At 46.5% G+C, this 72,089-nt stretch overlaps 3 protein-coding genes across 3 annotated transcripts; 2 read left to right on the top strand and 1 right to left on the bottom strand.

Moving 5' to 3' along the window:
* The first annotated feature begins 16,273 nt into the window (after window positions 1–16,273).
* Window positions 16,274–26,802, top strand: LOC125508403 (protein kinase STUNTED). Its single transcript, XM_048673109.2, has 7 exons — window positions 16,274–23,432; window positions 23,509–23,630; window positions 23,740–23,876; window positions 23,963–24,496; window positions 24,595–25,244; window positions 25,337–25,489; window positions 25,590–26,802. Exons 1-7 carry the CDS (start codon window positions 23,145–23,147, stop codon window positions 25,926–25,928), a joined length of 2,223 nt encoding a protein of 740 aa, XP_048529066.1. The 5' UTR covers window positions 16,274–23,144; the 3' UTR covers window positions 25,929–26,802.
* LOC147970890 (uncharacterized) lies at window positions 19,260–20,018 on the top strand. Its single transcript, XM_087523703.1, has one exon. The coding sequence runs from the start codon at window positions 19,260–19,262 to the stop codon at window positions 20,016–20,018; it is 759 nt and encodes a 252-aa protein (XP_087379829.1).
* Window positions 26,803–26,944: 142 nt separating the features above from the next.
* Window positions 26,945–29,533, bottom strand: LOC125508404 (DNA-directed RNA polymerases I, II, and III subunit RPABC5). Its single transcript, XM_048673110.2, has 4 exons — window positions 29,376–29,533; window positions 28,796–28,854; window positions 27,393–27,487; window positions 26,945–27,307 (listed from the first exon to the last, which is right to left on the bottom strand). Exons 1-4 carry the CDS (start codon window positions 29,409–29,411, stop codon window positions 27,282–27,284), a joined length of 216 nt encoding a protein of 71 aa, XP_048529067.1. The 5' UTR covers window positions 29,412–29,533; the 3' UTR covers window positions 26,945–27,281.
* Window positions 29,534–72,089: the final 42,556 nt, after the last annotated feature.

Here is a 72,089-nt window from a genome sequence, read left to right as displayed (position 1 = left end):
GCACGGCACCTCCTAGACATTAAAAGAGTGAGGTGTGGTGTCACATGAAAGGTTAACAGAATGCACATGATTTAAATTATACAAAATGTTTCATATGTTACAGTGGCAGCTATTTGTTTCAAAATGCCTTTGTTGGCTGTTATTCGAGTGCGCCTTCTCTCAAAATGGACACGAAAAATACCACAGCATGTTGGGTGCCATTCCATGATAGCATGCCAAGTTTTATGAATTTCAAACGAGTTTTGGATTTACTAGAATTTTAAAACAAAGTATCTCAGCGTCTTGCCCGCAATCAACAGTGCCCTGGTGTTTGAAATTCATTCACATTTCTTTCATGGGACCTAAGCATGCACCCAAGGACAAGATTTGATTTTTCAACCAATTTATATGCACTAGAGCATGTGCATGTAGTTCAAATTTGAAATATGCACATAAAATGCTTAGAAAACCCAGTTAATGTATAAAAATGTCCAAGCAAACCCCGAAATATTCCAAAATTTAACACAGCACTCCTGTTATTCTATGTCGACACTAGAAATTTTTTGAAGCAATAAGAGGCAACGGATATCGTTTCGTCCCCAAAGGTGGCACGTTCCCTACCGAAACCATGAGGGTTGTTGTGAGAAGCTCTGGTTTGTGAGAAGCTTATACCCAAACCTGCCCCAAATGGGACAAAAAATTTACCACGGCATGTAGATGCCGCTCCATGATAGCATGCTAAGTTTCATGAATTTCAGATGAGTTTTGGATTTACTAGAATTTTAAAAAAAGTATCTCAATGTTTGCGGCTGGGTGACGGTGGCAGAGTGTTTGACATTCATTCCCATTTCTTGCATGGGACCTAAGCATGCAACCAGGGACACAGATTTGGTTTTTCAACCAATTTATATGCACTGGAGCATGTGCATGTAGTTCAAATTTGAATTATGCACATAAAATGCCTAGAAAACCCAGTTAATGTATAAAAATGTCCAAACAAACACCGAAAAATTCCAAAATTTAACACAACACTCCTGTTGTTCTATGTTGACACTAGAAATTTTTTGAAAGCAATAAGAGGCAACGGATATCATTTCGTCCCCAAAGGTTGCACGTTCCCTACTGAAACCATGAGGCTTGTTGTGAGAAGCTCTGGTTTGTGAGAAGCTTATACCCAAACCTACCCCAAATGGGACAAAAAAATTACCACGGCATGTTGATGCCGCTCCATGATAGCATGCCAAGTTTCATGAATTTCAGACGAGTTTTGGATTTGATAGAATTTAAAAATCAGGTATCTCAATGTTTGCGGCCGAGTGACGGTGGCAGGATGTTTGACATTCATTCTCATTTCTTGCATGGGACCTAAGCATGCAACCAAGGACAGAGATTTGATTTTTCAACCAATTTATATGCACTGGAGTATGTGCATGTAGTTCAAATTTGAATTATGCACGTAAAATGCCTAGAAAAAACCCAGTTAATGTATAAAAATATCCAAACGAACCCCGAAAAATTCCAAAATTTAACACAACACACATGTTGTTCTATGTTGACACTAGAAATTTTTGAAAGCAATAAGAGGCAATGGATATCGTTTTGTCCCCAAAGGTGGCACGTTCCCTACCGAAACCATGAGGCTTGTTGTGAGAAGTTTATGCCCAAACCTGCCCCAAATGGGACAAAAAATTTACCACGGCATGTTGATGCCACTCCATGATAGCATTGCCAAGTTTCATGAATTTTGGACGAGTTTTGGATTTACTAAAATTTAAAAAGCAGGTATCTCAATGTTTGTCAGAGCCACGGTGTCGTGGTGTTCGAAATTCATCCCCATTTCTTGCATGGGACATTAGCATAAACCCATGGACACATATATGATTTTACAACCCATGTTGGTGCACCGGAGCATGTGCATATAGTTTAAATTTGAATTGTGCACCTGAAATGCCTACAAAACCAAGTTAATGTATAAAACGTCCAAACGAACCCTGAATAATTCCAATTTTTTTGACGACACACCTATAGTTGCATGTTCACTGCAGATAAAAGTTCTAGCAATTCAAACACCGTCCATTGCAGCTGTGACCCCATTATGTAATTCAAATCAAGACGAAAAATCAAGTAGATCGCACACAGTTTATTATCACCAACCGTGTGAAATGCAGCACAAAATATCTTGGAGCACCGTCGGAGTATAGTACGCATACGGCTTAAGCGAGAAGGTGCGACGACTATAGTCCACAGCCGGCGTGTCAAGCACACTAGCTTGCTCCCCAAATATCAATTCATAGTTCAATCATCGCCGGTTAAAGATGGGGACGTGGACCTGCGTCATGAGGGCAACTTCGATGGCCCACTCCACAGAGAGCGCGGCCGCAGCCAGCAGACGTGTGCTAACAAGCTTCATGAGGGCGACCGCAATCTGCGACCGGGCAGCCAAGGCAGCCCAAACAGCTGCTATTGCTTCTCAGGCGGCGACAACAACATCTGCCTCGGGGATAGCAACTAGCGAGAGTGGCACATCAATTATCCGTTCCGCAGCGGCAGCCTTAGCCCTGATGGAGCCGCCCACGACCATGTTGAGGCCGCCTGTCGGTGTCAAAACTGGCGGATCTCGGGTAGGGGGTCCCGAACTGTGTGTCTAGGCGGATGGTAACAGGAGGCAGGGGACACGATGTTTTACCCAGGTTCGGGCCCTCTTAATGGAGGTAAAACCCTACGTCTTGCTTGATTGTTCTTGATGATATGAGTATTACAAGAGTTGATCTACCACGAGATCAGAGAGGCTAAACCCTAGAAGCTAGCCTATGGTATGATTGTTGTTGTTCGTCCTACAGACTAAACCCTCCGGTTTAAATAGACACCGGAGGGGGCTAGGGTTACACAGAGTCGGTTACAAGGAAGGAGATCTACATATCCGTATTGCCAAGCTTGCCTTCCACGCCAAGGAGAGTCCCATCCGGACACGGGATGAAATCTTCAATCTTGTGTCTTCATAGTCAACAGTCCGGCCAAAGGATATAATCTGGCTGTTCGGATACCCCCTAATCCAGGACTCCCTTAGTAGCCCCAGAACCAGGCTTCAATGATGATGAGTCCGGCGCGCAGATTGTCTTCAGCATTGCAAGGCGGGTTCCTCCTCCGAATACTTCATAGAAGATTTTGAACACGAGGATCGTGTCCGGCTCTGCAAAACAAGTTCCACATACCACCGTAGAGAGAATAATATTTCCACAAATCTAATCTGCTGACGTACCCCGTAGCGTGACATCACACCACAGCCAGGTCTTTATTCGAATCGTTTTTCATAACCTATCTCAGCGTGTTTCGCGAGGCGGTTTCCTTGGCACGTCTTCTCGAAGCAGAGATCGTGTCCCCTTATTACGGGATTCCCATCAATACGGACATGGGTAACCCAACCGCGCCATCAATTACGGCGCTTGGGGGATAAGCGAGTTTTACCAGACTGGTGGGGGCGCATAGTTTCGTCCGCCCTTATAAACGGATAAGGTTTCACCTATTTCTACCCACGCCTTCTTCCTCCTTGCTCATCCATTCTCGCGCACTCGAGCTCCAGCGCCCAAGTCCACATCCTTCTCCTCAACTCTCTCCAAACATGTCCGGAGTGGGAGGCAAGTGGATGGTCTCCTCCGTCACGGAGGAACACATCAAAAAACTACGTGGAGCCGGATACTTAGCCGCGGATATCGCGCACCGGCTGCCAGTCGCGGGGCAGATCGTCCCTACCCCAGAACCTTACGAAAGGGTGGTTTTCCTCCCCCACTTCGTCCACGGACTGGGGTTTCCCCTCCATCCATTCGTCCGCGACCTTATGTTCTATTATGGGCTGGACTTTCATGATCTGGCCCCGAATTTCATCCTCAACATCTCGGCGTTCATCATCGTGTGTGAGGCTTTCCTCCGCATCCGGCCCCACTTCGTCCTGTGGCTGAAGACCTTCAATATCAAGCCGAAGGTAGTAGGCGGCCAACAAGCGGAATGCGGCGGAGCCATGGTGGGCAAAATGCCCAACGTTACATGGCTCGAGGGCTCCTTCGTGGAGACCATAAAGGGGTGGCAATCGGGGTGGTTCTACATCACCGAGCCGCGCGACACCAACCGGGTGGCGGCCCCTGAGTTTCGATCCGGAATCCCCACGCGGCTCACTTCCTGGAAGGCGAAGGGCTTGTCCTGGGGCTCATCAGTGGAGCTGGACGGACTCCAGAAGTGTATTCGAAACATGATAAGCAAGAAACTTAAGCTTGTCAACATAGTCTAGGTCATGCTCTTCCGTCGGATCCTCCCGTGTCAACAACGGGCTTTCAACTTATGGGAGTTCGACCCGGCCCAGCACCAGACTCTACGCGAGCTCTTCGACACGACGCATAAGGACGTCTGGAAGGTGCTATTCAAGGGCGCCGAGGTCCCCCTTTCTCTTACCGAGGACCGCGGGCTAAGCGCGAAGCGCCCTGCTAATCCGGTAAGTTCTGTACATCTGGTAGGGTATTTATTTCCCATAGCTTAACCATGTGCGGCGTCTGAGCTCCCATGCCTTTGACAGCACTGGGTGGAGACATCAGAGCAGATTAACTGTCCGGCCCCGCTGCCCGAAGACCCTGCAGACGCTCTCCTGACGGAGATGCGGACTCTGGCTCCTTATGGGGTGCCGGAGAAAAAGATCAAGAAGAAGGCCACGGGAACCCGAAAGAGTTCCCGGTGCCAGGTGGTATCGGACTCATCGTCCGATAACTCCGAGGCGCACTCCTCCGTGAAAACAAGGAGGAGGAAGATGAAGATTCTCCCCCTCCAGTCGGGGGAGACAAGAAAAGGAAGGCCACCCCAACCGGGGAGGCCGAAGGGTCCAAGAAGGGAAGGAGTCTTCTTCCGGACTGTTCCACCGCCGCCACCGACGGCGAAGACTAGTGGTTACTCAGGGCCAAGCCCCTGGCGAAGTCGTAAGTATTCGGATACCACAGTAACTCATAGCATACTTTTATTGCACTGCTTCTCCTAACGTTGAATATGATCATGCAGTCCGCCCCGAGCCCGTATCGACATATCCTCGTCGGATGGTTCCTTGGGCTCGTCGGATATGGATAGCGATCCACTTCCATCCGCCTCCTCTCCTCGCCCTACGGACAATGTCGAGGTATTGTCTCAAGGGGCGCCGAACCGAGGGGAGGTAGACCCGGAGGCGCCTCAAGGCGACCTTCCGGACTCCAGGCGCAAAGGGAGCAAGACTCCCAAGGGCTCCAAGTTCGGCCCTCAGCCGAACATCGCATTGGAACCTCCAGTGGTTCCGGACTCCGGTAGGCGGCCCCCTGCCAAGGGGGGCAATCCGCCCGTGTCGGTGACCTCTGTCCATCCAGAGGCATCGGACAACCTGCTGGGAGCGCTTCGCGGCGCTTCCATCGACGAAGAGCTCTGCACTATTATGAGTGCGGTGATCAAGAAGGTTCAGTCCGCCAAGAGCAGACTGACTGAAGTCTGTGCCAGCCTTCTAACAGGCTTTGAGGTAAGTATTTAAAATATAGGAAAATATTACCGCATAGACAGTAGCCCCTGATGCTCTGTTTGGTGTTCACAAAGAAAAGTCGAATAGAGGATCAAATAATATCTGCAGGAGTCTAATATAAGTATGTATGGATGTGTATGCAGGCTTCGCTACTGACCTCTGCCGCACTGACTTCGGAGGTCGCCGCACTGAAGCAGAACCTCGAGCGGTCCGAGAAAGAGCTCGGCCTTGCCAAGAGGCAGCTCGAGGAGAACAAAGGTAAGTAATACCTTGTCTATATATATATATATATAAAGATGTGGTTGCAAAATGATAGGATCATCATGGATGTGCCAGGGGCCACGATCAAAGTGGCGACCCTGAAGCAATCGATGTCCGAGGCTGAGAACAAAGCGGCCGAGGAGCGCACCGAGCGGGAGAAACAAGAGGCATGGGTGGGCGAGGTGCAGCAAGAGCTCCAGGCTCTCGTGAAGAAGCACGAGACTTTGGAGCTTGACTCGAAGACGCGAGAGTCCGAGCTTGCCGCGGCCCTCGAGAGCACAAAGCATGCCAAGGCTGAAGCCCAAAAGGCCCTCCAGGAAATTGAGGCGATGAGGAAGATAGCAGCGGGTAAGGCATTCATTATGCAAAGCAAGCATGTGAAAGTAAATTACTTATTACTTACCCGAGTCCGGAGCTCTCCAGGAGCATTCACAGATTTGCCCCGTAGCATGTCGGATGCCACAGAGTACTATCGGGCCGAGGAGGGAAGCTCGACGGAGAAGTTGTTCTGGTCTCAGTACACTGGGACCGAACACCCGATGCCTGTGAGCGACCAGCTGAAGCAACTGGTCGAGCTGCACAAGGCGGCCGAACAGGCCATGAGGGGCCTTATAGTCCGGATGTGGCCTGGCGACTCCCTTCCCAACAACTACTTCGGCCTGGTGAGGCGGCTTGTGGATGCCTACCCACGGCTGGAAGTCATCAAGCGGTCCGTCTGCATCGAAGGTGCACGCCGGGCTTTAGCCCGTGCGAAGGTGCACTGGGCCAAGATGGACGTCGAGAAGCTGGTGAAGGAGGGGCCGCCACAGGGCAAGGAGCATCGCCACCCTGAGATGTATTATGAGGGTGTCCTGAAGGGTGCACGTCTTGTGGCGGACGAGTGTGCGAAGGATGTAGTTTTTCAATGAACTTGCTCGTGTGATCCTGTGTTATGAAAACTTATTCATGTGCGCTATGCAACGCTTGTTTGAATTTAAAATATTACCTTTTGTGCGGCTGTTTATCAAATCTGAGAGATGGCCAGTCGTCGGCTTCTGCCCCCATGCCACGAGTGCTGGGGTGTTCGGGATAAATCTGAGCACTCTTTTTCCCATTGTTGGGTCCTTCGAGGGAGGTTCTCAGCTCAACGAACAAGGCAATCAGACTATAATGCTTTATCACTCTCACTTAGCCATAGAAGTCTACAATTTTAAATTTTGGCGAAGCCCCTAGTATTCCGAAGGCCGAATTCGGGGCGCTATACACGCCTAAGCTAGACAAAGCCGACTCCTCGCCCTAAGCGGCATAAGTCTTTAGGGACTCGAGGCCTCTCGAACAGCGACCAGCTCTCGCCTTATCATGACATTCAGTTTTAGCTTTCTCTACTGAGGTGCTTAGCCCAGATGAACCAGGGCACAATCGCAGTAGTTCTCCCAGTGCTACCTTAGCCGATATAGCAGAACGTAAGGTACCAAAACATGGGCGCCGGCAAAACCCAACTATTGACCCAAGACATGATTCGGAGCTGATGCATATAATGCTATAAGTTCGGGGTGCCGCACTGTCGAAAGTGTTCGGACTTCTCACGCCGTATTATGGGGTATGCTTAAGCCCCTGGCGTATTGGCCGTACCAGAGTGTACGGGTGCTGAATGTCATGAATGAACATATATATATATATATATAAAGAATAGAGAATGCGGTAATAGTCTAGTGCTATGCATTGTTTACTCAAGAAGGTGCGTCGAAGCAGAATGATTCAAGTAGTGTGATAAGCAAAAAGTAGGACTATTTGACATGTCCCCACCAAGGGCAAGCTGAGGAATGGTATTTAAAGCAGGTATTGTCACTCGTTATCAGAGACCACCTGGGAATTCCATGATGCGACGTAGCTTTCTGCCTCCTTGGTTGTTGTATCGTGTGTCCGGCAATCGTACTACCGGACGAGGTTTCCAGAGAGTAAAGTCCTGAAAGAGAGAAAAAATAATAAGGCGGGAAGCCCCTAGTGCAGTTGAGCCGTGCTTTGGGGCGTGCCGTAGTCGTGCCCCCCCATCTATGCCCATGGTATTTTCAATGCGTAATTATGTACGCGTGGCATGGGTTTTGCCGTTTGGCGGGGACTGGGGTGGGGGCCGCATTGCTATGCGATCTCGGAATGTTCCAGGCGGTCTTGTTGCAGATTACTTCGGGCGCGCTTGACGGTGTCCGGGTGTTTAATCACCGGACTGGTGGATTGCCTGAAGAGGCTGCTTTGTGCTTCTGCTGCGAGGGCCGCAATGGGCTCCTCCGTGCGGAGGGAGCGCTCTGTGTTTCCATTGACTGTGATGACCCCCCGAGGTCCTGGCATCTTGAGCTTGAGGTATGCATAATGTGGTACCGCATTGAATCTCGCAAATGCGGTTCGCCCAAGCAGTGCATGATAGCCACTGCGGAACGGGACTATATCGAAGATTAACTCCTCGCTTCGGAAGTTATCCGGGGATCCGAAGACCACTTCCAGTGTGATTGAGCCTGTGCAATGGGCCTCTACACCTGGTATGATGCCTTTGAAGGTCGTTTTTGTGGGTTTGATCCTTGAGGGGTCTATACCCATTTTGCGCACTGTGTCCTGATAAAGCAGGTTCAGGCTGCTGTCGCCGTCCATAAGGACTCGAGTGAGGTGAAATCCGTCGATGATTGGGTCTAAGACCAGTGCGGCGAATCCGCCATGACGGATACTAGTGGGGTGGTCCCTGCGATCAAAGGTGATCAGACAGGAGGACCATGGGTTGAACTTTGGGGCGACTGGCTCTAACGCATATACGTCCCTTAGCGCACGCTTTCGCTCCCTCTTGGGGATGTGGGTTGCGTATATCATGTTCATCGTCCGCACTTGTGGGGGGAACCTCTTCTGTCCTCCGGTGTTCGGCGGCCGGGGCTCCTCCTCGTCATCGCTATGTAACCCCTTATCTTTATTTTCGGCATTTAACTTGCCGGCCTGCTTGAACACGCAACATTCCCTGTTGGTGTGGTTGGCTGGCTTGTCGGGGGTGCCGTGTATTTGACACGAGCGATCGAGTATACGGTCCAAACTGGACGGGCCTGGAGTGCTTCCTTTGAATGGCTTTTTCCGCTGACCGGGTTTAGAGCCTCTGAATCCGGCATTGACTGCCGTATCCTCGGTATTGTCGTTGTTGATGCGGCGCTTGTATTTGTTGCGACGTGACCTGCCATTGCTATCCTTGGTATCCGAAGTACCATGGTTCTTTGATATGTTATTGCTTCGAGCCAGCCAGCTGTCCTCTCCTGCGCAAAAGCGGGTCATGAGTGTCGTGAGGGCTGCCATAGATTTCAGCTTTTCCTAGCCAAGGTGCCGGGCGAGCCACTCGTCGCGGATGTTGTGCTTAAAAGCTGCTAGGGCCTCTGCATCCGGACAGTCAATGATTTGATTTTTCTTTGTTAGGAACCGTGTCCAGAATTGCCTGGCCGATTCCTCTGGCTGCTGAATTATGTGGCTCAAGTCATCGGCATCTGGTGGTCGCACATAAGTGCCCTGGAAGTTGTCGAGGAATGCGGCTTCCAGATCCTCCCAACAGCCAATGGATTCTGCTGGCAGGCTGTTGAGCCAATGCCGAGCTGGTCCTTTGAGTTTGAGTGGGAGGTATTTGATGGCGTGTAGATCGTCACCGCGGGCCATGTGGATGTGCAGGAGGAAGTCCTGGATCCATACCGCAGGATCTGTTGTGCCGTCGTATGATTCGATATTTACGGGTTTGAAACCCTCTGGGATTTGGTGATCCATTACTTCGTCTGTGAAGCATAGGGGGTGTGCGGTGCCTCTGTACTGGGCTATATCACGACGCAGCTCGAATGAGTCTTGACCGCTATGCTCGGCCCGGCCGGATTTACTTTTACTGTATCCGACGTGACAGTTATCGTCTCGCGTAGTGGCGCGCCCTCGTGATCCGTAGATCGATCTTGCGTTTTTTGCTTTGTCCTCCAATAAGTCTTGCAGGTCTAGCGTGTTTCCCCGTGCCTTGACATTTTTATCTGAGTGGCATCGGGGTGCGGGCTGAGCTTTTGGCAGAAATGCCTCTCTGTCGCGGCCACGAGGTGGCCCATCAGCCGCGTCATACGCTGGAGATGTAGGTTTTAATGCTTCCTCCTCCAGTCGGGGTAGCAACCTGCGCTTTGGGTAACTCTTGGAGGGGCGTTCGAGTTCATATTCCTCGGCCGCAAGGACTTCAGTCCATCTGTCAGCTAGCAAATCTTGATCAGCTTGAAGCTGCTGTTGCTTTTTCTTAAGGCTATTTGCCATGGCTATAAGCCGGCACTTGAAGCGCTCTTGCTCGACGGGATCCTCAGGCACGACAAATTCATCATCGTCGAGGCTTGCCTCGTCTTCGGAGGGAGGCATGTAATTATCATCCTCCGCCTCTCCATTTGCCGCTCTCTCGGGAGGGCTGGCTTCTTTGTCCTCGTGCTCTAAATCTTGCTGGAGGGGATTGTCGTTATCTTCGGCACTGTCCAGAGTGCTATTATCTCCTGTGCCGGTATCACCGCTTTTGCTTTGGCGAGACTTAGATCGGCACCGCTGACGTCGACGCTTGGGTTGCTTCTTGGAGGGGTCATCCTCCGCTGTCCCGTCGTCATTGCCTTCTTTGGGTGTGTCCACCATGTATATATCATATGATGAGGTGGTTGTCCAGTGCCCTGTGGGCAGTGGTTCCTGTTCGTCTCCCGCATCGTCGTCCATACCATCGATGTCTTCGGAGTCGAAGTCGAGCATGTCGGTCAAATCGTCGACAGTGGCTACTAAGTGGGTGGTGGGTGGGCGGTGAATTTCTTCATCATCCGCATCCCAATCCTGCCGGACATAGTTCAGTCAGGAATCTCCTAACAAGGCGAGAGACCTTAATGAGTTCAGTATGTCGCCGAAAGGCGAGTGCTGAAAGATATCCGTGGAGGTGAACTCCATGATCGGCGACCAGTCGGATTCGATAGGCACGGGCGCAGGCGGTTCGGAGTCCGTGGCCGGGAAGGATCCGGCAGTTCGGCGTCACGGCTCCCGCGAAGGGTAAGGTCGATACTCGGCTCGATCGCCGCTGAGGATACGGCCTCCGTGGAGGGGTCTATCCACCCGTCCATGGATGGCGCAATTGGCTCCGAATTAAGGGTCGGAGCGGTTGCCGGTGCGATCTCCTGAACACTGTCCGATGGTAGAGCTAAATCATGCTCATCGTGACCGTGTGGCGCACTCGGCAGGGGATTGAATCCGTCGAAGATCAAGTCTCCGCGAATATCGGCCGTGTAGTTTAGGCTTCCAAACCTGACCTGGTGGCCAGGGGTGTAACTCTCGATCTGCTCCAGACGGCCAAGCGAGTTGGCCCGCAGTGCAAAGCCGCCGGATACAAAGATTTGTCCGGGGAGAAAAGTCTCACCCTGGACTGCATCGCTATCGATGGTTGAAGGAGCCATCGAGCCTAATGATGACGACACAGAGGAACTCTCAATGAAAGCACCAATGTCGGTGTCAATACCAGCGGATCTCGGGTAGGGGGTCCCGAACTGTCCGTCTAGGCGGATGGTAACAGGAGGCAGGGGACACAATGTTTTACCCAGGTTCGGGCCCTCTTAATGGAGGTAAAACCCTACGTCCTGCTTGATTGTTCTTGATGATATGAGTATTACAAGAGTTGATCTACCACGAGATCAGAGAGGCTAAACCCTAGAATCTAGCCTATGGTATGATTGTTGTTGTTCGTCCTACGGACTAAACCCTCCGGTTTATATAGACACCGGAGGGGGCTAGGGTTACACAAAGTCGGTTACAAGGAAGGAGATCTACATATCCGTATTGCCAAGCTTGCCTTCCACGCCAAGGAGAGTCCCATCCGGACACGGGACGAAGTCTTCAATCTTGTATCTTCATAGTCCAACAGTCCGGCCAAAGGATATAATCCGGCTGTCCGGATACCCACTAATCCAGGACTCCCTCACCGCCCATGCCCAGCTCGTGGTGGTCACCGCACAAATCGAAAGAAGCTTCTCCGACCGCCCACGGCCGAAGAGTTGGCAATCGCCGAGAGCGTTCGAGCAGCCGCCCGTTCCTGCGCGGTATACCTTTCCACGATGGAGCCCGCCAAAGCCCAGATTGTGGCCACCCACGCCCAGCTCGTGGCGGCCTATTACAAAGATATGGCAGATGCGGATGGCGGGATGCTTGCCGAGTGTGGTGTGATGGATGCCATGGAGCCCCTTCCCCAGGAGATCGTTGGGCGTGAGCTGAACATGGAGGCGGTGGCGGAGATCGACGAGCACCGGCCGTAGTAGTATTCTTTGTTTTGTTTAATTAAGAGCGCCGGTCTTTAATTTGTTAGAGTAATGTTTAGGTCAGCTAGCTTTGTTTAATTGCTGAACTTGCTCGATTAAGAAGTGTGGGTGTGCTGTAGTCTTCTTTGTGTACCCAAATTATGCAATGACGTGGATGACCACTGTAACCAGGGAAATTCGAACCAAAATTTTTGACGTTCAAACTCATCACACATGGATTAAGCTATCTGAATCGTTTGTGATATTCACATATCGTACATAGTTCTGAATAAGGGACCGTGTCTAATGACACTTTGCGCGCTAGTTTTTTCGCTGAACCAATTCCAAATTTTTGGCTACCATGGAAATATCTACCTCCCCGCCCCCTCTCCCTTACCAAAAGCCACATTTCCCCTGTTTCCGCCTTCCTTTCCAAGTTGAAACCTTCACTCCTTGCTTGCAGCGCCACCTCCTCGTCGGCGACCCTCCTTCACGCTGCTCGGCCTCGTCTATCCAGGCAGGTAATCCACATCCGACCCCCATCCTATTCCTCCTTCCACATCCCACATGCCCCGACCTCCGGCGCGACACCCTCCACCCAAATCATCGACCCCTCCACCAAATAAGCGCCGCCCTAAGCCATGGTGCACGCAGTATAGCCAGTATCTCAAGGAGCATTTGGCAGCGGAGAAGCAAATCGTGACCGCACGCACAGATGAGGTCGCGATGGCTGCCATTCATGCTGATCCCCAGATCTTGGAGGTGCACCTCACCGTCGAGGCCACCGTCGATGCCTCATGTGCCGATGACGCGACGCGGTTGGCTGCTTTAAACGTCAGTTCGTGGGCACCCACGATGCGGAAGCCTCGCCCTCTTCCATGTCCAAGGAGCCAATCGCCATCGATATCTCCGACAATGAGGACTAGCTTGTCTTATTAGCTCACTATAAGGACCCATGTTCAGTTTGCTAGCTATTGCCTTTCCTTAACAAATTCTAGTGAATTGTGCTATCTACTTTTACCATGCAATCTGTTGCTCTAGTGTGTATGTTCTATATGTCATGCAATGTGGTGCTCACCTATTAACTGTTTGGTTAATTAGTTGTCGTGTTCAGTTAACTGTTTGGTTCAATTCTACAAATATGATGTTCAATTCTTTAGGGTGCAATTTTGTATTGTCTTCCATGCAAGAAATAAATTGAATTTTTCTTTACAAAATACATGAGAAACAAATACGATTGCTATATTTCCAAGTTGTCAAGCATGCTTGGTTTGGTTAACTGTCTGATCTTCTATTAGGAGTGTGTTATATTGTGCAATATGGTGCTCAGTTAACGTTTGGTTCATTTGTTGTAGTATTTAGTTAATTGTTTGGCTCAATTCTGCAATGCAATGTCCAATTGTAGTGGGTAGAATTTTGTATTGTTGTGCATGTGAGGAATAAATTGAATTTGGCTGCACTTAATACATGAGAAACATATACAAGTGCTATATTTCCTAGTTCTTAATCATGCTTGGTTTGGATAAATGGGGTTTTCATGTGGCTTGAATTAATATGATGAATCTGCAATGTGCTTATTTTTCATCAACATATTTTACTGATAGCATGCGAACCCTTACTTAACCTGATGACTAACTACCTTATGTGTTGCAGGGAAACAATGGGAAGCACTGAGGTTTACAATCGAGGTTTGCACATGCATGGTCCTTTGTCTAATAGCACATTATTGTGCAATTGCAGGAATCATTCTAATATTTAGGTTTTTAACAATTTGGTCTTGCACATGTAGGTCCTGCTGTCAGAGGTTTTGACCCACTGTTCGGCCCTTTTTGCATATGGGGAAATGAGTTGTCCATGGATATCAGTCAAGTCAAAAAAATCAGAAAAATTGTTAGGATAAAGAAATTAGCGACAAAAAACAACAAGATCTTTGTCTGCACAATGAAGAAGACATCAGTTCACTACAGGATGGTACTAACTATTATAATTTGCCTTTTTTAGTCCTTTGTCGCATTTCTAATACAGAGAAGATATTTATGCACATCCTTGTTTTCAGGCATTTCCAAAGCAGATCACTGATGATTACCTCTCAAACCACCTGTATGGTCAAGAGGCGAGGAAGGTATTTATACAACACCCACGGTTCAATATTGAAGTGTTCCTGAAGAGGACGAAGGATGGATGGTCAACCATCCACACGCACTGGCCTAAAGTTGCAAAGACCTTCAACATCAATGAAGGCTCAATATTCGCCTTTTGCTTCAGCAGTTTTCCAGATGAGATACATCTGTCTATGTACCGTCTATGATGCTAATTTCGAAAGGTTATGGATGTTGCATGTGAAACTTGGTGTTGGTGTAGTTGTGTAACGGGGTAGCTGAGTGCTAAAGCTATATGATGTTGTGCTCGGATGTATTACAATTATGAAAATGAAATATACTATGTGCTTAATATGAAATGTCAATTAGATTAATAAATGGATTATTAATAATAGGATAATTGGCCTGTTAATTGGGTTTTTCTATTGCAAACGGTTATTGAGAAAACACCGTGGGCGATGACCTCTGGCAACGCACACAGTTTTTAGGAATAAATCGTGTTGGATTAATGAACAATCACACATGACATTCTCTTGAAAACTGTTTGCGTTAGGCCACCTGGCGCAAACGTTTACTACATTAAAACTGTGTGTGATGCATTCAATAACGCAAACGATAAAATTGTTAATACCATGTGAAATGGAAACGCTATCACAAACGATTTAACGGGGAAAATTGTGTGTGATGTACCTGCGAACAGAAACGTTTTCCTTGGAGCGAATGTGTGGGATCTATATACGAACGGAAACGTTTAGCGGGAACTGACTGTGTGGAATGTACTTACGATCGGAAATGATTTCGCATGTATAATTCTATTTTTGGCACTACTGTACGTATAACCGTATTTGAGCGCTCGCCGGTCGCACACGACCTTATTTTACCGAGCGTGTGTGCCAGGAGGGCATATCCCCGATGATTTCTGCGTCGTGTGGGAAGGACCCCCCTATCGCCCACTCACTTGGCGATGGTTCCAAATGCTGTCGCAGAAAGGGGTTAAAAATCGTTTGTATAGCACCTCGTTGTACCAGTGGTTGTTTTTTTAAATATTCAGTCTAAGATCTGAATTTCATCAAGATAGCGCCGCTGATGAATGTTTCAATCTTATGCCCGATTCATTTCATGTCATATCTTTTCTATGTTGCTCAGTAAAGCTTGCTCTTATTTATTAATCAAACTTCCATCTCGTACAGAAAATAAAATCTATAACTTAACAACGGTTAGTTTGTTATTACTGTAGTGTGTGCAAATGTGTGAGCATTTAACAACTACATAATTTGTAAATATTCATCCAGATATTAATTTACCATGAGATTTAGCATAATTATGAGTTCCACACAAATGCAAAGTCATCTTCATTATGGAACTTGCTATATTTCTTCATGGTATCTGTGGCAACTAAAAAGCACATGATGCTAGGGAGAAATGACCAGTGGAACAGAGGAATACTAGGTAGAGATAAATGATCATGCTATTTATGGCAATGCTACCTTGGGAATAGAACATAAATAATTTAGCATGAATAGAACAAAAGGCGCCTTGTAAACTAGAAAACTCAGGTAATTTCCTGCTATCCACATGTCATAGTCTCATTGAGTACAAGACTTGCCTGAGGTTCTGATATTTTGACTCATGCCAGCCTTGGAATGCTTTGATTGACCACAGTTGAAACTTCTTCGCCATTGGCATAACTAGGTTCAAGGTGCTCTGCATTCTGCAATATACTCACCCGATATGAACTGTGTAGTAAATGAGGCAATTTTATCATGAGCACAGAATTTGAAAAGTAGAGATTTCTATAAGATAATACGACACTGTTATCATTGGGAAACAAACTGAGTTATGTGCCAACTTTCAGGTGGTACCAGTGATGGTAGAACCTAATGGTTGATGTTGCTTAAGTAATTCAGAGATCGTATGCGTGGTAACGTGTAGACACTGCCTCCTCTCCCCCGCTCCGCCTGCCGGCTGCGCGGCCGTACCCCCCCTGATGGCCGGCTCCTCGCCAACCAGTCGTGCCATCCCCCCGCCCCTGCCTACGTCGGTAGTCCGCTGCCCGGTCTCGTTCAAAGATGTGTTGCTCTCCCCGCCTTCTCCTGTAGATCCACATTCAAGCGAGCTTGCAACCCCTGCAGCTCAGATTCGCTCCATCATCGTCTCGCATTCAAGGCGGGATGGGCTGAGCGCTCCTCCTGGGCATAGCCATGCTACTGCTCGGAATCAAGGAGGGTAGAGATGGCAGCAGGTCAAGAAGAAATATTGGTGGCGGGACGAGAGGAAGCAGTTGAGACGCATTGATGGGAGGGATTCGCGTGCTCCTCCGCCGCGTCCTCTCTCCCGCATCCAGCACCTCTTCTTAACGAGGGCCGTGGGCTGCTGTTTTTGCTGCCTCTCTTCCCGTCATCGAGTTGCTTCCCGTACCAACCCGCCTAGGTGCCTTCTCTGTTCAGTTTCCGGCCACGTCTCCAGCCAGTGTGAGCTGAGATCAGGCGCCCCCAGGCAGCTTCCACCGATCATCCCTGCCGCCCCAAGTCACCCGTCGTATCCTCCTGCCAGTGGGGGAGATCCTGGCAACGCCGCTACCAGCATTGCATCCCTCGACGCGGTGGTAGCTGCTCCCGCCGCAATGGAGAACCCGGTGAGTGATGTCAGCCTCCGCTCCAGGATGGTGTTGGCGTCGGTCCCCTAGACGCCGGCACTGGCGGCCGCGGAGCGTGACTTTGAGCGGCACGCGGTGGTGGCGACGGTGCTGGGCAATAGGCCGTCGTTCACGGTCGAGGACATCTCCGTTGCTGCCTCGATGAAGTTTGGCATCGCCCGCGCCAGGATGCGCGTCTCCGTCTTCTCGCCGGGGGACTTCCTCATCCTCTTCACCGACAGCTGCATGCGGGATGTCGCACTGAGCCATGCATCGATCCTGCGCATTGGCGGCGCTGTACTACGGCTGTCTGCCTGGTCTAGGCGAGCCGGGGCAACCTTCATCAAACTTCCCTTCAAGGCAAGGGTGTGCCTGGAGGGGCCGCTGAGGCATGCCTGGACGGTGGCTGGGGTGGAAGAGCTCTTCCCCGCGCCGGCCATCGTCGACCATATCGAAGACGACGTGGCCTCGGCGAGGAGTCCACCTGCTGCTGCGCTTGGGTGTGGGTGCAAGATGCTTCGAAGATTGCAACGAGGGGCAACCTGACGATGGAGGAGCCACCACACCCAGCCTCACCGGAGTTCCACAGGAAGCTCCTCTCCGGCTCCCCGGACAGGTCTTCCACCACCCGCCCCGATCCAGTAGGCATGCTGGCCTACCCAGTCCACGACTACACCGCGCAACCTGCATCCTGTGACGAAAGCATGCGCAGCTACAACCGCGACTTCAACGTCATCCCATCGGTGATGTCTCCGGTGCAAGAGGAATGCGCCAAGTGGCACTACCGTTGGAACCTGTACTTCGAAGATGGCACCTTTCCACCCCGGCGAGGCCCTGTTCACTCGCGTCTGACCTTTGGAGGAGAAGGAGGCGGGCAAGGTGGTGGCGGAGCTGCTGATTCGGCTGGTGGAGGGGCCGCCGGCGGGAACCGCGGCTACAGAGGAAGGGAGCCCGATGAGGGGCGAGATGGTGGGCACGTGCATGGAGACCGCCATGGTAGTCCACAGGGGTCAAGACGCCGTCAACTGGCTGCCGAAGCGGCAGACGGTGCCCCTAACGGCATGATGGAGGGCACTGAGAAGATGTGAATCTTCAACGACGATCCGGCCGGGGGTGGGGCTCAGCTGGCACCTCAACCAATGGGTGAGCCGCTGACTGTGGTCCTAGCTGGACCGGCTCAGGAGAAGACAGAAGAGAAGATTGGGGTGCCCAACCAATGCCTTTCGGGAGAAGACCAGCTCACAGTTTCCTTTCCCATGTCTCCTGCCATGAGGCAGGCTGGGGATGGGCTGACTTGCCAGGCCATGATAGTGCTATGCGTGCTGGCGGAAGAGGAGATAGAGGAGATGGTCCCCGTCCAGATGGACGCTGAGCTGGCGGGACAAGTTGGGATTGAGGAGGCGTCACAGGATGATGATGGATGGGGTGAGCAGAGGCTCACGGCCCCAAGCGGCCTGATGGAAGCTAGGTTGGATGTTACTGCGAAACTATACCAGCCCGACCCAGTGTAGTTGGGCCACAACACACCGCCACCGGCTCTTCTGGACACCCAGCCTGCACCTGACCAAGTCGAGGTCTTTCTGGAGAAGTGCTCCTCCCCTGCCTCTGCGCCACTCCTCCCACCAACACCGTCGCCGCCGCGGATGAGCATGGAGGTGGATCGCCCCCTGCCACTTGGGGTCACCCGTTCCAGCAGGCGGTTGGCGGCCAAGCCAACAAGCAAGATGTCGACCATGGACAAAGTGCTCCATGTGCTTCTGAAGAAGGAGGGGCTCACTGCCGCCATGGATACCGGTGACGCTGCCTTGGAGAGGCTCCGGGTGGCCTGCAAGCAACCCTTACCCTCTGGTTTCGTTGCGGTTGTCTCGTCCCTCCTTGCGGCCACTGGCTCGACTAAGGGGGCCATTGACCACGAGAAATTGTTGCTAGAAGCAGCCGCTGCCTGACTGAAAGTTAGTCTGCAAGTGTTGGTCGTTCTTCTAGTTTCCAATGTTAGTTTTCTTTCCAATTGCTGTGTGGATCGAAGTGCTGTCAAAGATCGTGGGTGCCTTGATTACGTGTTGTAGCTCTATTGTGGTGATCTATCTAGCTATTCTGAAGTTCAAGTTCAGTCCCTGCTTTTGCTCTGTCCGCCTGGCCCATGAGGGCTACCCTGTTGATTGCTGGTACTGGTTCCCCCAATGGATTACAACCTATTGAACTGGAATGTTCGCGACATTAATAATCCCGCGAAGCGCAGGGCCATCATCATGTTCCTTGTTGAACACCAATGCAACATAGTGTGCCTCCAGGAAGTCAAATTGTCGGCCATCACCAAGAATATTGTCACTGGAACTCTTGGCCCCCGGTTCGGGGATAATTTTATATACAAGCCTGCTGTAGGAACAAGAGGAGGGATTCTGATCGCCTGTACATCCGATTTCATCATCACGCACGAGCCTCCGGCTGATGGAGCCAACTCAATTACTAGGTAGATAGTGGATAAAAGCAACAACGACATGTGGACTATCTCGGCGGTCTACGACCCACAAGAGGATTCAGACAAGGTGATGTTCATTGATGAGCTCAAAGGATTAAAACAGTTTGCTTTGCCCTGCTGGATGGTGGTAGGCGATTTCAACTTGATCAAGAAGGCCGATGAGAAGAGTAGAGGCAATATTAACTTGCAAATGATGGGAAGATTCAGAGGGGCTATTGAAGACCTGGAACTAATTGAATATCCCCTGATTGGTCGCAAATTTACCTGGTCTAATGAGAGGGACAGTGTTACATTGACAAAAATTGACAGGGTGCTCGTCTCGAAGGAATGGGATCTCAGATTCCCGGCATATCAGCTCACTCAGGCATCTTCATCCGTCTCTGATCACTGCCTTATGTTCCTCAAGCCTATTCATCAGAAGCATTTCAAGGGGTTCCGGTTTGAAGCTTATTGGCTAAAGAAACCAGATTTGGTTGACATAGTTAAGGGTGCTTGGGATAGAGGGGTTTCTTCGACTGATGCGATCAGAGTGCTCCACACAAAATTGTCAAGAACAGCTCGGGCACTGAAGAAGTGGGACAGGAAGGAAACCAGGCATTCTCGTGAGCTTTACAACGTCGCCACTAAGCTGATCTTTCTACTTGATTTGGCGCAAGAGGAGAGGGAGCTCACTGAAGAAGAGAGGAAGCTGCGGAAGGAGCTTAAGCTCAAATTACTGGGGCTTGCGGCGGTGGAGAGAATGAGGTGGCGCCAAAGATCAAGACTCACATGGATTTGAGTTGGAGACGCCAATACAAAACTCTTCCATATAAGGGCCAATGGACGAAGGAGAAAGAACCACATCCCCGCGCTTAGAGGTTCACCCGGGCTGGTTCATGATCACCATGACAAGGCTGGAATGCTTCTCAACCATTACAAGTCACTGATGGGGACTGTTAGGCAACGCCGGCTGCAAATTAACTAGGATTTTTTGGAGATGCCAACACTCGATTTGTCCCACCTTGATGGCATCTTCTCCATGGAGGAACTCAAGGCTGCGATTTTTGACTTGCATTCCGAGAAGGTGCCTGGGCCAGATGGATTTATCGGTGATTTTTTAGGCAGCGTTGGGATATAATTAGCCATGATTTACTTAATGCACTCAACCAGCTCCATAGTTTGAGGGGAACCAACTGGAACCTACTAAACACTGCTCATATTGTGCTACTGCCAAGAAGGATGGGGCTGAGCATGCGTCTGATTTCAGGCCCGTCAGCCTAATGCATAGTGTTGCAAAGATTGCTTGCAAGATCCTGGCAACCCTCCTTGCTCCCGAGTTACCAAGACTGATTTCTGCTAGTCAAAGTGCATTCATCAAAGGCCGAAGCATCCAGGATAACTTTCTTTATGTACAGAGTGTGGTGAAGGAAGCACACTCTAAGAATTTGCCTCTGTTATTTCTTAAGTTGGATATTGCCAAAGCTTTTGACTCGGTCAATTGGGGATACTTATTGGATGTTCTGAAGGGCTATGGGTTTGGGCAGCGCTGGATGGATCTCCTGGCCATTATGCTTTCTTCTTCAACTTCCAGAGTTTTGCTCAATGGAATCCCAGGAACCCCCTTTTCCCACAGGCAGGGTTTGAGGCAGGGTGATCCCCTCTCACCCATGTTGTTCATCCTAGCGATGGAACCACTGCAACGGATGTTTGCTAAGGCCACCGAGGAAGGAATCCTTTCCCAGATCAAGCAGAAGGCTGTCGGGATCAGAACTAGCATGTATGCAGATGACGCGGCACTATTCTTAAACCCAAGGAGACATGAAGTGGCGGCCACTCAACGGATTCTGAGAAGATTTGGAGACATTTCTGGGCTAATGGTTAATCTGGAGAAGTGTGTAGCCTACAAGATAAAATGCAATGATACTGACCATGCACAAACTTTGGTGGACTTTGGGGGCTCGGAGGGTTCTTTGCCATGCAAGTATTTAGGCCTCCCACTCAGTACAAGGAAGCCGAGGCAGGCAGAGATGCAACCCATTCTTGACAAGGCCAGGGCGAGGATCAAGCCATGGAAAGGAAAGCTGATGAATAGGACTGGAAGACTAGCCTTGATTAACTCGGTGCTCACTGCAATCGTGACTTATTACCTCACTTGCTTCGCTGCGGACAAGTGGGCTTCAAAAAAACTAGACAAATTCAGAAGAAGCTTTCTTTGGGCCGGAGAAGAGGAGGTTAGCGGAGGGAAATGTATGGTCAATTGGAAGCAATGTTGCACGCCCAAGAAATTTGGAGGCCTGGGCATCAAGAACATCAAGTTGTACAACAGATCGCTAAGGCTACATTGGTTGTGGTGTGAGTGGGACTTGGTTGAGCGACCTTGGAAGGGAACGCAGGTTCCCTGTGATCGCATGGACAAAGCACTTTTTGACGCTTGCACTTCAATCACTCTTGGGAATGGGTAAATCTCCCGGTTCTGGCACGATCGTTGGCTTGCGGGAGAATCTCCAAGAGACATCGCACCTGACATTTTTAAGCTGGCCTGGAGGAAGAACTTGACGGTCTCGGAAGCCTTGACTGAGGGAAGATGGATGCGAGGCGCTCAACGGATGAGTGCGGAAAATCAAATCCACCAATTCATCTCGCTGTGGGAGAAGGTTCAGACGGTATAGCTAAATAATAATAGAAACGCGATCTCTTGGAACCGATCAAGCAACGGATCCTACTCTGCCAGGTCAGCTTATGAAGCACAGTTCATTGGCCGCATCGAACAACCACACCTGGCGACGGTCTGGAGGACAAAAGTTGAGCCCAAAGTGCAGTTTTACACATGGCTGCTACTGCAAAATCGGAATTGGACTGCCGACAGGATCGATCGTCGTGGGTGGCCTCACAGCCCGGAGTGCCCGCTTTGTGACCAGGCTCCGGAAACAGCACTGCATCTCCTACTTACTTGCCCCTATGCTCAAGAGCTATGGGTTGCTGCCCGAAGCTTGCACTTGCGAGTTGCTGAAATTGCACTGGGTGCAACCTCCATCCGCTCTTGGTGGCGCAAAATCAACACCGGTGTTCCCAAGGATGCGCGCCACGAGCAGGTCCGCTTTGCTATGTACATTGCCTGAAACATTTGGAAGGAGCGGAACCGTCACGTTTTGCAGGCGACAAATGCGCAGGTCCCAACCATTTTGCAGCTTGTGAAGGATGAGATTGGCCTCCTGCAGGAGGCAGCTCGGGAGTAGTTGTTGTGTGTAGTGGGGTGGTCAGCCCCTATCTGATCATGATTCTCTAGAACTTCAGTTCACCTTTCTCTGTAACTCTGTAATTCTTTCCGATCTATAATGCAATGGCAGAACTCCTGCCTTTTCCCGTCAAAAGTAATTCAAAGATCCCAATATTGCATTCTATAAACGTATCAAAATACTTTCTCCATCTCATAATGGAAGACGTATTACATTGTTTTGTTGCTGGAATTGAGGACAAAGTGCCCCAACCGCTAGTCTAGTCAACACCGTGGCCCATAGAAGTAGTATAGAAGTGGTAGAAGAGAATGGCTGCGCACAGGTAGTAAATCCACGGCGGCGCGGGTGGATGCAATCGCACGCCACGCACCACGGATGGCTCCCGCGGATGCAAAATCTTGCCTCCGTCACTGTTAGTAAAACTCAAGTCTCTACTCCCGCTTTTAAAAGAATCGCCGCCCGCGCAGCCAGCTTGGATGCCACGGCGACGGCAAGCGCAGCCTACCCGCATCCGCATGGGCATGGCGCCACCACCATATAACGCAACACCCACCGTCCTTCTCCCTCCGTCTCCGATCCATCCAACAAACTGAAGCAGAGCAAACGGGTCGGCTCGAGATTCGGCAGCAGGGCAATTCGGTGACCTGTGTCCGTGTGGCGTGCTTGCTTCTTGATCAGGCGTCGGCAGCATGAAGCACAGATCGTCGAGGACCCGGTGCGCGCCGCCGCCGGTGGGAGTGCCAGCGCGCGGCTGGGGAGGGAGGACGCTGCTGGTGGCGGTTCGGAGGGACGCGGCCGGGAGGGAGCTGCTCACCTGGGCGCTGGCCAAGGCCGCCGCCGCCGGCGACCGCGTTGTCGCCCTCCACGTCACGACCGCCGGAGCCGCCGACGGGTTCGGGCCGGATGAGAGGAGCAGAGCCGCCAATTCGCTGGCCTCCGTGCTCGGCGCGTACGACGGCTTCTGCAATCTCAACGAGGTACCTGCCCCTCTCTTCTTGCTTGCTGCCTCTTTGGCCGGAGAATTGCTTCCTCACCGCCTTCTCTCCCCATCAGATCAGCCTGGAGCTCAGGGTCTGCCATGGATCATCCGTCAAGAGGGCTTTGGTAAACGAGGCCGTCTCCTACGGCGCCGCGCAACTCATCCTCGGGATCACCAAGAACTCTAGGCATCTCGGGTACATATAACCACTCCTGCTCCTGCACATCACATTCTGGTGTTTCATCCATCGATTCGCATGTTGCAAGCAAATGGTTACATTGTTTTCTTATCTATCATATCATCAGATTGTCTGCCACCGTTGTGGCCAAGTACTGCGCCAAGAGGATCCCGCAGAGCTGCACGGTTCTTGCGGTCAGCAATGGCGCCGTTGTGTACCATGGGAACGCAATACAGGAGGAGATCAACCACTGCTGCACTACAAGTATGCTGCCCATAAAGTTTCTTCTGCGCCTTTTTTGGGGGGTACGAATTTTCAAATTGGCTGATGACGTTCAAATTATGCTGCAGTGTCACCCCGAAGAAACTATTCTCTGGTGGCGGAGACACCACGAAGAATCTACCGGAAGATACTCGACGCAGCGGCGACGATTGGGGAGAAAACTAAGGATGACTCATCCATCGGCCATCGCCGGTCCTTGCAGCGGAACATGTCAATGTCGATGAGCGCCCCCGTCTCGCCAAAGGTAGCGGCAGCACCACCAACTCCGGTGACATGTCACAGGCGGGAACTGCCGGAGGTGGCTGCCGGGTGGCCATTGCGGAGGAAGGACATCATGCCTGCCTCGCCGGAGTGTTCGGAGATGTCTGTGGTTGAGTGGGCAATGCGGCTTCCAAGCCGGTGCTCACTGCTATCGCCAGCCAGTTCAGTCAAAACTTCCGATTACCAGGCGACCTCTCAATCAAAAAGCGATTTGACAGAGCCGCCGTCTCCGGTGACCGAGGAAGCAGCGGAGCTGGTCTCGATCAGAGACAAGTACTCGTCAATGTACACCATGTTCAGTTACGGTGATCTTGCGAGGATCACCTCTGACTTCTCCCCAGGTACGTACACCATGCAACATTTCATTGTCAGTTCTGAATGTCATTCGCAGCCGATCTTCTTATGCTTCTGCTGACGTTGAACCCACTTTCTCGAGCAGAGCGGGTAGTGGGGAAAGGTGGTGCGAGCCATGTTTACAATGGCCGTGGCGAAGACGGCAAGGAGCTGGCGGTGAAGGTCTTGAAATCTTCAGCGGAGGTGATGAAGGAGTTCGCCGCGGAGATTGGCATCATCAGCTCCGTCCACCACAAGAACGCCATGGCCCTCGTCGGGTTCTGCGCCGAGCGCGGCAAGCTCATGCTGGTCTACGACTACATGCGCAGAGGCAGCCTGGAGGAGATCTTGCACGGTGAGAAAGAATGCAAGGGCTCAAGGTTAGATTGGCCGGAGAGATTCAAGGTGGCCGTGGGAGTCGCGCGCGCCCTCAATTATCTCCACGGCGGCGGCCACACCAAGCGTCCGGTGATTCACAGGGACGTCAAGTCCTCCAACATCCTCATCTCCCAAGATTGCGAACCCAAGCTGTGCGACTTCGGCCTCGCGCTGTGGGCGGCGGACGCGGCGGCGCAGGTCACCGGCGACGACTTGGCCGGCACCTTCGGGTACTTGGCCCCTGAGTACTTCATGCACGGCAAGGTCAGCGACAAGATGGATGTGTACGCTTTCGGGGTGGTCCTTCTGGAGCTCGTCTCCGGGAGGAAGCCGGTGAGCTCCGGTGGCCCCAAGGGCCAGGAGAGCATAGTGATGTGGGTAAGTATCTTATCTTACAGCATCTTAAATTCTTAATCATCAAGAAGTGGAACAATCGTGAATGGTGCTTTAATCTAATTTGTGCTGGGCAGGCGAATTCCGCCGTGCAAGGTGGCAAGCTGACAGAGCTCGTCGATCCGAGCCTTCCGACGGACGGCGACAACGCCGGCGAGATGGAGAGAATGGCCCTCGCGGCTGCACTCTGCATCCGTCGAGCACCGCAAGGCCGGCCTAGCATGGCAAACGTAAGATTTACTATCGCCATCTCCATTTTACTTGGTCGTCTTGTTCGATCGATCGATCGTTAGCTGCTCACAACACATGGTACCGTCTGAACTTGTTCAGGTCCTGAAGCTGCTCGACGGCGACAGCGACGCCGTCCAGTGGGCGAGGTCGCAGCTAGGCGTGCCCAACGCCTGCGACGACAACCACGGCGACGAAGATTATTACAGTGCGGCTGCTTCGCCGGACAAGAACGACATCCAGTCGTACATCAAGCTCGCTCTGCTCGACGGCGGTGACGAGGAGGATGACGACGACTCCGCCTCCATGGGTTGCGCCGTCGACTTCATCGCCGGCAACATGTCGCTGGAGGAGTACATGAAGGGGAGGTGGAGCCGGTCGTCCAGCTTGACTGAAGACGGAGGCTCCAACCATGGCGGGAGTGCACGGATTTTCGTGTAGATCATCAGCAATTCTTTTGATTCTTTCGTTTATGTGTATATATGTTGAGTTGAGTTTTCTCTTTCTAGTTAGTTAGTAGGGTGGTTGTACAGTTTTCATGTTTCATCTAGCTAGTCATTCATGGATTTGTTACAACATCTGTACCATTCTCCTCCAAGGACCAAAGGAGAAAAATGTATACATTCCAGTTTGAAGTTTCTATGATACTGGGTGGGAGGGAACTATAGAATTACAACTTCGCAACAAAAAAAAATACTACTCATGCAAACAACCCTTGTTTGGATGTGGGTATTTCTATAAAGTGTTCCGAATTTACTGAAATTTGAAATGAACACATAAGATCCCAAGAAAAATACTGCCCATCCAAGCAATACCCATCGATGGAGAATTCTGGTTCTAGAATAAATTATGCATCCGTTATGGTGAGAACTAACTGTAGATGCTTTTTCAAACTTATTTTTCAGGGATTTTTCAAATTGATGTGTATGTCTCTGATTGAACTACCCGGTTTAAACGCCTATTACAGAAATACATATACACTAAATAAAACTTCATGATTGTGCTAAGCAGCGTGAACTTAATCTTAATCCCTGGGGATGTTCCACGGAATTCGCAGGTCAACGGAAATGATAGAGGTGGATTGTATGATTAGGCCTACGAGAACATGTTATGGATGCAGCATCACCATAAACAAGCACGACCATCGAAAACAGAGCATCTCTACCATACAACGAGGCTTCGCTAAGAGAAGCATGTGCAATTATGCATGCATCAATGAATAGTACGATGATTGCACTATAGGTCAACACCGATGGGAATGACACCCTTGCAATATGATTACCACCTAGGTCAACAAGTGGATGAATGGATGATAATTCAATTTAACAGCAGTCACAAACAAATCATCGATGAGCATTGTTTGCATGTGCTCAAAACCGCAATAGTTATCTATCTTGATTTTAGATACATCGATATCATCAGAGGAATAGAAAACAAACAAATATCAAGCATGAAGGTACATGTGGAAGTTCAATGCATATCACTAGTGACGATTCAATGTTAAGATACCCATGGGTGCCCACAACCAACAAGATCCAACAGAAAGCACAGGAATAACATGTTCAACGCTTGGAGCTTAATAAGTTTGAAACTGGAGAATGCATAGACTTGTTGGTTAATACTCTATTACTAGTAGAAACGCATGGTCACACTAACAGTCCTTGGAGATTCATGAACAAACCAACTTCATTTCAGGACCTCGCATTTTGCACCTCCTAAGCACTGACATAAGAAACTGCATCTTGAAAAGTACAAAGGAACAAAGGTTTCGAGGCAGAATGGGTTCAATTAACTTCAACTTGTCTCCGTCTTCTCCAGGGCTGAAATGAACAAGTGTCAGTTCCAAAAGAAATAACAAAGGAAGCAGAATATAGCTTACAAAGTTACATAACAGCATCAACTTACTGTTGTAGTTGAGCAACTTCTCAATGAGGTCAACATGGGTCATGAGCATACGGCGGCAGCAGTAGCGAACCAAGCCCAAGGCATCCAGAGCATCCCTAACAACATACAACAGCAGAAAGATTGGAATATCAGTTTTAAACATGATATACAATATTAACAATAAAAATTATCTAACAAACCATAACCAATGTCCCTTCTAATAATTCTAATCTCTGGAAAAGTATAAAATAGGTAGGATAAAGATGCTCCTCTATTTTCCAGGAACTGTATTGACAAATAAGTACCAATTGGGATATACATAGATTAAGTGTCAATAGTGATTATCTGGGCCTTAAGCATGGGGAAGAAAAACATAGACACAAATGTCCAGGTGGAACACAAAGCAGCAAAGATTCCAACATTTCAGAAACCAAGCACCCCAGCCAGACAGCCACACTCAACGTAGACTCCAATAAGTTGGTAACTCCAATATGTATGTAATATAATTTACAATTTTACACCATGAACATTTGTCTTGTCATTATAGTGTTCATTACCAAGAAACAGCATACCATTACACAATAACATCATTTCATTGTCAACCGGTATGCAGAGTAAGGGACAAGTACATATGGCTAATCTGATGACATTTTTTACTATACTCCATGTACCTCGCTAAGTCAGACAATAAAATATAATACAATCTCATGCAATAAAATTTACAGTTCATCATGAGCTTCTATTTTTTCGTCTTTCTAGCGTCCATTTACTAGATACACAATATTATTCCAACATAACATTACGACACAGCATGCAGAGTATGAGAGTACACATGGCTAAAAAGGTGAATTTTATTTTTTTTGGCAAAGACTACAAAGATTAGTACACCGCCATACTCTTAAGTACCTAGTTACGTAAATTTTGAACACAGGGAAAAACACGTCATAGGATGTAAACATAGCAACTATCATCCAGACTTAGCCATTTGGTTTAACACTGGCATAATTCTAACTGCTCCACACATCCCAGTCAAAGTGACAGTTCAGTGAAATGGCAAGTACAAGGCTTACGAAATATCTAAAACAGGGAAGCACCACACTAGTAAGGGACCCCAAATGCATCAAAAGATGCATGACACAGCCAGTTTTCAGTGCTCATTCATTATGGATCAGGTCTGCTACGGTGTTCGGTGGTGCACCATGTACGTCACAAGATATACAGCATACTAGTGTATCACACTTATGTGCATAACTTCCTCACATAGAAGTGAAACATGTTCCATTGTAGCTAAAAACGAAAAGAAGCCGACATTGCAAATGCAGGCTCCCTGAAGGCCTCATCCACCAAAACAGGATCAAAGGCAGAGCCAGTACAATATGCACAATCAAACCGCAGCACAGGAACCAGGATGCATAAATGTTTACCCCTCAGTGTAGTCGGCCTGGAGAAGATCGAGGTAGTGGTCCCACTTGTTCCCGATCACCTGTCCAAGCATACAAATTGAACTTGTGAGCTGATCTCTTTCTTTAGATAAAAGGCAAGGAGTTCTCCCGATGCATTATATGAATATGTAGATAAGAAAAAACATGCAGAGCTGTTCACAGAAGTTTAAATGGAATACTTCTCAGTAAAAATTGTTGTGCCGCACAACAACTACACCCTAGTGTTGAATCTTGGGTACAAACAGCTAGCGACTATATACGATAAAACATCACTTGATTATTCGAGAGTATCGATGAGAAAATCTTGAAGCATACCACCACATAAACCTAGAAGAAGAGTGCGGATACCCTAAGAGGCGATGTGCCCTAAGCCGCCGCGTGCGTCCTTAAAGGGTGGCCGACGGGAGCACGAGAGAGCGGCGAATCGAAGAAACCCCTAGCGAAAAGAGGCCAAGCAGGCTATGCCGGAGACGCAAGAACGAGAGGCACCGGAGAACGCCGGAAGGGAGGAGGAGAAAGGGTACATGAGGGTGTTGTGGATGGAGGGGTGATGGGAGTTTACCTTGCCGCAGGTGAAGCAGCGAACCGGGATGATCATCTTCGATCCTCCGCCTCCGCCTTTGCCGCCGCCGCTGGAGAAGGAAGGGGAACAAGGGTTTTGGGGCGAAGGCGAGGGTCAGTGAGGCCCTGTACAATCGGAGGTGCTTAGAAAGATGCTTAGAAAAATAAATCAAACTTTTCTTAAGTATCAGTGTTTATTTATACAGGGTAGACGCTTAACTAAGCGTCTCTTCTATAGAAATAGATACCGGTCCTTCAGAAAAAACTCGATTTATTTTTTTAATCATCTTTTTAAGCACCTCCCATTATACCAGGCCTAAGAGAAAATGATGAGGACATCAATACCATTGTTACACCCACAGCCCCTACTGTTACATATACTGGACCAATTACTAGAGCTCGCGCACGCCAATTAAATTACCAGGTACTTTCGTTTCTTGGTAATGATTCTAATGTTCATGAGATTATGATGCTGCCTAAATTGGATACATTTGTTTTGCTTTCAAATGAAGGGTCTAGCTTGGAGAATGATGAACATTGGAGCAAGAACACGCATGAAGTTGATGGCATGCGCAAGGGGATCAAGAACGGAGTTACAAGTGATGATTTCAGGACTTTGAAGCCGCCATAAGGAGTGCATGAAGCCATGGACGAAATATACAAGATGCCACTTCATAATATTCGTCCATAGGTTATTCTAGGTGCTGCGTCACCTTATTAATGGGCCAGACCCATGTAATTTCGAAATACTTAAGTATAGGCTATTTTTAGAGTCCGTGTGTGTGGGGAAACAAGAGTTAGGGTTGGTTTCGGACCCCACCTTCAAGGGCCACGAAATTCCCCTCTCTTCCTCCATATATACAGCCCTTAGGGCGTCGTTTAGACTTTGGGTTTTGTTTAGATTAAAAGTTCGCCATAGCTGCAACTTCGCGTACTTCGTTTGTGTCCAACGACCAGACCAAGACGTCACAGAACCCCACCTTGATCAATAAAGCTTTCATCTTATATTCGCAATATCCAGATTGCAATCTCAGTTTCTTACTTGTTCTTCGTTTGCTCGCAGGAAACAGGCCCTCGTGGTCAGGTTGATCGTGCTCCGGCGTGGTCAATAACCCCTCGGAAGTTGGTTTAGCGATTGCTAAGGCGCGACGTCTCGCACGTTCGTAGTCGGATCGTCAAGGTCGACTCCCACAGAAAACGATAGCCACCATCTCATCGAAACATCGGGACACCTTTGCCTCTATCAAGTGGTATCAGATTTCCAGGTTGCTCGGTGAGATTTTACAATTTTTCGTAGATTAGATCGAGTCTGTTCTTCATACCTACAGTCCACGAAAAAGCCACACAAAAAAATTAGGGTTAGTTCATCATATCCGAACCAATCTGAGCCTTTGCATAATCTTTTTAGGGTTTTTGCTTTGTTGAATTTGCGGTTGCATCGTCGTGTCAAGTTGCTGGTCTTAGAGTCTAGTCTTTTAGAGTTTCGAGTTCTGGTCATAAGTTGTCACGCCGCCGCCGCACCATCATCATCGCCCATCTACCACTTTTGCTTATCCGCCACCGCTCTGAATCCTTATCCATATACCACTACCAATTCGTATCCATATACCACCATCAATCTCTATCCATATACCACCACCGCTACCATATACCACCACCGCTGCCATATACCACAACCATATATCCACCACCAATCCGAGTTCTTCTCATATTAGGTTTGTTCTTGAGATCAATCTCAATTCCGATTCGTGTTTCCTTGCCTGCGTAGGTCTCGGGAAAAAAAAGAGTCTGGAGACCCCCGGGCAGTTTTTAGGCGCACTTTTTCGTCGTCGCTGCCCTGATTTCCGAAAAAAAAAGTGAAAAAAAATTTTTCGTGCCCATCCTATCAGTTTGACGAGGGAAGAGTTTTGAGACACTCGCCATTATAGTAATTTTTCGCAAAAAAAAAGAGGAGCGCAAAAAAAAAGAGGAGCGCAAAAAGAAAAGCGAAAAAAAAAGTTCCAGAGTGTGCTTTTCCCTTATTTACGTGCAGCGCCGTGATTTTGTTAGTGTTCTAGGCTCGCGTCTCTAGCACGGTCTAGCCTAGGACCAGCACAGTACCGTCGTTGAGCGTTTATTCAACTTTGCATCTCTGAATTGATTATTGCTGACCCTTTTTGCTACCATACTATAAGCCTTCCCAGCTCCACATACCTCTACGTCGTGCGTTTGACTCTCCCTGGCAATCGCTCTATCCAAGCTTTTGAGAGTTTTGACTACAACGGTTGCCGATCACCGCCTGCTGCTGGGTAAGAACTGGTAAGAATTTGAGATTTGCTTAACGGATTTGTGACACCCGCCATCACCACCTCTTGTTAGTATTCTGTAGGATCATATTCTTGTATGTTTTCTATTGTTGCTAACCATGGCAGGATCACAAGCCGACGAGACTGACTGGGAGAACATGACGAATCAGGAGTTGCATGATAAATTTCAGCAAATGATGAATGGACAGGTGCAGGATGTGCTAAACAGATTTGAAGAGGCCATGGAGAAGATAGATGACATGGAGAAGACGTTCGAAACAAAGCTCGATGACAGGTTTAATGAATTGCTCGCGCGTCTTCCACCACCACCGGCTGCACCTAACGCACCTCTACAACAACAACGACGACTACCTACACATCGTGAAACAGCCCTCCGCCGAGCGAGCCGTCTCCCTCTTGCACCTGGCCAAACTGTTGGTGCTGCTGTTGCTACTTCTGTGGCTCCTGCTACTGATGCAGAGGAGGATGATTTTGCTGGCGATTACGAGGATGAGGTTGATCAAAATCAGAACTACGTGCCACCACCAGCACATCAACCATCAGGTCGTCCACATGCAAATAATGGCAATGGTAGGGCTCACCCTCAGGTACGAGATCATGACCATCTCCCTAAACTAAAATTGAATATTCCACCATTTGAGGGTAGATATGTTCCTGATATATATCTTACTTGGGAGTTAGAAACTGAACAACGATTTACATGTTTACAATATCCCGAGGAGAGACGTGTTCCTGCTGCTGTTTGTGCATTCACTAGTTTTGCATGTGTTTGGTGGTCTGAGCATTGTAGATTATATCCCATTCCTGCTACTTGGGCTGCTTTGAAAACTGCTATGCGTACTCGTTGGGTTCCACCATATTATCAACGTGAATTACTTCAAAAATTGCAGCGCTTAAGACAGGGAAAAAATTCTGTAGAAGAATATTATCAGGAATTACAAACTGGCATGATTAGATGTGGTATTGTTGAGGAGAATGAAGCTATGCTTGCACGTTTTATGGGTGGATTAAATAGAGAGATTCAGACGATTCTAGAGTATAAGGAGTATACTAATATCACTCGTTTATTTCATCTTGCTTGTAAAGCTGAACGTGAAGTGCAGGATCGACAGGCATTGGCGCGGACTAACTTTTCTGCAGGTCGACCTTCTTCATGGACACCACGTGCATCATCTACTTCCACACGTTCTGCTTCACCGGCGCCTCCGTCGGCTGCCACCTCCAACCGTGATACAATAAAGCAGGCACAATCACCACTATCTGCCAAGAGCACACCTTCTGGGCCTGCAAAGAGCTCTTCTTCATCCATGGCATCAACAGGGCAAACACATGATATTATTTGTCGACGTTGCAAGGGTGGAGGTCATTATGCGAGAGAATGCCCATCTAAGCGTGTGATGATTGTTACTGAGGATGGTGGGTATGAGTCCGCTAGTGACTATGATGAGGAGACTTTGGCTCTTATTACACGTGACGAACACGGTGGAGACGATTCTGATCATGAGACGCAATACATGGCTCCTGAAGATGCTGACAGGTATGAATGTTTAGTTGCTCAACGTGTTTTGAGTGTGCAGGTTACACAAGCTGAGTAAAATCAGAGGCATAATTTGTTCCATACAAAGGGAGTTGTGAAGGAACGTTCTGTTCGCGTGATCATAGATGGAGGGAGTTGCAACAACTTGGCTAGCATCGAGATGGTGGAGAAGCTATCTCTCACCACAAGACCACATCCACATCCTTACTACATCCAATGGTTCAACAACAGCGGCAAGAGGTAACACGTACTGTTCGTGTGCATTTTAGTATCTCTACATATGCTGATTATGTTGATTGTGATGTGGTACCGATGCAAGCATGTTCCTTATTACTTGGTAGACCATGGCAATTTGATAAAAATTCTATTCACCATGGTAGAAACAATCAGTATACTCTTGTTCATAAGGATAAAAATATTACTTTGCTTCCTATGACTCCTGATTCCATTTTGAAAGATGATATTAATAGAGCTAATAAAGCAAAATAGGAGAAAACTAAGAGTGAAAATCAGATTGTGGCAAAAGAATTTGAGCAACAAATGCAGCCTAATAATAATAAACAATCTAGTGTTGCTTCTGAAATTAAATTGAAAAGTGCATGTTTACTTGCCACCAAATCTGATATTGATGATCTAGATTTTAGCAAATCTGTTTGCTATGCTTTTGTGTGCAAAGAGGCATTATTTTCATTCGAGGACGTGCCTTCCTCTTTGCCTCCTGCTGTCACTAACATTTTGCAGGAGTTCGCCGACGTCTTTCCACAAGACGTGCCACCGGGATTACCACCTATTCGCGGGATTGAGCATCAAATTGACTTAATTCCCGGTGCATCATTACCCAACCGGGCACCATACCGTACCAATCCAGAGGAGACGAAGGAGATTATGCGTCAAGTACAAGAACTGCTCGACAAAGGTTATATACGCGAATCCCTTAGTCCTTGTGCTGTTCCTATCATTTTAGTGCCGAAAAGGATGGTACGTCGCGTATGTGCGTTGATTGTAGAGGCATTAATAATATTACTATTCGTTATCGTCATCCTATTCCTAGGCTAGATGATATGCTTGATGAATTGAGTGGCTCTACAATATTCTCCAAAGTTGATTTGCGTAGTGGTTACCATCAAATTCGTATGAAATTGGGAGATGAATGGAAAACAGCATTTAAAACTAAGTTTGGATTATATGAGTGGTTAGTCATGCCTTTTGGGTTAACTAATGCACCTAGTACTTTCATGAGGTTAATGAACGAAGTTTTACGTGCTTTCATTGGACGATTTGTGGTAGTTTACTTTGATGACATATTGATTTATAGCAAATCTTTGGAGGACCATTTGGAACATTTACGTGCTGTTTTTATTGCTCTACGTGATGCACGTTTGTTTGGTAACCTTGGAAAGTGCACCTTTTGCACCGACCGAGTATCTTTTCTTGGCTATGTTGTTACTCCACAGGGAATTGAAGTGATAAAGCCAAGATTGAAGCTATTGAGAGTTGGCCGCAGCCCAAAACGGTCACACAAGTGAGGAGTTTCCTTGGCCTCGCTGGTTTTTATAGGCGTTTTGTGAGAGATTTCAGCACCATTGCTGCACCTCTCAACGAGCTTACAAAGAAGGATGTACCTTTTGTTTGGGGTACCGCACAGGAAGAAGCCTTCACGGTATTGAAAGATAAGTTGACACATGCTCCTTTACTCCAACTTCCTAATTTCAATAAGACTTTTGAGCTTGAATATGATGCTAGTGGAATTGGATTAGGAGGTGTGTTATTACAAGATGGAAAACCTGTTGCATACTTTTCTGAAAAATTGAGTGGGCCTAGTCTGAACTATTCTACTTATGATAAAGAATTATATGCTCTTGTTCGGACCTTAGAAACATGGCAACATTATTTATGGCCCAAGGAATTTGTTATACATTCTGATCATGAATCTTTGAAACACATTAAAAGTCAAGCAAAACTGAACCGTCGACATGCTAAATGGGTTGAATTCATTGAGACTTTCCCTTATGTGATTAAACACAAGAAGGGTAAAGAAAATGTTATTGCTGATGCCTTGTCTCGTCGTTATACTATGCTTTCACAACTTGACTTTAAAATATTTGGTTTGGAGACCATCAAGGATCAATATGTTAATGATGCTGAATTTAAAGATGTATTGCAGAATTGTCAGGAAGGGAGAACTTGGAACAAGTTCGTTCTTAACGATGGATTTGTGTTTCGTGCTAACAAGCTATGCATTCCAGCTAGCTCCATTCGTCTTTTGTTGTTGCAGGAGGCGCACGGAGGAGGATTAATGGGACACTTTGGCGTCAAGAAGACGGAGGATATACTTGCTACACATTTCTTTTGGCCAAAGATGAGACGGGATGTTGAGCGTTTTGTTGCTCGCTGCACTACATGTCAAAGAGCTAAGTCACGACTCAATCCTCATGGTTTATATATGCCTTTGCCTGTACCTAGTGTTCCTTGGGAGGATATATCTATGGACTTTGTTTTAGGTTTACCTAGAACAAAGAAGGGGAGGGATAGCATATTTGTTGTCGTGGATAGGTTCTCGAAAATGGCACACTTTATACCATGTCATAAAAGCGATGATGCTGTTAATGTTGCTGATTTGTTCTTTCGTGAAATTATTCGCTTACATGGTGTGCCAAATACTATTGTTTCAGATCGTGATACTAAATTTCTTAGCCACTTTTGGAGATGTTTATGGGCTAAGTTGGGGACTAAGCTGCTTTTTAGTACTACTTGTCACCCCCAAACTGATGGACAAACTGAAGTAGTCAATAGAACATTGTCTACTATGCTTAGGGCTGTTTTGAAGAATAACAAGAAAATGTGGGAAGAATGCTTGCCTCATATTGAATTTGCTTATAATCGTTCATTGCATTCTACTACTAAGATGTGCCCTTTTGAAATTGTGTATGGTTTCCTACCTCGTGCACCTATTGATTTGTTGCCTCTTCCATCTTCGGAGAAGGTTAATTTTGATGCTAAAGAACGTTCTGAACTGATTTTAAAAATGCATGAGTTAACTAAGGAAAACATTGAGCGTATGAATGCTAAATATAAACTTGCCGGAGATAAGGGTAGAAAACATGTTGTGTTTGCACCTGGAGATCTTGTTTGGTTACATTTGCGTAAAGATAGATTTCCTAATCTGCGCAAATCAAAGATAATGCCACGTGCTGATGGTCCTTTTAAGGTTTTAGAGAAAATAAATGATAATGCATATAAACTTGAGCTACCTGCAGATTTTGGGGTTAGTCCCACTTTTAATATTGCAGATTTGAAGCCTTATTTGGGTGAGGAAGATGAGCTTCCGTCGAGGACGACTTCATTTCAAGAAGGGGAGGATGATGAGGACATCAATACCATTGTTACACCCACAGCCCCTACTGTTACATATACTGGACCAATTACTAGAGCTCGCGCACGCCAATTAAATTACCAGGTACTTTCGTTTCTTGGTAATGATTCTAATGTTCATGAGATTATGATGCTGCCTAAATTGGATACATTTGTTTTGCTTTCAAATGAAGGGCCTAGCTTGGAGAAGGATGAACATTGGAGCAAGAACACGCATGAAGTTGATGACATGCGCAAGGGGATCAAGAACGGAGTTACAAGTGATGATTTCAGGACTTTGAAGCCGCCATAAGGAGTGCATGAAGCCATGGACGAAATATACAAGATGCCACTTCATAATATTCGTCCATAGGCTATTCTAGGTGCTGCGTCACCTTATTAATGGGCCAGGCCCATGTAATTTCGAAATACTTAAGTATAGGCTATTTTTAGAGTCCGTATGTGTGGGGAAACAAGAGTTAGGGTTGGTTTCGGACCCCACCCTCAAGGGCCACGAAATTCCCCTCTCTTCCTCCATATATACAGCCCTTAGGGCGTCGTTTAGACTTTGGGTTTTGTTTAGATTAAAAGTTCGCCATAGCTGCAACTTCGCGTACTTCGTTTGTGTCCAACGACCAGACCAAGACGTCACAGAACCCCACCTTGATCAATAAAGCTTTCATCTTATATTCGCAATATCCAGATTGCAATCTCAGTTTCTTGCTTGTTCTTCGTTTGCTCGCAGGAAACAGGCCCTCGTGGTCAGGTTGATCGTGCTCCGGCGTGGTCAATAACCCCTCGGAAGTTGGTTTAGCGATTGCTAAGGCGCGACGTCTCGCACGTTCGTAGTCGGATCGTCAAGGTCGACTCCCACAGAAAACGATAGCCACCATCTCATCGAAACATCGGGACACCTTTGCCTCTATCAGAAAAGAAAGGCTTTGTAGGAAGGGCAATGAGATGTTCTAAAAAAAGAAGAGCAACGAGATTTTTTTCCTCGAGTGAATTGCACACAACGCAACCTTTAGGGACATTTATAATAGTTTACATCATCTTTTATAATAATTTACACCATATTTTAAGGAAATTTTTCACAAAATCGCAACTTATAAGCTAACTACCAACGCACCACTCAAATCCTCGTATTACGCAAACTAACAAATTGGGCCTATCACACAGGTATTGTAAATCAAGCGGGTGCTCCTGATACATACGATCTCATCCCGACCCGCCACTGCCTCACTTCTCACCGGCAGCCCCACCATCTCCTTCGCCCCGACGCTTGCCCATCGAATCCTCCACCCCGACGTCGTCTCCTCTAGCAGCACCTTCTCCTCTGCCTCACCACCGGCTCGTCCGCCCAGGGTCGTCATCTCCATGTTGTGCTTCTCCGCTCGATGCCGTCGATCATCCTACTGAGCTCCTCATCGTTGACGCTCGCCTCACAAACGAGCTCATCATAGCCTGACAATGAAGTGAGCGTGCGCCTGGAAGTGAAAGAAATGATTTTTGTTTCTTCAGTGAACTGGCTGCAGGACCTTCACTGCAAGCAAATTTTGGGCTGATGTGTTTGTGCTCTGTTTCTTTGGAGTTTTGCAATGAATAGCTACAGATTTTCCTTGGTGTAATCTAGTGATGTAATTTGCTGGCTATATGTGAAATTTGAGGTAACACATAGCTCTGAAGTTAACTGCTCTGAAATTGTTCTCATATCTGTTGCTCAACCATGTGCTGTCTACTCTAGAAGTGATGCGGAGCATCCCACGTTCATCCCATGTATACTCCAACTATTCTCCAAGCCCCAAGGATACATAAGATGGGACCTCGACTATACACCATTGGACACAAGGTGAACTCGCTCCTCTCCGAACTTTCACTTTCCACATGTGAGACATGGCTACTACCTCAAATTTGTGTGCTATGCATGTCCAGGAACCAAGAGGAAGCCCATGGACCAGAAGGCGAGGACACCAAGCGCGAGGAACAAGAAGAAGGGCTACGGAAGAAGCTCCAGCAACCGGACGACCGGCCGGGACCGGATGTCCGACGCCTGAAGACCCACCGGACGACCGACCCGGACCGGACGACCGACGATCCTGCACCCGAGCCAAATGAGCGGATGTCCGACAAGTCCCGGACGTCCGACACACTCCAGCGTCCGGACGTCCGACCGCCCCCGAAAATCCGGCGCCACCTCAACCGGGCCGAAACGCCGGATGTCCGACAAGTACCGGACGACCGGAGCCTCGCGAGCCACCGGACGTCTGATACCTGTCGGACGACCGGCGCCTGTGTGTGCATAGAGATCGGGCAAGAGGCCCATGTATCCCCCACTTACCCCTTCGTGTCCCTAGACTATATATACTCTTCCACCTCCTTCTAGTTAGAGTTAGCAAAGGATTAGCTCATATTTTGTGTGAGAGCTTTGCTCATCCACTTGGACACCTTCTCCTCGGAGATTCGAGCCTCCACCGGAGAAGATCCCCCAAGCAGATTCAAGACCCCTTTTAGGGAAGAACTCAAGACCTCCTCACGGAGAAGACCGGCTACCCTTGTATCGTCCTTAGTTGTCCGTGGATCGTGTATCTTTCCTTATGTACTCGAGGATCTAGAACATGTGTGACTTATTCGTGTTGGTTTAGTGTTTCCTCTTGTGTTTCCCCCCTTTTCCCCTGGTGTTCCTCGTGTTCTTCGCGGGATCCGCTCTTTTCGTGAAAGATTGGCCAATTAGGGTTCCACCCTACATCATCTTGGTGTCAGAGTGTGACGCCCCGTGACCGATGTGCCAGGTGTCGTCCAGTTATTCGTTGTTGTTGCCTTGTCATTGCTTGCGTGTCATGCATTGCATATATGTCATCATGTGTATTTCATTTGCATACATGTTCGTCTCATGCATCCGAGCATTTTCCTCGTTGTCCGTTTTGCATTCCGGCGCTCCTATCTCCTCCGGTGGTCATTTCTACCTTCTTTTCGTGTGTGGGGTTAAACATTTCTGGATTGGACCGGGACTTGTCAAGAAGCCTTGGTTTACTACCGGTAGACCGCCTGTCAAGTTTCGTACCATTTGGACTTCGTTTGATACTCCAACGCTTAACCGAGGGACCGAAAAGGCCTCGTGTGTGTTGCAGCCCAACACCCTTCCATTTTGGCCCAAAACCCACCTAAGACCTCTCCATCATCTCGGTCGTTCGATCACGATCGCGTGACCGAAAACCGCACCTCATTTGGACTCTCCTAGCTCACTCTACCTATAAATATGTGATCCCCTCCGAAATTCGCGGTCTAACCCTAGATCTTCCTCCTCCGCGCGCCGGACATGTCCACTCCGCCGCGGGACATGTCCACCTCCGCCCCTCGTCCAATCAGATCGCGCCACGTCAGCGCCCGTGCCGCCCCACTTCACCGCCGGCCTGTGAGGCCCGAATCGGACCCGCCCCGGGCCGCGCCGAGCCCGAGGAGGCCCGTGCCTCCGCCGCCGTCCCCGCGTTACCGGAGTTCCGCGCCGGCTTCGTCTCCGGCCGCCGCCGGCCAGCAGCTCGCCGGAGCCGACCGAGCCGAGCGCCGCCGACAGCCTCCATTGCCTCGCCGGGCGCGCCGCCAACCTAGCGCGCCGCCGCCTCGCCTGCTCTTCGCGCGACGCCGCTCCGGTCACCGTCCGGCCTCGTAGTCGCCGAATCCGGGGGCGCCATGCCTAGATCCGCTTTCCGCCATCGCCAGCTCACAGCTCCGGGCCGGATCCGGCGAGATTCGGCCGGGCAACCGCCGCCGCCGCCGCCCTACGTCCTCTGCGTCGGCAGAGCGCGAGGACGCCGACGACCCCCGCGTGGGCCCCGCGTCCGGCCCGCTCCACCCGTGGTCCAGCCCAGCCTCCCTGGCCCAACAACCCCACCTCCGGCCCGCCTCGTCCTCCGTCGTCCTGGGCCGAGCCCACTTGGTGAGCGTCCTGCTAAGCCTCGCCCTGAGCACACTTTAGTATCCAACGCTCACCATATTTTTTTTTGTCTGCGATTTTAACTAAGTCCCTGAAATTTCTAGTTTCAAATGCCCATGTTCATCATGTCGTAACTTTGCATCCGTAGCTCCGTTTCGTGTGTGTAGCATATCAAAATGTTCGTCTCAGAGAGTACATCATTTCACCTCATTGCATCATTTTCATTTGAGCTCATCTTGATGACCGAAATGCTGTTGGAAGAGAGCTATTTGAGTTAATTGCCAGATCTGCTGCATCAAATAGCTATTTGTCATTTTTGCCATGATTAATGTGTGCATGATATGCCCCTGAGCTCTACATGTGTTTTGTTATATGCCATGCCATCTTTCTAGAGGTGCTATCCATGTATTTTTTTGATATGTGTGGTGACTAGCTCAAGCTTGCAAAGTAGTGCATTCGTTAATACTGATTTCAGGGACTTAGAATTTCACCGTCCTTGATCTGTTTTTATCAATATGCCATATGTTCGTGTTGTTTCCTAGTGATCCGTGCCTTTTTTGAGGATGATCATTAAGGATGATTTGTTAATCTTGTAGTGCTCTATCCATCCATGTCTTTGTTTGCAATTATGGAGTACCCTAGCTTGAGTCAATCGAGCTCTACTTTTACTATTTCGTGAATCTGGACAGATTGTCTACTTGTTAGTAATTTTGCCGAGGATGTTGTTGTTTATCCGTGCATGCTATGTTGTTGTTCTTGCCATGTCTAGCTTGTATAATGTGTATTCTTGATGGGTGTATGCTTAGATTGTCATGCCTTACTCTGTAGTGAGTGAATCGAGCTCGTAAACATGCCTACTTGATGTCTGATTTGCATGTTCCAGTTTTTCACTAAGTCTGTGATCTGATTATGTTTTTGCCATGTTCACATGCTTGCAATTGTATTTTCTGATCCCTTTTGGATCAAGGTCACTAAGGGACTTTTGTTAAGCTATTTGAGTATCTCCATGCCATGCCTTGCTTTGCCATGTTAAGTTCCTGTAGCATATAGATTTCATGCTCCAAAGTATGCTACCTGATCTGAAATTCCAGACAAGTGTTAATTTCACGAAGTCTGAGACCTGTTTACCAATTGCACTTTTAACATGCTTGTTTGAACCTGTTAATGGATGAATGGGCCATAGCTCAGTGTTCATCTTTTGTCAAGCATCATGAGTGGATCTTTGCCATGTAGTTTGTTGCCATGTTTGAGTGTTGTAGCATGTTTGTCTTGTTGCATTTAGATGGCTACTTGCTATTTATCGCAGACCGGTGCCATATTTGTTTTGCTTGCCATTTCCAAACCGTGCATCCGATTCCGGTGTTCTTTATATCATTTTCAACCGAGATCACCTCACCTTTCCAGTGGCACACTTGGATTTCCATGTTGAGGCCAGGTTCAATCATTCCTTGTCAAATCATGCATATGCATCGCATACCGCATCCCGCATATCATATCATGTTCATGTGTTGGTTGTTTACTATGTTGTGTGCTTCTTCCCGGTGTTTGCTTCTTCGGGTTGGTTCCGATAACGTCGCGTTTGTGAGGACCCGTTCGTCTACGTCCGTTTGTCTTCTTCATGGACCCGTTCTTCTTTCTTGCGGGATTTCAGGCAAGATGATCATACCCTCGAAATCACTTCTATCTTTGCTTTGCTAGATGCTCGCTCTTTTGCTATGCCTATGCTGCGATACCTACCACTTGCTTATCATGCCTCCTATATTATCGAACCAAGCCTCTAACCCACCTTGTCCTAGCAAACCGTTGTTTGGCTATGTTACCGCTTTGCTCAGCCCCTCTTATAGCGTTGTTAGTTGTAGGTGAAGATTGAAGTTTGTTCCTTGTTGGAACATGGAGATGTTGTTCCTTGTTGGAACATGTTTACTTGTTGGGATATCACAATATCTCTTATTTAATTAATGCATCTATATACTTGGTAAAGGGTGGAAGGCTCGGCCTTATGCCTGGTGTTTTGTTCCACTCTTGCCGCTCTAGTTTCCGTCATATCGGTGTTATGTTCCCGGATTTTGCGTTCCTTACGCGGTTGGGTAATAATGGGAACCCCTTGACAGTTCGCCTTGAATAAAACTCTTCCAGCAATGCCCAACATTGGTTTTACCATTCGCCACCTAGCCTTTTCTTTTCCCTTGGGGGTCGCGCGCCCAAGGGTCATCATTATTTTAAACCCCCGGGCCAGTGCTCCTCTGAGTGTTGGTCCAACCTGTCAGCTGCCGGTGGCCACCAGGGGCAACTCTGGGCTGGCCTACCCGTACCTAAGACAATCTGAGTGTGCCCTGAGAAAGAGATATGTGTAGCTCCTATCGGGATTTGTCGGCACATTCGGGCGGTGTTGCTGGACTTGTTTTACCATTATCGAAATGTCTTGTAACCGGGATTCCGAGTCTGATCAGGTCTTCCCGCTAGAAGGAATATCCTTCGTTGACCGTGAGAGCTTGTCATGGGCTAAGTTGGGACACCCTTGCAGGGTTTTGAACTTTCAAAAGCCGTGCCCGTGGTTATTGGCAGATGGGAATTTGTTAATGTCCGGTTGTAGAAAACCTGAAGTTGACCTTAATTAAAATGCATCAACCGCGTGTGTAACCGTGATGGTCTCTTTCCGGCGGAGTCCGGGAAGTGAACACGGTGTTGGAGTAATGCTTGACGTAGGTTGTTCTAGGATCACTTATTGATCATAGTTGTTCGACCGTGCTTTTGCCTTCTCTTCTCGCTCTCATTTGCGTATGTTAGCCATCAAATATGCTAGTCGCTTGCTGCAGCTCCACCTCATACCTTTTACCCTACCCATAAGCTTAAATAGTCTTGATCGCGAGGGTGTGAGATTGCTGAGTCCCCGTGACTCACAGATACTTCTAAAACCAGCTTGCAGGTCCTGATGAGTCCGTGCAGATGATGCAACCAAGCTCAAGGAGGAGCTCGATGAAGATCTTGTCCTTTGTGTTGTTTCATTCTAGTTGATCAGTAGTGGAGCCCAGTCAGGACGATCGGGGATCTGTGTAGCATTTGGGGTAGTCTTCTTTTATTTTGGCTCCGTAGTCGGGTCTTGATTGTAGCTGGTTGATGTAATGCTTTATTTATGTAATTGTGTGAAGTGGCGATTGTAAGCCAACTATGTATCTTTTTCCCCTATTGTATTACATGGGTTGTGTGGAGATTACCTCACTTGCGACATTGCTTTCAATGTGGTTATGCCTCTAAGTCGTGCTTCGACACGTGGGAGATATAGCCGCATCGAGGGCGTGACACAGAGCCACGTTGATCACGATTTCGGAGCCTCCTCGTTGTGTTTTCTAGCCTAATTTTGTTGTGTTCTTCCCCAATTTTGAAAATCCCCATCAAAAATAGCCCCAAATTTTTTTGTGATTCGTTAGTTTAATGAAGTTTTGTTGGATTTGATCCATAGATTTGCTTGGTTTCAAGTGGATCTAGCATCTCCCCAATTTTTCCCACTTTCCATCCACGAAATCTCATCAATTTTGACCCCAAAATCATCATTTTCCGCCCAAAATCGCGCCCCGGATCTCGCATCTTGCGTTGACCCCGACCCACCGGACGACCGGCCCTTTACGGACATCCGGAGCCCCTGGACCGACCGGACGTCCGACCTTTTCCGGATGACTGGAACCCCTAACTCGAGCCAAATTTACGGATTTCCGAGCCCGCCCGGACATCCGACCTTGTCCGGACGTCCGTAACCTGTAAAAACTTATTTCGCTCAAATTTTGTTTCGGCCATAACTAATTCATCCGAACTCCGATTTTGACGTTCTTTAGCTCGTTGAAAAGCTCTTGACATCCCCCTTCCAACAAAAATACCACCAAAACCATTTGACTCCATAAATTTTTGTGAATTTTGGCATCTTCCCTAGGGCTTCCACCACATCATTCGCTACATCACCATCGACTTCCGCAACCTAACCAGTTTTGTTCCCCATCACATTAGTGGTTGCTTGAGGAGTGAATTGAGTGTCCTAAGGTGTCTAGGCTACTTAGGGACGGTTGCTTCTTCATCAACCACCACCACCACCATAAATTTCGCATAGTTTTGCCTACTTTACACTCCCGCCATCCAACATAACCAAATTTTGTTTGAGTTGTGAGTTGTGTCTCTTAAGGTGTTTCGGCTACTTAGGGACCATGCTTCCAACTCCAACACCATGTATAGTCCATCACCTTAACCTCCACTTCCGCATTGCCTACTCGCATAATACATCATTGCATTTCCGCAATCCCATTGAGCTTCCGCAACCACCACCGCTTTCCCGCTACCACCATTTTGACATTTGACATTTGAGATTTTGAGTTTGTGGTTTTTCCGTTTCCTAAGGTGTTTCGGCTACTTAGGGACGAGTCTCCATCATCTTGGTATCTCCATCAAGATCACCGCCACTCATCATCGCCAAGGACGGTAACCTCCGTATCATCTTGGTATCGTAGTATCCCTCCATTGTATATTCCCTTGCCATTGCATTGATAACCCCTAGCCCATTTTGCGTCACTTGCCTATCGAGACTAGCCATTTGAGTATTGCCGGCAATGTTACTTGTGCACATTAGTGATCTACACCATACATTGCATACATACCATATCATATTGGTATCATCATATCATCTCTTGTGCCTCAAGTTTGTTCCCACATATATACAATTGCTATCTTGGTTTGTGCATCATGCAAAAGTGGCCACTCAAAAAAAGAATAAGCTTTTAAGCAAAAGAGTGAACAAAGATCTCGTAAGCAATAGCCATAGCATCATACCAACTTGCATATAAGATCATCTTGGATCACCTTGTGAGAAACACTGGGAACCATACATACATAGCATACCTGGGATAGAAAGTTATCCATTTTGCATCTTATAGGTTGTGCACAAGTGTCGTATCCGCCTATAGAGCAATCATGCTAGCGTCTCTCTTGAGTTGTGCAACACGAGCATTTTCCGTGAATTCCACATTTTGTGCTCATTCCTTGGTTGCACGACCCCATTTTATCTATCTGTGTGTGTGTTTCTGTGTGCCACCCATATTGCTATTGGTCTACTTGTTTCACTTGTGAATTTGTGAATCTCTTTCAACATTATTGACTCTTGCTAACATTTTGCATCATTTTTTTTGTTCCACTATCCTCACCGAGCTCCACTATAAGCCTAACTTGTGTAGGTGTGAGAAACCGACAAGAATTGGTACCAATTGTGCTATTTCCTTGTTCCACATTGGAGTGATCATTGATCCACTTTCAACTTCGGTCAAGGTACATTTGGTATTCGTTCTTCTCTTTCTCCCACTCATATTTGCTCGAGTATTGTGATGGATAGGCAAGGCATTTCATCTCCGGTCTTCCACAACAACGACGGCGTGAACAACTACATCACCAAAGCGTCAGTCTTCGACCTACAACGACAAATGCAAAGCGCACAATCAAGATTGAGAGAGCGCATCAAGAACCTCTCCATTGACATTCGCCACTCCGAAGAGAGGAAAAGGGACTACATCGACAACAAGCTTTCCACACAAAAGGAGGAGCAAGATGCAAGGATGGAGGAAATTCGGGCATTGATCAAGTCTTATTCCCCTTCATCATCCTCAAGGCGGCGACGAGCAAGTCACAAGTCTTCGGAGCGCAAAAATGATGCAAGCGCAAGTCGTCCACGTCCACATCTCCATGGCGACCACCATCACCTTCGTGATACACATCGTCATGAAGGGCAAGTCACCTCCAAGCATCTTGTGCACGACGACGACGAACGACATCTACTACGATATCAAGTGCGACAACGCCAACATCATCATGACGATGCTCACCAAGCGCAAAACTACAAGTCCCAACAAGCCCTACTTCACGCCAAGGCCAAGCTTCGAGAGCAAAAGAGAAGATCGCGAGACAAGCACCACCAAGACGGAGCTACGGCTACACCAACCACTTCGGCATCTTCGCCAAGTGCTATCAAGGCATCTTCGCCTTTGGACGTACGACATCTTCGCCTACTCCCCATGAGTTTGCCTACATCGACATCTTCAACTACAAGGCGACCACCTACGAGCGAGGGAGACACTTCCATCTTCGAAAGCCCCTCAAGGAAGACGGCCGAGCACGGGAAATTCCCTTCGGTCATGGAGACGAGCTACGAGGTGCCACATCATATGGGCCTCCAACAACAAGACGGTGACAAGAAGGTCGAGCAAGGTCCATCCCCTTCGACCACGGCGACGAGCATGAACCTCTTCAACAACATGAAGACGGCGCCCATATTGGACTCATACTCCGAGTCAAGCTACGAGACCGCACATGAGACCTTATCTTTGGTCTTAGAGGAGATTGATGATGTGCCATCTTCGTCCTTCATCCACGGCTACAACTATGACATGATTGAGCATGGAGACATTTGCACCAACATCTCTCCGACACCACATATAAAGAGATGCCCCAATTCCCATGTGAGGAGAGCCACCCCACCATGAGTGATACGAGTGACTCCACCATTTGTGACATTGAGTGCATTTCCTATGAGAGGATGAGTTTGACCACCACTAGCCCCACACTTGAGAGCATCCAAGAGGGAGTGAGTGAGCCACCACACTTAGTGAGTGAGGTAGTTGACACGGCATGTGAGGCCACTATGATTCCTAACGACTTAACCTCTACTTCGAGTGTGTTTTCTTCTTCGGTGCTAGGTATCCTACATGACAACATGCCTATCCTCGACAAGTCCATATCTCCAATGGAGACAACGATGGCCATGGTGGAAGAAGATGCACCCCCCCACATGGTTCCATCAATATGAAGATGACCATGAATTGGTCTTCGACACCTCACCTACAACACATGAGCGATGCTCCAAAGGTAACATAGGTGATGGTGCTTCTCTTGTCCCACTAGTGGACTATTTCACAAATGATTGCTTGCATGATGTTGATCCACCTATTCCCATGCTTCATGCTAGTGCGACTTCTTCATGTCATGACTTACCTATCTATGATGAATATGATGATGAGCATGTTGATTTGCCTAGTTGTGATGCTATGCTCCATAGGATATCATGTGAAAATTCTATTGGTCACATCATGCTTGACAATCCTTCGAACTTGTCATATGCTATGAGTGAGATCTCACATATTGCATCATTTCAATCTCAGCATAGTAACTATGCATGCCCCATTAAAATCAATCCCATTTTCACTCATGTCATAGATGATGAGATGATGGTCATTGGCTTTTGTTTTTCATGTGATGATATTGCCATGCTTCCTTTACATGATTTGTGCAATTCATCTACTATGCTATGCCATGATCACATTGTTCCAAATATGCATTGTTTTGGATGTTGTCAATATTCTCTGTGTGATGTTTCCATTAATGATCATGAGGAGACCCCCATAGTTTCCTCATACATATTAGGAGATTTTGATGCATCCCATACTTTGCATGATTCTCATAATTGCTTGCACCGTATGCATTCCATGAATAACAATGCTCTACATATTTCTTGTGATGCATTACACAATTTGAGTCTCCATTATGCTATACATAAAAACAAACCAATCATGATGGATGACATGTTTCTATATCACTCATCTCATTTATTTGAGCATTGGCTATTTTGTGCTAACCAACACTTGCACGTGCGCATCATGATGGATGATGTGTACATATACCACATACACACAATTTTCCCTTTGTCTTTGTTTTGTGTAGGTACTCACGTATACTCGTCAACCTCTCAATCTCATGAGTTGACGAAACGAGCTCTTGAGAGCAAAGATGACTTGGGATCCCGTGAACTATCCTTCCCACCGCTCTCTTCGCGCAATGACTACGCGCATCTCTTTCACTTGGCTTTCACATGGCTATGGGCTATATACCGCTTGTCACTTCATGCTCATTTTACCGTGTTCACTTTGCATGCTATGCTTGCTTCTATGCCTTTGCCATGAAATTGTGACCCTTGCTTGCATCTACCCATGATTCACCATTATGCTACTCATATGTGTATTTGCATGCTTGGTGGAGATCCTTGTTGCCATTGCCATGTGCCTCATGCTATTGATGCTTGTTGTGTTGGGAGAGTCATGATGTACCATTGCTATTTACATATGGCCGCTCGCCAATACATTGATGATATTTTGCTCATATATTGCCTTCATGCTTGTGATATGTCTTGTGCATTATTCATGACCACCATTTGCACACATGACATGCTTGACATGATTCCCTCTAGTATGGTGCATCTTCGCACAACTAGCTCAAACCACTTGATTGCTTGCTTTGTTGCATCACCCATGTTCCTTTCTTACTCGCTTTCTTGGGTTGATGACATATATATTCATGCCTCTCACATGATACATCTTATTCATTGTCGCTTGCCTCCAATTGTTGCATCTACGATTATTGATCTTGGAGACTTGGTCACTTTACTTCTGATGCATGCTTACTTGATTGAGCCTATTGTATTTGGTTGTTCTCGCATCATATGCCCCCATACTATGAAATGCTCGCTTGTCCTTTCTTATGATGAGCATGATGCATCCACTTGTTGGGTATTTTACCACACGAATGATAGGTTTTGCACTTCCGCTAACCTCATTTGTTTTTCCGAGTGTTTGTCATGTTCTTTCATTTTGAAGGATTCACAAGGCGGTGCCATTATGCGACAACTTGGTCATGCGAAGGCATACACGATGTGCAACACCAACTTTTGCGCCAGTCTCCTAAAGGTGAACTCCTTCCCTTTGAGCCATCCTCAAATACGCATATTGGATGGGTCATTCTTTCATTGTTGTCTCCTTCTTCTTGTCTACATGTTGCACCTATTGGATGGATGACTGACATTGAAGATTGGCTCTATGGACCTTCACATTGAGGAGCGCTCGGACTTATTGGATGCACCTTCGAACCTCCACTCATGCCACGGCAACCCACAAGTATAGGGGATCACAACAACTTTCGAGGGTAGAGTATTCAACCCAAATTTATTGATTCGACACAAGGGGAGCCAAAGAATATTCTCAAGTATTAGCAGCTGAGTTTTCAATTCAACCACACCTGGAAACTTAGTATCTGCAGCAAAGTGTTTAGTAGCAAAGTAATATGATAGTGGTGGTAGCGGTAACAAAAGTAAAGACGGCAAAAGTAATGTTTTTGGTATTTTGTAGTGATTGTAACAGTAGCAGCGGGAAAGTAAATAAGCGTAAACCAGTATATGGAAAACTCGTAGGCACCGGATCAATGATGGATAATTATGCCGGATGCGGTTCATCATGTAACAGTCATAACCTAGGGTGACACAGAACTAGCTCCAATTCATCAATGTAATGTAGGCATGTATTCCGTATATAGTCATACATGCTTATGGAAAAGAACTTGCATGACATCTTTTGTCCTACCCTCCCGTGGCAGGTGGGTCCTATTGGAAACTTAGGGATATTAAGGGCTCCTTTTAATAGAGAACCGGAACAAATCATTAGCACATGGTGAATACATGAACTCCTCAAACTATGGTCATCACCGGGAGTGGTCCCGATTATTGTCACTTCGGGGTTGCCGGATCATAACACATAGTAGGTGACTATAGACTTGCAAGATAGGATCAAGAACTCACATATATTCATGAAAACATAATAGGTTCAGATCTGAAATCATGGCACTCGGGCCCTAGTGACAAGCATTAAGCATAGCAAAGTCATAGCAACATCAATCTCAGAACATAATGGATACTAGGGATCAAACCCTAACAAAACTAACTCGATTACATGATAAATCTCATCCAACCCATCACCGTCCAGCAAGCCTACGATGGAATTACTCATGCACGGCGGTGAGCATCATGAAATTGGTGATGGAGGATGGTTGATGATGACGACGGTGACGAATCCCCCTCTCCAGAGCCCCGAACGGACTCCAGATCAGCCCTCCCGAGAGGTTTTAAGGCTTGGCGGCGGCTCCGTATCGTAAAGCGCGTTGATTTCTTCTCCCTGACTTTTTTCTCTCTGAAAGCGAATATATAGAGTTGGAGTTGGCGTCGGAGGGCATCCAGGGGGCCCACGAGGTAGGGGACGCGCCCTGGGGGGGCGCCCCCACCCTCGTGAGAAGGGTGTGGGCCCCCTGGTCTTCAGCTTTGGAGAGGATTTATTATTATTTTTTCTAAGATGTTCCGTGGAGTTTCAGGTCATTCCGAGAATATTTGTTTTCTGCACATAAAACAACACCATGGCAATTCTGCTGAAAACAGCGTCAGTCTAGGTTAGTTCCATTCAAATCATACAAGTTAGAGTCCAAAACAAGGGCAAAAGTGTTTGGAAAAGTAGATACGATGGAGACGTATCAACTCCCCCAAGCTTAAACCCTTGCTTGTCCTCAAGCAATTCAGTTGACAAACTGAAAGAAAGAAAGAAAAACTTTTACAAACTCTGTTTGCTCTTGTTGTTGTAACTATGTCAAGCCATCATTCAAGTTTTCAGCATAGATCATAACTAACCACATTTGCAATAATTCTCAGGTCTCATAATTACTCATATCAATAGCATAATCAACTAGCAAGTCATAATAATAAATCTCGGATGACAACACTTTCTCAAAACAATCATAATATGATATAACAAGATGGTATCTCGCTAGCCCTTTCTGAGACCGCAAAACATAAATGCAGAGCACCTTTAAAGATCAAGGACTGACTAGACATTGTAATTCATGGTAAAAGAGATCCAATCATAGTCATACCCAACATAGAGTAATAGTGATGAATGCAAATGACAGCTGTGCTCTCCAGCTAGTGCTTTTTAGTAAGAGGGTGATGACTCAACATAAAAGTAAATGGATAGGCCCTTCGCAGAGGGAAGCAGGGATTTGTAGAGGTGCCAGAGCTCGGTTTTGCAATAGAGATAAATTGTATTTTGAGCGGTATACTTTCATTATCAACGTAACATCTAAGAGATGGCGATATCTTCCATGCTAAACACATTATAGGCGGTTCCCAAACAGAATGGTAAAGTTTATACCCCCCCCCTCCACCAACAAACATCAATCCATGGCTTGCTCGAAACAACGAGTGCCTCCAACATACATCAGGTCCCAGGGGGAGTTTTGTTTGCAATTAATTTTTATTTAGTTTGCATAAAGCATGGGATTGGGCATCCTGGTGACCAGCCATTTTCTCGTGAGTGAGGAGCGGAGTCCACTCCTCTTGAGAATAACCCGCCTAACACGGAAGATAAGGACAGCCTTGGTTGATACATGAGCTATTCGAGCATACAAAACAGAATGTTTATTTGAAGGTTTAGAGTTTGGCACATACAAATTTACTTGGAACAGCAGGTATATACCGCATATAGGAAGGTATAGTGGACTCATCTGGAATAACTTTGGGGTTTAAGGGATTGGATGCACAAGTAGTATTCCCGCTTAGTACAAGTGAAGGCTAGCAAAAGACTGGGAAGCGACCAACTAGAGAGCGACAACAGCCATGTACATGCATTAAAATTAATAAACATTGGATGCAAGCATGAGTAGGATATAATCCACCATGAACATAAATATCGTGAAGGCTATGTTGATTTGTTTCAACTACATGCGTGAACATGTGCCAAGTCAAGTCACTTAAATCATTCAAAGGAGGATACCACCCCATCATACCACATCATAACCATCTCAATAGCATGTTGGCACACAAGGTAAATCATTATAACTCATAGCTAATCAAGCATGGCACAAGCAACTACGATCTCTAATTGTCATTGCAAACATGTTTATTCATAATAAGCTGAATCAAGAACGAGGGACTCATCATATTTACAAAAACAAAAGAGGTCGAGTTTATACCAGCTTTTCTCATCTCAGTCAGTCCATCATATATCATCATAATTGCCTTTCACTTGCACGACCGAGTGGTGTGAATAATAATAAGAGTGTACGTGCATTGGACTAAGCTGGAATCTACGAGCATTCAATAAACAGGAGAAGACAAGGCAATATGGGCTTTGGGTTAAATCAACAATAATGCATATAAGAGCCACTTCAACAATTTAATCATGGTCTTCTCCTACTGACCCCCAAAGAAAAGAAAAGAAATAAAACTATTTATACGGGAAAGCTCCCAACAAGCAAAAGAAGAACATGAAATATTTTTGGGTTTTCTTTTTAATTACTACTACAAGCATGGAAAGTAAATTAATTAAAAGCTACAACTAATTTTTTTGTTTTTCTTAAGGTTTAACAAACACACAAGAAGAAAGCAGGTAAAAGGAAATAAACTAGCATGGATATTACAGTGAAAAAGTATGAGCACCGACATCTAGCAATGAGTGTGTGTGAACATAAATGTAATGTCGGTGAGAAATACGTACTCCCCCAAGCTTAGGCTTTTGGCCTAAGTTGGTTTATGGCCACGGCTGGCCTGGCTGATATCCATAATAATAGTTGTTGGGGTTGTACTGATGTGCAGCGGTTATCGCCTGCTGAGCTGTAGCGTGGAGTCGAGCTACCTCCGCTCTCCTCTCGTACTCTTTTGCCTCCTCTCTGTTAATAACATATCTTCTTTTTGTCTGTGAATCAAAGAAGGCAGGAGCAGGGAGAGTAATACGGAAAACACGTCGTTTATCAAAAATTAAACAGTATAAGAGAGGTGATTCAGGCCTCTCGACAAACTGGTGCAAAGCCATAGAGTTATAATCTAAATATGCAGGAGGCAACTCCGTATCACCCTCACGAATGTCTATCTCAAGAAAATGAGCTAAGTGGGTTGCATAAATTCCTCCAAAGAAATCTCCATTATGTCTATTATGATGTAACCTACGAGCTACAATGGCTCTCATATGATAAGATTGGTCTCCTAACACAGCACTCCTAAGAATGCTAAGATCAGTGACACACATGTGACATGCTTCATCCTTAGCATTTATGCATCTACCGATGAAGAGAGCAAAATAATGTATAGCAGGAAAGTGAATGCTCCCTATGGTAGCCTGCGTTATATCTCTAGATTCCCCCATAGTTATACTAGCAAGAAAGTTTCTGAATTCAGATTTAGGGGGATCCCTAACACTACCCCATGATGGAAGTTTGCAAGCAGAAGTGAAATCCTCTAAGTCCATGGTATAAGATTTGTCATAGAGATCAAACATGACTGAAGGAGAATTACGCGAAGATGAATACTCAAACCTCCTCACAAATGAACTTGTGAGATCGTGATACTGGGGGCATTTGTTAGCCTCAAAACCCTCAAGACCGGCATTGCGCAAATATGCTTTGAATTCTTCTTTAATTCCCGCACGGTCCATAAAATTTTCCGACGGCCATTCGCAAGGCCGTACTGGAGCGTCTCTTGGTGGATCCTCGTTAGCATCGCGCATAGCAATCCTGGGTCCTTGCTTCTTAGAGGAACCACCTTGGAACATCTTCCTAAGCATATTGTTTTTCTCTGAAAAATTCTGAAATTTTTAGTAACTTCAAACAAAAGTGAACCAACTTCAATAAAACTGATAGCAACTACTCCTACAAGTGCCTAGAGCCTATATCAAGCATTAGAACTACTTAGAACCATATAAATTTGACATGCAAGCTCAAGAACATGGTCACCTATGCAGCACAAATTTGCAATGAATAAAGCACTAGAACAAAAACTAATTGGACCAATGGAGGAGTCACATACCAAGGAACAATCTCCCCAAGCAGTTTTGCGAGAGGTGCTTTGAGCAAGGAGATCGAAAATCACAACAAAAGTGGCTGGAACTCGTGCTTGAGTTGGTTTTTTGGGTTTGTGTGAGACAGAGGAAGAAGATGGGTGCTGGGATAAGTGGAGGAGGGCCACCGTCGGCCCACGAGGCAGGCGGCGCGCCCTAGAGGGGGGGGGCGCCCACCACCCTCGTGGCCAGGTGGCAGCTCCTCCCGTGGTAATTTTTGCACAGTAAATCCTCAAATATTCCCGAAAAAATCATATTAAATTGGCATGTCATTCTAAGGACGTTTATTTTCGGGATATTTTTATATTGCACGGATAAGTCAGGAAACAGACAGAAAATACTATTTTTACTTTATTTCTACTAATTAACAAAAAGTATAGAGAGGGTACAGAAGTTTGTGCTTCTAGTTTCATCCATCTCATGCTCATCAAAAAGAATCCACTAACAAGGTTGATCAAGTCTTGTTAACAAACTCATTCCGATAATCATGAAACCGGAGAAATTTCGAATAACACTAAGTTACCTCAACGGGGATATGCACATCCCCAATAATAAGTATATCATATTTCTTCTTGACAGTAGGAAGAGGAAATTCAAAACCTCCCATTATAATCGATGGAATTTTTCCGATAGAATTGATACTATGAACTTGAGGTTGTTTCCTCGGGAAGTGTACCGTATGATCATTACCATTAACATGAAAAGTGACATTGCCTTTGTTGCAATCAATAACAGCCCCTGCAGTATTAAGAAAAGGTCTTCCAAGAATAATAGACATACTATCATCCTCGGGAATATCAAGAATAACAAAGTCCGTTAAAATAGTAACGTTTGCAACCACAACATGCACATCCTCACAAATACCGACAGGTATAGCAGTTGATTTATCAGCCATTTGCAAAGATATTTCGGTAGGTGTCAGCTTATTCAAGTCAAGTCTACGATATAAAGAGAGAGGCATAACACTAACACCGGCTCCAAGATCACATAAAGCAGTTTTAATATAATATCTTTTAATGGAGCAAGGTATAGTAGGTACTCCGGGATCTCCAAGTTTCTTTGATATTCCACCCTTAAAAGTATAATTAGCAAGCATGGTGGAAATCTCAGCTTCCGGTATCTTTCTTTTATTAGTAATGATATCCTTCATATATTTAGCATAAGGATTTGTTTTGAGCACATCAGTTAGTCGCATATGCAAAAAGATAGGCCTAATCATTTCAGCAAAGCGCTCAAAATCCTCATCATCCTTTTTCTTGGATGGTTTTGGAGGAAAAGGCATGGGTTTCTGAACCCAAGGTTCCCTTTCTTTACCATGTTTCCTAGCAACAAAGTCTCTTTTATCATAACGTTGACTCTTTGATTGTGGGTTATCAAGATCAACAACAGGTTCAATTTCTACATCATTGTCATTACTAGGTTGAGCATCATCATGAACATCATCATTAATATTTTCATTAGGTTCATGTTCATTACCAGATTGTGTTTCAGCATCAGACATAGATATATCATTTGGATTATCAGGTGGTTCAGCAATAGGTTCACTAGAAGTTTGCACAGTTCTATCATTTTTCTTTTTCTTCCTTTTAGAAGAACTAGGAACATCAATATTATTTCTCTGAGAATCTTGCTCGATTCTCTTAGGGTGGCCTTCAGGATACAAAGGTTCCTGAGTCATTCTACCAGTTCTAGTAGCCACTCTAACAGCATAATCATTTTTCTTACTATTCATTTCATCAAGCACTTCTTTTTGAGCCTTAAGTACTTGTTCTACTTGTGTGGTAACCATAGAAGCATGTTTGCTAACAAGTTTAAGTTCACCTTTAATATTAGCCATATAATCACCCAAGCGTCTAATCATATAAGCATTTTCTTTTAATTGTCTACCAAAATAAGCATTGGAGTCGTCTTGCTTAAACATAAAGTTATCAAACTCATCCAAGCACTGACTAGCAATTTTAGTAGGAGGGACTTCAGCTTTATCATATCTATAGAGAGAATTTACCTTTACTACCTGTGTCGGGATATCGGGATCAGGAGGTTCTTCAATAAATAAAGAATTGAGATCATATGTTTCTTCAATAGGCGGTATATTAAGACCATGTATTTCTTCAATATGAGGTAAATTCTTAACGTCTTCAACTTTAATACCTTTCTCTTTCATAGATTTCTTTTCCTCTTGCATATCTTCGGGACTAAGAAATAGAACACCTCTCTTCTTCAGAGTTGGTTTAGGAATAGGCTCAGTAATTGGAGCAGGAGCTGGCTCAGGAGCTGGCTTAGGAGGTGCCCAATTATTTTCATTTGTCAACATATTATTCAATAGAATTTTAGCTTCATCCGGTGTTCTTTCCCTGAAAAGAGAACCAGCACAACTATCCAGGTAATCTATGGAAGCATCGGTTAGTCCATTATAAAAGATATCAAGTATTTCAGGTTTCTTAAGAGGATGATCAGGCAAAGCATTACATAACTTGAGAAGCCTCCCCCAAGCTTGTGGGAGACTCTCTTCTTTAATTTGCACAAAGTTGTATATTTCCCTCAAAGCAGCTTGTTTCTTATGAGCATGGAAATATTTAGCAGAGAAGTAATAAATCATATCCTGGGGACTATGCACACAACCAGGATCAAGAGAATTAAACCATATCTTAGCATCACCCTTTAATGAGAACGGAAATATTTTGAGTATATAGAAGTAACGTGATCTTTCATCATTAGTGAACAGGGCAACTATATCATTTAACTTAGTAAGATGTGCCACAACAGTTTCAGATTCATAGCCATAAAACGGATCAGATTCAACCAAAGTAATTATATCAGGATCAACAGAGAATTCATAATCCTTATTAGGAACACAAATAGGTGAAGTAGCAAAAGCAGGGTCGGGTTTCATTTTATCTCTAAGTGATTCTTTGTTCCATTTAATTAATAACCTCTTAAGCTCATATCTATCTTTGCAAGCTAAAATAGCGGCAGAAGATTCCATATCAAAAAGATAACCCTCAGGGATAACAGACATATTTTCATCATCACTATCATCATCGTATTCAGATTCAATAATTTCTTTTTCTCTAGCCCTAGCAATTTGTTCATCAAAAAATTCACCAAGGGGCATAGTAGTATCAGGCATAGAAGCAGGTTCATCATAAGTATCATGCATAGCAGAAGTGGCATCATCAATAACATGCGACATATCGGAACGAATAGCAGAAGCAGGTGTAGGTGTCGCAAACTTACTCATAACAGAAGGTGAATCAAGTGCAGAGCTAGATGGCAGTTCCTTACCTCCCCTCGTAGTAGAGGGATAGATCTTGGTTTTTGGATCTCTCAAGTTCTTCATAATGATAAGCAGATATAAATCCCAAGTGACTCAAAGAATAGATCTATGCTCCCCGGCAATGGCGCCAGAAATTAGTCTTGATAACCCACAAGTATAGGGGATCGCAACAGCTTTCGAGGGTAGAGTATTCAACCCAAATTTATTGATTCGACACAAGGGGAGCCAAAGAATATTCTCAAGTATTAGCAGCTGAGTTGTCAATTCAACCACACCTGGAAACTTAGTATCTGCAGCAAAGTGTTTAGTAGCAAAGTAATATGATAGTGGTGGTAGCGGTAACAAAAGTAAAGACGACAAAAGTAATGTTTTTGGCATTTTGTAGTGATTGTAACAGTAGCAGCGGGAAAGTAAATAAGCGTAAACTAGTATATGGAAAACTCGTAGGCACCGGATCGGTTATGGATAATTATGCCGGATGCGGTTCATCATGTAACAGTCATAACCTAGGGTGACACAGAACTAGCTCCAATTCATCAATGTAATGTAGGCATGTATTCCGTATATAGTCATACGTGCTTATGGAAAAGAACTTGCATGACATCTTTTGTCCTACACTCCCGTGGCAGCGGGGTCCTATTGGAAACTTAGGGATATTAAGCCCTCCTTTTAATAGAAAACCGGAACAAAGCATTAGCACATAGTGAATACATGAACTCCTCAAACTATGGTCATCACCGGGAGTGGTCCCGATTATTGTCACTTCGGGGTTGCCGGATCATAACACATAGTAGGTGACTATAGACTTGCAAGATAGGATCAAGAACTCACATATATTCATGAAAACATAATAGGTTTAGATCTGAAATCATGGCACTTGGGCCCTAGTGACAAGCATTAAGCATAGCAAAGTCATAGCAACATCAATCTCAGAACATAATGGATACTAGAGATCAAACCCTAACAAAACTAACTCGATTACATGATAAATCTCATCCAACCCATCACCGTCCAGCAAGCCTACGATGGAATTACTCACGCACGGCGGTGAGCATCTTGAAATTGGTGATGGAGGATGGTTGATGATGACGACGACGACAAATCCCCCTCTCCGGAGCCCCGAACGGACTCCAGATCAGCCCTCCCGAGAGGTTTTAGGGCTTGGCGGTGGCTTCGTATCGTAAAATGCGATGATTTCTTCTCCCTGATTTTTTTCTCTCCGAAAGCGAATATATCGAGTTGGAGTTGGCGTCGGAGGGCATCCAGGGGGCCACGAGGTAGGGGGGCGTGCCCTAGGGGGCGCCCCCCACCCTCGTGAGAAGGGTGTGGGCCCCCTGGTCTTCATCTTTGGTGAGGATTTTTTATTATTTTTTCTAAGATGTTTCGTGGAGTTTCAGGTCATTCCGAGAATATTTGTTTTCTGCACATAAAACAACACCATAGCAATTCTGTTGAAAACAGCGTCAGTCCGGGTTAGTTCCATTCAAATCATACAAGTTAGAGTCCAAAACAAGGGCAAAAGTGCTTGGAAAAGTAGATACGACGGAGACGTATCAATCGAGCATTTGTACACCAACACCTCCATGTTTGTTGATTGTGCTCACACTTGTCATGCTCATTAGACATCTTACACACATGACAAATTTGCATCTTATGCATGGATTGACTCCCATTATGATTCCCTTGTTGCATCTTCTATTCCCATGTCATCCATGATATATGAGCTTGTGCATTTCCTTAGCAAATTTGTTGTGATATACCTTGATGGCATATTCATACATCATGATCTTATTGCCTACCATCAATTGCATGATCACATCACATTGAGCATCCATTACCATATTCATGCTATTGATAAACCGTCTCATTACGACATCATTTTGCACCGTGGTTGCATTGATCATATTCACAACACATTTGTGTGTGCAATGAATGCTTTTGCTCCCATGAATGCTTTGCATACCATTCCATCTCTTTTGGATAAGCTTCATGCACCTTGTCATGATCAATATTGTTGCACGGACACATGTTTACTTGATGGACACTTTGTGTGCGCTAACCATTGTATTTCCAAGTGTACTTCGTGTTTGCTCATTTTGCATGTACCACATATCGGAGACACCTTGGAGTACTTGGATTGCGCCATGCCTTCAGCTCCGTCCAACTACAAGTCCGTCCACGACAACCGTTTCCATGGTGATGAGGATCACGATCCGAGGTCGGATCTTTCCCAAGGGGAGGGGAGATGATGCGGAGCATCCCACGTTCATCCCCATGTACACTCCAACTACTCTCCAAGCCCCAAGGATACATAAGATGAGACCTCGACTATACACCATTGGACACAAGGTGAAGTTTCTCCTCTCCAAACTTTCACTTTCCACATGTGAGACATGGCTACTACCTCAAACTTGTGTGCTATGCATGTCCAGGAACCAAGAGGAAGCCCATGGACCAGAAGGCGAGGACACCAAGCGCGAGGAACAAGAAGAAGGGCTACGGAAGAAGCTCCAGCCACCGGACGACCGGCCGGGACCGGACGTCCGACGCCTGAAGACCCACCGGACAACTGGCCCGGACCGGACGACCAGCGATCCTACACCCGAGCCAAATGAGCGGATGTCCGACAAGTCCCGGATGTCTGACACACTCCAGCGTTGATCTACCTCGATGCCCCCTTAATGGAGGTAAAACCCTACGTCCTGCTTGATTGTATTTGATGAGTATAGGGGTTACAAGAGTTGATCTACCTCGAGATCATAATGGCTAAACCCTAGCTGTCTATCCTATGATTATTATGATAGTCTCTACGGACTAAACCCCACAGTTTATATACACACCGGAGGGGCCTAGGGTTGTACAGAGTCGATTCGTAGAAGAAGGAAACTGATGCGGAGCATCCTACGGACATCACCAGGTCAAGAGTCCATTTGGTAGGTGACACGTGCGACATCTACTTCACATACACAAAGGTGAATCATCTCCTTTACACGTGTTCACTTGACCCTCTCGAGGATGGTATACTACTTGACACTCCTCCCGTGTGCATGCATAGGTATAGTCGGAGTTTCACAGATGTCGAGGAGGAGTGTGAGCACCAAGGAATGACTACACCATCGTAATGACGACGCCCGGATCATCCGGACCCCCTTCCGGATCATCCGGCCTTGCCTGCGTGCATGCTTCCGGGCCAAGGCCCATGTACATGTTTAACCCCCTCACTTACCCCTTCGCCCACTAGACTATAAATAGACCTCCTCCACCTCCTTTCTAGGGTCAGCAAAGTAGTAGCTCATTTAGAGATAGAGCTTTGCTCATCCATTACGGATCTACTCCACGAGAGGGACCGCGGCCCCTCATCGGAGAAGATCCACCTTGGATTCAAGACCCCTTCATGGGAAGATCCTCTCGTGGATTCAAGACCTCCTCACGGAGATGAACTTTACCTTGTATCTTTCCCTTTGTTGTTCATATACCTTGTGGATCTTGTGTGTTTGATTGTCTAGTGGGTGTGTAATTGGACTTGTTCTTGAGTGTTTCCCCTTATGTTTTATCTCTGTTCTTCCCCGTGTTCTTTGTGTTCTTCGAGGGATCCCGCTCCTTTCGTGAAAGATCGACCGAATAGGGTTCCACCCTACATCATCTTGGTATCTAGAGCCACGTTGATCACGATTTCGGAGCCTCCCCATTGTGTTTCTAGCCTTCTTTTGCTTGATTTCGTCGTTAATCCGAAAATACCCACAAAAATAGCCCCCAATCTTTTTTGTGATTTGTGAGTTTTGATGATGTTTTGTTGATTTTGATCCATAGATTTGCTTGGTTTCAAGTGGATAGCATCTCCCCAAGTTTCCCCACCTTCCATCCACAAAATCTCCTCAATTTTGCCCCGAAAATCATCCATTTCCGCCCAAAAATTCGCCCCCGAGAGGAAATCCCGAGCAGTTTGACCTGCCCGGATCAGCCGGAAGTACTCCCGGATCATCCGAATCCACCCGCATCAGCTGGACCATCTCCCGGATGTCCGGACACCCCAGACCATGGAAATCCGGTTGACGAACTCGGATCATCCGGACCTACTCCCGAATGTCCGGGTAACCCTGAAACTAACAGGCCTGAATTCTTGTTTCGGCCATAACTAATTCATATGGACTCCGTTTTTGACGTTCTTTAGCTCGTTTTGAAGATCTTGACATCCCCCTCCAACAAAAATACTACCATCAACATTTGACTCCATCAAATTTTTGGAACTTTGGCATCTTTGCCTAGGGCTTCCACCATATCATCGACATTACCACCATCGACTTCCGCAACCTAACCAATTGTGATCCATATAGCATTAGCGGTTGTTTGAGTTGTGATTTGAGTCTCCTAAGGTGTTTAGGCTACTTAGGGACGGTTGCTTCTTCATCAACCACCACTACCACCATAACTTACGCATAGGCTTGCCCACCATACACTTCCACCACCCCAACTTAACCCAAATTTGTTTGTGTTGTGAGTTGTGTCTCCTAAGGTGTTTCTGCTACTTAGGGATCGTGCTTCCAACACCGACACCGTGTATAGTCCCCCACCTTACCCTCCATTTCCACATTGCCTATTCGCAAAACCCATCATTGCATTTCCACAATCCCATTGAGATTCCACCACCACCACCGCTTTTCCGCTACCACCATTTGACATTTGACATTTGAGATTTTGAGTTCTCGGTTTTTCCGTTTCCTAAGGTGTTTCGGCTACTCAGGGACAACTCTCCATCATCTTGGTATCTCCATCAAGATCTCCATCACTCATCATCGCCAAGGACGGTAACCTCCATATCATCTTGGTATCGTGGTATCCCTCCATTGTATATTCCCTTGCCATTGCATTGATAAACCCTAGCCCATTTTGTGTCACTTGCCTATCGAGACTAGCCATTTGATTATTGTCGGCAACGTTACTTGTGCACATTAGTGATCTACACCATCCATTGCATACATACCATATCTTATTGGTACCATCATATCATCTTGTGTGCCACAAGTTTGTTCCCGCATATACATTATTGCTATCTTGGTTTGTGCATTGTGGCCATATTAAAAATAATAATAATAAAAGAGCAAAGAAGCTTGTAAGCAAGTGCCATAGCATCATACCACATTGCATATAAGATTGTCATATCTGATCATCTTGGATCATACCACCAGAACATCATACATATATAGCATACTTGGGATAGAAGTTGATACATTTTGCATATCATAGGTTGTGCACAAGTGTCGTATCCGCCTATTGAGCAATCGTGCTAGCGTTTCTCTTGAGTTGTGCAACACGAGCGTTTTCCGTGGATTCCACATTTTGTGCTCATTCCTTGGTTGCACGGCCCCATTTATCTATCCGTGTGTGCGTTTCCGTGTACCATTCATTGCTATTGGTCTACTTGTTTCACTTGCGAATTTGTGAATCTCTTTCAACATTATTGACTCTTGCGAACATTTTGCATTAAATTTTTGTGCCACTATCCTCACCGAGCTACTCCATAAGCTTTAGTTTGTAGGTGTGAGTGAACAAGTCCGTCCGTTACCAATTCCACTATTCTTTCATCTCACATTGAGTGAAACGGGATACATCCTCAACTTTGGGAAAAGGTAACTTGGTATTGTTTATCTCATTTCCTACTCACCTCTACTCGAGTCTTGTGATGGATAGGCAAGGCATTTCACCTTTGGTCTACAACAACAACGACGAGTTCGATGCCACGAACAACAACTTCGACGCCAAGATGCAAGCTCAAATGGAGGAGATCAAATCCCTCATCAAGTCCTATAAGTGATCTCCCTCATCTTCGAGAAGACGCTCAAGAGCACATGCCTCCGAGCTACTATCTCCGGCAAGGTCACATCAACATCGACACCATCACCACCACGAGCGTGAAGGTCAAGATCTCAACACCAACAACCGCTCAATGACTTCATCATCTCCATTGGCATCTTCGCCAAGCGACTTCAAGGCATCTTTGCCTACGGACATACGACATCTTTGCCAACAAGCACCTCAATACTACTCTCAAGAGAAGCTCCCCAAGCACAAGTCCGCGACTTCCACGAGCTAATACGACCTCGACACCAACCACAAGATTCCTTTCTATGGGACTCAAGAACCCGAGGAGTATCTCGAGTGGGAGCGCCTAATGGACGACTACCTCAAGCTACATCAAGTTCCTCCCGAAGATCAAGTGAAGTGTGCCACAACGAACTTCCACGACTACACATCGGCATGGTGGCTTCACACACCTTCGGAGAGCTACAACATGAGTTGGCCCAAGACGAAGAGAGATTTGCGGTGAGAGTTCGTGCCTCCAAGCTACACGGAACAACTTCACCACCAATTGGAGAACACCATCCAAGGATCGAAGTCCATCGACGAGTACTTCAAGGAGATGAAGATTGCCTTGCGACGAGCCGGCGTGGACGATCCCATTTTGATGAAGTTCCACTTCATGATGGGATTGCACAACGACATCTCCAAGACGATCTTCCTCGAGGCCAAAGCTTCTCCACCCCAAGCTCACATCGCGACGACCAAGCTCCATGATAACGAGCATGAGGCTAGTACCACCATGATGTCCAAGCCCGACGAGCTCCAAGACGATGCTCCCAAGTTCTACTTCATTGCCATCCCTCTTTGTGGCATTGATGATGCTGAGTCTACTTCGATTCTTTTTCAAGATGGTACGACTATGACTACGGAGCCATTTGAGGACCAAGCTTTGAAGGCGAACGACATGGTGACGAGCAAGGATGATGCTTCCATCTTTGGAGGCGAGAGTGATGATGTGCCATCTTCGGCCTTCATCCATGGCGACGGTGATGAGATGGTTGAGTATTTCACCTCGACCACGGCGACGCTTGATGACTTGACTGACTTGTGCCACCATATCGAGAGTGAGAGTGACTTCACCACTAGCCACATATATGACGAGTTGCCCCAATTCCCATGTGAGAGCCACAACCCCCACCACTTGAGTGAGATGAGTGACTCCACCATACGTGAGATTGAGTGCACCTATTTTGAGGGAGTGAGTGAACCACCACATAGAGAGAGTGAGGTAGTTGATTCGGCATGTGAGGCCACTTCGATTTCTAACGACTTAACCTCTACCTCTATTGTGTCTTCTCATTTGGTGCTAGGTCCCATATATGATGACGTGCCGATTCATGACGACTACGTCCTACCTTTGGACAAGACGATGGCCATGGTGGAATATGATGCACCCCCTACATGGTTCCATCAAGTTGATGATGATGACCACCATTTGGTCTTTGCCACCTCACCTACACCACTTGAGTGGAATGAGAAAGGTAACATAGGTGAAGGTGATGCTCTAGTCCCACTAGTGGACATGCTTGACATTGATTGCTTGCATGATGTTGATCAACCTATTACCATGCTTCATGCTAGTGCGACTTCCCAATGCGATGATTTACCCATTTATGATGAGTTTTATGATTGCCATGTGGATTCTATTAGTTGTGATGCCATGTTGCATAGGATTTCTTGTGACAATTCTTTAGGTCACATCATGTTTGCCAATCCGCTTGACTTGTCATATGCTATGCATGAGATCAATCATATGTCATATTTGCAATATCTTCATAGTGACTATGCATATGCTACTAAAATTAATCCAATTTGCACATATGGCAAAGATGAAAAGCCCATGGTTATTGGAATTTGTTTTTCTTGTTATGATATTGATATGCTCCCTTTGCATCATTTATCGCATATGCCATGCCATGACCACCTAGCTTCGGATATGCATTGTTTTGGATGTTGTCCATTTTCTCCATATGATGTTTCCAATTTTGCTCATGAGGAGACCCCCATAGTTTCCTCATACATTTTAGGAGATTTTGATTCATCCCATTCATTGCATGATCCCAATACTTGTGTGCACCATATGTTTCCCATGAATAACCATGCTATTGTTGGGCCACATACTTGCATGCTCAATTTGTGTCCCCATCATGCTATACACAATAAATATTCTTTCATGATGGATGACATGTTCTTATACCATGCATCAAATTTCTTTGAGCAATGCTTACCTTGTGCTAACTCACACATGCACATACACATCATGATGGATGATGTGTACATTTACCACACACACAATTTCTTTGGTTTGTGTTTCTTTTGTGTAGGTACCCATGAATACTTGTCAACCTCACAATCCCATGAGTTGACAAAACGAGATCTAGAGAGCAATGATGACTTGGGATCCCATGGATTGTCTTTCCCACCGCTCTTTTCGCGCAAAGACTTCGCGCATTTCTTCTACATGGCCCTCCCTTGGCTATGGGTTGTTATCCATTATATATTATATGCCCATCTTGCCATGTTCACTTTGCATGATGTGCTTAGTACTATGCCTTTTCCATGCATTTTTGACGCATGCTTTTGCATTACACATGATGATTGATTCTAGTACTTGTATGTGTATTTGCAAGCTTGGTGGAGATATTGCTTGCTATTGCCATGTTTTCTTTGTGCCCCATGCCTATGATGATACTATGATCTTGCTTTGTGTTCGTGCTTGCGATATGTCATGTGCATTGCCTATGCCTATTATTTGCTCACATGGCATTATTGCCATGATTTCCTCTAGTATGTTGCATCTTCGCACTACTAGCTTGCATGACTTGATTACTATGATTGCTTGCCTTGTTGCATCATCGATGATTCATACTTGCTCATCTCATGCAGTTGATGACAACCATCTACATGTTTTGCACATGATTGTTATTGCTTCTTGTCATATATATCCATATGTTGCCTCTCTCATGCTAGATGATTTGCCATGTATTGAGTGCAACTATGCCTTTAGTCTTGATAATGAGTTTGCCCCCATAGCATTCTCACATATATGTGGAGATTTTGACATATTTCTTGCGAAGCATGCTTGTCTTACCTCTTTGCACCATATACTTAGTGACATGAATATTGCCATTGTTGCATCATATTATTCATGCACTTGTGCTTCTAATGGTTATGTGCAAGAGAAGAGAACCATCATGATGGATGATGTGTTTATCTCCATGCACATACATTCTTTGTTTTGTTGTGTGCATGTGTAGGATCCTTGGACTTTGTGTCAACTTCCACATCACGCGAGTTGACCATTCGAGCTCTTGAGAGCGAACCACCTTCTACCACGACGATTCTACATCGCACTTGCTTGTACTTCGGCATTGTGAAGGACGCACAAGGACACACCTTCAAGGTGACATCTTTCATGAGCATGGATATTATGGATCATACTACTTGTGTTGCTTTCACCATGAGACTTATTGCTCATTTTGGACCACTTGATTGCACACATGTTAGATATCTTGCTTCGACTTGTCATTTTCACCATTCCATGCATCACGATATATATGCCTTGTGTGTTGCATCCAATTCTTGGATTACTTGCTCCTATCATATGTTTGGTTGCAACAATGTCACTTCTTCACATATGCCATGTCCCATTGCTTGTCACATGATTGACTTGATTGCCTCACACATGATGAACAATTGCTCTTTCTATTGTGTTGAGTGCCATACTATCTTCACTACACCCTATGCACATTATGTTTGGATTGTCTTGCACTTGTCCCATGTGTTTAGACACTTCATTTTATTTGGTGTTGTGAATTTTTCCTATGCCTACCATAGACCATTTGTCGAGTGCTTTATGCATGATTGCTATGACCATGAGGTAGATGCCTATTCTCTTCTCACACACATTTGCATCACTACCTCACATTTACATGCTTGTTTCCATGATGACCTTCATTATGCTCAATTTTTGTGCTTACATGCCATGTCACAATCCTTTGTCACACCATATGCTATGCTTGATGACGACACTTGTTGGGTGACTCACCTCTTGAATGCTTGGTTTTGCACTAACGCTAACCACATTTGTTTTTCCAAGTGTTTGTTGTTCTTGCTCCTTTTAAAGGAATCACTAGACGGTGCGACATTGGAGAGTGCCCATTTCGAGCTTCAAGTTGACAAGTACTTGGTGAGCGTCCACTCCTACACAGCGACGCCATCCCTTTCCCATGGTGATTTGGATTTTGATCCGAGGTCGGATCTTTCCCAAGGGGGAGGGGATGATGCGGAGCATCCTACGGACATCACCATGTCAAGAGTCCATTTGGCAAGTGACACGTGTGACATCTACTTCACATACACAAAGGTGAATCATCACCTTTACACGTGTTCACTTGACCCTCTCGAGGATGGTATACTACTTGACACTCCTCCCATGTGCATGCATAGGTATTGTGGGAGCTTCACGGATGTCGAGGAGGAGTGCGAACGCTAAGGAACGACTACACCATCTGCGAGGGAGGCATGGAAGAGAAGACGGAAGAAAGGAGAAGAAGAAGATGGAGCAGCTGCAGGAGCCAGGGTAGACATCCGGACCGCCGTCCGGATCATCCGGGCTCAGCCGGATCATTCGGGTCCCCCTTCGGATCATCCGGGTAATTGCGTCCGAAGACACCCGAAGCTTGTAGAATCTCCACGGCGGAGCCGGATCATCCGGACGACGCCCGGATCATCCGGACCCCCTTCTGGATCATCCGGCCTTGCCTGCGTGCATGCTTCCGGGCCAAGGCCCATGTACCTGTTTAACCCCCTCACTTACCCCTTCGCCCACTAGACTATAAATAGACCTCCTCCACCTCCTTTCTAGGGTCAGCAAAGTAGTAGCTCATTTAGAGATAGAGCTTTGCTCATCCATTACGGATCTACTCCACGAGAGGGACCGCGGCCCCTCATCGGAGAAGATCCACCTTGGATTCAAGACCCCTTCATGGGAAGATCCTCTCGTGGATTCAAGACCTCCTCACGGAGATGAACTTTACCTTGTATCTTTCCCTTTGTTGTTCATGTACCTTGTGGATCTTGTGTGTTTGACTGTCTAGTGGATGTGTGATTGGACTTGTTCTTGAGTGTTTCCACTTGTGTTTTCTCTCTGTTCTTCCGCGTGTTCTTCGTGTTCTTCGAGGGATCCCGCTCCTTTCGTGAAAGATCGGTCGAATAGGGTTCCACCCTACATCAGAAAGACTACATCCGGACACCAAACTTGCCGTCCACACATACAGGAGTCCTACGCGGACACGGGGAATAGTCTTCTGCTTTATCTTCACGGCCCATCAGTCTGGCTCATATCGAATAGGCCGGACACCTCAGGACCCCCAAATCCAGGACTCCCTTAGTAGCCCCCGAACTTGCCCCCTCAGTAGCCCCCGAACTTGCCTTCAATGATGATGTAGTATCTGGCTTACGTCTTGGGCTTTGCAAGGCGGGTTCTTCACCATACTCCGGATTGGTGACAGTCCGGCTTTGACCTCCATGTTCTGCCTTTATGATTCCTACCTGTTGTTGCCTTGATTTTCACGTGCCGGGCGAATGCGAACGGTCCATAATTTTTACAAATAACCCCCTTATCACACGTGGGTGGCATCTATATAAGGAGGTTAGATCCCCCAAATGCCATCCCACATCATGCAAATAGCATCAGAGCATGATACATCTCCAACGTATCTACAATTTATGAAGTATTCGTGCCAATATATTATCATTCTTATATGTTTTACAATCATTGTATAGCAACTTTATATCATTTTTTGGGGACTAACCTATTGACCCAGTGCCCAGTGCCAGTTGTTGTTTTTTGCTTGTCTTTTACATCGCAGGAAATCAATATCAAACGGATTCCAAACACGGTGAAACTTTTTGTGGATTTTTTATGGGCCAGAAGACTCCCGATGGGCCAAAGCAGCACCTGGGGGTGCCCCGAGGGGGGCACAACCCACCAGGGCGCGCCAGGGCCCCCTGTCGCGCCCAGGTGGGTGGTGCCCACCTTGGTGGCCTCCCGTACCCCTTCTTTGCACTATAAATTCCCGAATATTCCGAAACCCTTCGGGGTTTAACCTAGCTCAGAAATTCCGCCGACGCAGGGCTCCGTAGCCACCAAAAACCAATCTAGACCCGTTTCGGCACCCTGCCGGAGGGAGGAATCATCTCCGGTGGCCATCTTCATCATCCCGACGGCCACCATGATGATGAGGGAGTAGTCCACCCTCGGGGATGAGGGTTTGTACCAGTAGCTTTGTGTTTGATCTCTCTCTCTCTCGTGTTCTTGAGATGTCATGATCTTGATGTATCGCGGGCTTTGTTAATATAGTCAGATCATATGGTGTTTTCCCCTCTCTATCTTGTTAAGATGAGTTGAGTTTTTCCCTTTGAGATCTCATTGTCATCAGATTGAATACTTTTATGGATTTGATAACACTTGATATATGTCTTGCAATTGAATACTCGTGGTGACAATGGGGTATCTTATTGATTCACTTGATATATGTTTTGGCACTCAACTTGTGGATTCCTGCGGTGATATTGGGGTAATCTATGCATAGGGGTTGATGCACGTTCTTGTCCTTGTTTCTCCGGTAGAAATCTTGGGGCACTATTGTAGTTCTTTGTGTGGATTGAGTATTAAGAATATGAATATGCTTTGGTGTTATTCTAATACGAACTCTATGATAGATCGAACGGAAAAAATGGCTTTGCATTATTTTAGTACGAACTCTTGAATAGATCGAACGGAAAGAATAGCTTTGAGGTGGTTTAGTACCCTACAAACAATTACTATGTTTTGTTCTCCGCTAATAGAAACTCGGGACTGATTCTTCATTACACTTTGAGGGATAATCATATGATCCAACTATGTTAGCAGTGTTGAGAGATTGCACTAGCGAAAGTACGAACCCTAGGCCTTGTTTTTAAGCATTGCAATACCGTTTTTGTGCCCGTTTACTATTTGCTACCTTTTGTTTATATTTATTCAGATTATAAAAATATATTTCTACCATCAATATTACACTTTTATCACCATCTCTTCGCCGAACTAGTGCACCTATACAATTTGCCATTGTATTGGGTATGTTGGGGACACAAGAGATTGCTTGTATTTGGTTGCAGGGTCGTTTGAGAGAGACCATCTACATCCTACACCTCTCATGGATTGATAAATCTTAGGTCATCCACTTGAGATAAAATTGCTACTGTCCTACAAAATTCTGCGCTTGGAGGCCCAACACGTGTCTACAAGAATAAAGTTGTGTAGTAGACATCAGAGCAAACCACGAAACACTTCAAAGCATGGCGAGCGCTCCTAGCTCTTCCTCGCACCCACATGGCCCTCAAGAGGGTGATTGGAGAAGTTGCTCAGTGTCTCACCTCCAGCTGAATCGACTTCAGACCCAAGGATATCTCCCTCTCACAGATCTAGTCCCTGTGCGAGCGGGATTGGCCTCGATTGGCAATGATGTGCTAGCAGATAATTTTCCCAACCCCAACAAGGAGGAGAGGGTGTGCTTCGTCTCGTTTCTCATGCGAGGCTTAGGATTTCTGATCCACCCCTTTCTCAGAGGTCTACTAGAATCCTACAGGATCCAACTGCACAACCTCACGCCAGGTTCTATCCTGCACATCTCGGGTTTTGTCGCTCTCTATGAACTATTTTTGGGCTGCGAGGCTCATTTTGAACTATGGAGAAAGTTCTTTTGCCTCGTCTCTCGTCATCGAGGGGGTTCCATATTTGAAGTGGTCGGCGCCGAATTATGGCGCATAGCCGGATCAGGTATCCCAAGAATGTTCTTTGGAATGGTTTTATATTGAAGACGTTCCCCTTCCGGACCCAGTTCGGCGTGGAATCCCTGAATTTTCCAGTGCTCCTTTGAAGAAGCGCCTCAATTGGCGCCCTCGGAGTCCCAAAGAAGAAGACAGTGCGGAAGTGAAGAGGTTGGTCAGCAAGGTCAGATTACTTGCTCATTCCGAAATTTTGATAATCGAAGTCATGGCCATTGCGATAAAGTGATGTATCCAGCCCCTCCAGTCCAGAGTGACCCCTTTATGGTGTTATAACGGAGATGACGACGTGTCCCGTTATAGGCGCAAGGGCCCGGATACCCCAACCGAACTAGCCATCATCCTGTCCGATCTTTATAAGGGGGAGAAAGAAGACTTCCTCCATTTAAATTGCCGGGAAGGTTTCTCCATGTATAACCCCATCGAATGGGTAAGTTTTTGATTATCAACATTGTTCTATCTCATTATCGAGGTATGCTAATCAAATTATTCTGGTTGTCTTAAAGCAGACATGGAGGAAGGTGATCAAAAATATTCACTGCCCCTCCCCACAGCCAGAAGATTATGCTCGCCATGAAGACCCCGGGTTCTGTGAGGATCCGGATATATTCATAGAGTTTGATGATGGAATCTTTTATCAAGCGAGCCTTGACGGCTCGGAGGTGGCTATTATGGCCGACTACCCACACCCTTTCCCTTTCTCCATTGTAAGTACTCAGAAAACTTCCTCAGAAAAGGAGTCCCTACTTGCCTCTCACATCACACTGCATTGTGATTTATAGGATCGGCACTCATCAAGCCGCACTCCATCGAGAGCAGCCTCTAGGAGGGCAGCATCTATGCAGGGCAAGCATTCAAAACGAAAGGAAACCGGGAGCGTTGTCGAGCCTCCTCCCTCTT

The sequence above is a fragment of the Triticum urartu genome, chromosome 5A (assembly GCF_056163025.1).
Source record: "Triticum urartu cultivar PI428250 chromosome 5A, HENAU_Tu73, whole genome shotgun sequence".
NCBI lineage: Eukaryota > Viridiplantae > Streptophyta > Magnoliopsida > Poales > Poaceae > Triticum > Triticum urartu.
The sequence above is the reverse complement of the archived record's forward strand: the minus strand, read 5'-3'. Positions and strand labels throughout refer to the sequence as shown.

Excerpts from the sequence above, each read along its gene's own strand:
- LOC125508403 (XM_048673109.2), top strand. The coding sequence starts at position 23,145 with ATGAAGCACAGATCGTCGAGGACCCGGTGCGCGCCGCCGCCGGTGGGA. Across the intron at positions 23,631-23,739 it reads AAGAACTCTAGGCATCTCGG|ATTGTCTGCCACCGTTGTGG; the intron begins GTACATATAACC and ends TCATATCATCAG. Across the intron at positions 25,490-25,589 it reads GCCGGCCTAGCATGGCAAAC|GTCCTGAAGCTGCTCGACGG; the intron begins GTAAGATTTACT and ends GAACTTGTTCAG.
- LOC147970890 (XM_087523703.1), top strand. The coding sequence starts at position 19,260 with ATGTGGACTATCTCGGCGGTCTACGACCCACAAGAGGATTCAGACAAG.
- LOC125508404 (XM_048673110.2), bottom strand. The coding sequence starts at position 29,411 with ATGATCATCCCGGTTCGCTGCTTCACCTGCGGCAAG. Across the intron at positions 27,488-28,795 it reads CAGGCCGACTACACTGAGGG|GGATGCTCTGGATGCCTTGG; the intron begins GTAAACATTTAT and ends GTATGTTGTTAG. Across the intron at positions 27,308-27,392 it reads GAAGTTGCTCAACTACAACA|CCCTGGAGAAGACGGAGACA; the intron begins GTAAGTTGATGC and ends TGTTCATTTCAG.